Source organism: the organism of the source record quoted next, unplaced genomic scaffold (genome assembly GCF_019419815.1).
Source record: "Pyrus x bretschneideri cultivar Hongxiangsu unplaced genomic scaffold, Pyrus_bretschneideri_v1 Contig31, whole genome shotgun sequence".
NCBI lineage: Eukaryota > Viridiplantae > Streptophyta > Magnoliopsida > Rosales > Rosaceae > Pyrus > Pyrus x bretschneideri.
Window position 1 is genome coordinate 668,044 of NW_025999624.1, and position 72,089 is coordinate 740,132.

The 72,089-nt window shown below is 38.5% G+C and overlaps 2 pseudogenes; both read left to right on the forward strand.

The window, feature by feature from the left end:
- Nucleotides 1-22,888: 22,888 nt before the first annotated feature.
- Nucleotides 22,889-22,999, forward strand: LOC125480087 (annotated as a pseudogene).
- Nucleotides 23,000-57,811: 34,812 nt separating this feature from the next.
- Nucleotides 57,812-57,922, forward strand: LOC125480080 (annotated as a pseudogene).
- The last annotated feature ends 14,167 nt before the right edge of the window (nt 57,923-72,089 follow it).

Consider the following 72,089-nt stretch of genomic DNA (forward strand, 5'->3'; position numbering starts at 1 on the left):
CAATCCGTGCATTTAATTTATTTTCGTCAAAACCTCAATCCCCCTTTATCTTAGTGTCTAATTTAGTTAGAAAGTGTCTTAATTTGTGTTTATAAGTGTTTTGTATTCTTTGAGTCTAGTTTAGTGTTTTTAACGTTTGTTTTACGTTTTTGAGTCAGTTTCCAAGTGATTTAGTAATCCCTCCTAATCCCCGGTCTAGAACGATCCCTACTTGCATCTTTACTACAATTGTCACAAGAGGGTTTTAATTTGTGTGCTTACTTAGTTTGCATCATTCATTGATTTTTCGAGAAATTACAATTGTATCTAACAAAGAAAGAGAAAGATGGAGCCTTCACAAGGGTTGTGTACGTGAGGCCCCACTACGTGGCAACACTCTCGGAGCAGGAGGCATCGGAGCAGGAGGCATCGGAGCAGAAGGCATCGGAACAAGAGGCATAGGAGCGGGAGGCACCGAAGATAGATCATTCAAGGCCCCAATCCTTGGTGGAACGCTGGATGACCCAAGAAAAAGGTGCCTCTGGAAGAAAGCTACAAGCCTTTGACGGTCATCAAGCTCATCAAGCTTCCTCTTCATGCCTGTCGAATAATTGTTGGCAAGCATGTGCAAACTTCGGTTCTCGTACTTAAGCTGTTTGATCTCCTGCTTAAGACTCTCCACCTCCGCCATCAAGGATTCAACCTGACGGGAGCGAGCAAGAAGGCGTTGGCCCATGTTGGACACAGAGCCAGCGCACTGAACGCTAAGAGCCAAGGACTCTTGAACGGCCAACTCATCGGACCGTCCTGAAAGCAACTGACTATCTTTGGGAGTGAGGAGGTTCCGAGCTACTATCGTAGCCGTTGTTGCATCCGTCATCACAGAGTCCTCACCTGTAAGAGGGCCACGAGAAGATAAGAAAGACGGGCACCATACCTTATCCTGACGCGGCGCAACCAGATCATTGCTTAGACTCAAATGTAAGCAAATGTTCGATGGGTTAGATTAGCTAGCCATTTTTCAAGAAGTTAAAAGAGAAGGGTTAGATGGAGTGAAATCTCGACGGGCCGGAGACGATTTCTGGGTAATTTTCAGAGTGTGCATGATAGAGGTGATCGATCACCTCTATTAAAGGAGAGGCGTTCACCGATTCAGAAATGAAGAGACACCACTCATCAAAACCGGAATTTCCGGCGTAAAGATCGCCAGCTCGTCAGACGCAATCCCAGCTTTTCAGAAAGCGTGTGTAACTTTGTCAAAAGCTCCCAGCTTTTCAGAAGACGCGTGGAAGGCGAGAAATCAGCTGCACACTTTTGCCGACAAGCGTGGGAGACAAAGCCGAAAGCTCCCGGCTTTTTCAGAAAGCGTGTGCCACTTTGTCGAAAGCTCCCGGCTTTTCAGAAAACGCGTGCCATTTTGTCAAAAGCTCTCTGACAAAGCTGAAGACGCGTGGAGCTAATTTCCGCATCCGCATTGCCACTTGCCATTACAATTCCTATATACATCAACATGCATGGCAAGGCATACACCTAGAAGCGCATGACTTTCCTTCTCGGCCGAGAATGTAAATGCAACCAACCCTCTCAAACATGCTCAGTTTTCTCCTTCTCTTGAGAACACACTTTCAACCATGGATGTATCCCCCAAAGAAGATACCAAATGCCTGGAGTACAAATGAGGCAAGAGGAAACGGTGGATCGAAGCATGTGGATTCATTCGCTGCCTCTTCGAAAGCAAAGGTATCTCATATCATCAAGGGCGAAAGCAAAGGTATCTCATATCATGCTCTTTCCCTGTCTTTTCCTTTGTCCTTGATATTATTTGCATGGCAAAGTGAAAGAAGCAATCAGCCGGCACTTGGAGTCTATCTGGACTCTATTCCCTGGTTGCTTACCTAGCGTTGCTCTCGAGTAGTCATCTTCAACGGTTGATACACTTCCAGAGAAGGGACTACTTCTGCAAAGGGGAGCAAGTAAGGCAAAGGAAAATGATACATTGAAGCATGAGGAGACAAGCATATGCTGAGCTATCCTCTAACCCTCTTCAATACGAATTGGAGAGATTGAACAAAGAACAGATAAAAGGAGTAAGCTCAGACCTTCGGGGGAGACCAAAAGAATCCTGCTGCCCAGTTCAAGAGTAGCACAAAGGAAAATCAACGATCGGAGGAAACCAAAAGAATCTCCAGCTCAGTTCAAGAGTAGCCTGTGGAAAAACTCAAGATGAAGCCTCACTGCAATCACCAAGGAGAAGATGGAATTTACACTCCATAACCAGATTTGCATCCCTAAACTCTTCTCTTTGTTAGATACATTCTGCCATGTTGAGTATGTTTAGTTGCTTTTTATATCTTTACTTTTGTTTGGTGTGTTTGATAGGAGCATATTCATGCGACTTAAATGGCTTGTTCTCGTACATTTACGTTATGTTTCTTTAGTTATTTTAGTCCTTTATGCTTCTTTTGTGTGTTTTCAGGTTCTAAGGGCAAAGTATGCAAAAGGGTGCATTTTGGTGCATTTTGGAGTAGTTTGGGGCGTTAAATGGATTGCATATACTTGAAGCCAAGTAGATGGACGAAATTGAAGACCAAAGGAGGCCCTTTGTACCAGAAATTCACACCAACACATCCCATTTCAGATTGCATTCCAATCATTCCAGCCAAGCCACATGCACTCCCTTTAATTTATTCAACCTAGCTGTCAAAGCACATGCACATTCACCCTAATCATTCACATACACAATCTGCCATCATTCACACATTCATTCCACATGCATTCCCTTCATATAAATCAGCCACATGCACCCATAATCATTCAACCAACTTTGCACATGCATTCATCATCATAACCTAGCTGTCATTCCACTTTAATCCACATGCATTCCCTTCACAAATCAGCCACATGCATCTCCTATCACCATTCCAGATTTCCACCAAGTTCCTAGCTGTCATATTCCCTCCTTTTCACCTATAAATAAGCATCCATTGCAGCCACAATGGATTCATTCCCATTCATACACAATTCATTCACCATTCACGCCAGAAATTCATCCCCTCTCTATAACACATCCATACTTCACCATTCTTCATATTTTCTGCCCAAAAAGAAGCCTTGAGGTCCCCTACATCCATTCCTATCCTAAACACATCATTCTACACCATCCATAACTCCTCATCCCTCCAAACCTATCCTTAGACCTTGTGCTAGAACGAAGAGGAGGAGAAGAGTGCCTAAACGTTCATACAATTCAAGTTTGAGTTGTTGGAATGTTTAGGTGTTTCTTTTCCTCGATTCCAATGTTTAATTTCAATTCTCTTTGTTTTGTACGTATGAGGAACTAAACCCCCCCCTTGGCTAGGGGGGGATTCGAAATATATGTTTATGCTTGCATTTTGATTTGATTACTTCTAATTGCGTTTCATAAGTTGTGGATTCAATTTGTTTAACTATTTGATTGATAACGTATTTATGTATGTTTATTGAGAGTTGACGCTTAATTTTCATGCATGAATTTGACGCTAGAATATAAGTGAGTTTCACGTAATAGTTATGAACTTATATTCACAAGTAGTGGAGGTTGCTTATAAACAATCGCGTTAAACGAATTCTTGGCATAAGTTTCATGCAATCATAGTAACGAATGCCTCGTCAACACTTATAATTTTCATAGAGCGTAATGATTCTTGCTTGTATCTCTATTATGCAATTCATGTAGGGAACTTGTGAGGAATGCTTTGGGTTGTCGTATGCAATCATCCAATTCATTAACTTAAGGAAAACTTGACGGTTAATTTAAGCGGACCTAATTAACCCGGGGCGTTGAGAATTCATGGTTTATTGAAATGCAATTGGAAATCTTTTTATTATGCAAGTGTAACATGTGTGGAGATGAACCCCTTAGCTAGCCATCCCATCCATTCTATTCCATCAAATTCGTTTTACAATCTACCTAGTTTGTTACTTTGTTTTGTTATTTCAATTTTCGTCAAAACAAAACCCCCCTTTACTTTCTTGTTCTATAGTGTTTAGAATCTGTTTAATTTGTGTTTTAAAGTGTTTTGAATCAACCTATAATCTTAAATTCGTCCAAATTTGTGTTTAAGGTCAGAAACTGCCTAGTTAGTGTTTTTAGGCAGTTTTGAGTCTTTTGAACCTGTTTTGAGCCCTTTGAATTTTTGTATTGTCCAAATTAGTTAGAAAGTGTTTTAGTTTGTGTTTATAAGTGTTTTGATTCAATTTGTTATACAAATTCGTCCAAATTCACCAAAGTGCTCAAAACTGCCCAGAAAGTGTTTTTAAGGCAGTTTTGAGTGTTTTGGGTGATGTTTGAGTCTTTTGGTTTGTTTTAGTGTTTTAAAGCGTTTAGTTTCGCATTCTTTGAGTTTAGTTGAGTGTTTTGAACTTTATTTTACGTTTTTAAGACAGTTTCCAAGAGATTTGCAATCCCTCCTAATCCCCGGTTAAGAACGATCCCTACTTATAGCTATACTACAATTGTCAAAAAGAGGGTTTAATTTGTGTGCGTATTCTCGCATCAAATTTTGGCGCCGTTGCCGGGGATTAGCAAATTTGCTAATCCCTTGGAATCTTCGTTTCTGTTATGTATTTTAGTTTTAGTTTTTGATTTGTGTTTTGTTTGTTGATTTCAAGTACTAGAGAAACACAACATGGCACTTGATAATGCTTCTCTTTTGTCACAGCTCATGGAAAGGTCCCAAATGCAAAGCGTTGATATATTCGATCTGCAATCAAGGAATAACGTGTTTTCCAATACTTACAATTCGGATTGGAGTGATCATTCAACTTCTATGTGGTGGGAACCTCAAATTGTTCAACAAGAAGGATATTGGCAGCCACCTCATATTCAATATGCCCAACCAAACTCAAGTTCGTCAATAGATTATAATGAAAAGCTTAATGAATTAAATTGTTTGGTGCAGGGCTCACAAAATCAACTCGAGGAGGCTCAACAAGGAGAATATTGGCAACCATATGAGGAGTTCTATACAACACCTATGCAGCCACCACAACCTACCCAAACAAATTCAAGTGAGTCTTTGTATAATGATACGGTTAGTAAGTTACTCACCAATTTGTCTCAGGGGCAAGAAGATCAAAACAAAGCAAGGCAAAATCAAGACAAAAGGTTGGACCACTTGGAAAAGCAAATTGGGCAGATAGCGGAGTTCATAGGACAATTTCAAGACCAAGGCAAACTCCCTATTTCAACCATGGCAAATCCGAAGGAGGATGAAGGACTGCAATTTGAGGAAGAGGAACACACCCAAGCCACGGCAAGGGAGGAAACACCTTTGCCGCAGGCACCTATTGCACCTACGCCATCCAATTCAGGTATGGTTGTTCCAAAGATAATTATTTCTAACCCCGTTCCACTGAATGTCCCTATTCCTTGCAGGCTTATGCAATCCAAGGAAGAAGAGGGTGAGAAAGGCATCTTCGAATCCTTTCCAAAGAATCAAGAGCAAAATGTGACTGGGGAATGTCTAGAATTCATCAAAGAGGATATACTTGAGACAACAATTCGCAAGGAAATTGGATTTCATGACACAGGACAAGTCATAACGCTCAAAACACCAAATCTAGCTGAAATTTCTAGTCTTACAACTTTCGAAGGGGTGTTTATTCTTGAGTTTATGTCGGAGCACACAGGTAAGCCACCTCCCCGAATTTCAATTTTGATTTATACTAATATGTTGTTAATGATTCAGGCACCCACTTTAGAATTTAAACCATTACCGGATCATTTCAAGTATCACCTTCCATTCAAAGATCAAGTCCATGCCGTTTGATTTAAAAAAAAAAAAAAAAAGAAAAAAAAAAAAAAATAAAAGAATGTAGCCTTCACAAAGGTTGTGTACGTGAAGACCCACTACGTGGCGAAACTCTCGGAGCGGAAGGCATCAGAGCGGAAGGCATCCGAGCAGGAGGCATCGGAGCGGGAGGCATCGGAGCTAGAGCATTCCAGGCCTCAATACTGGGTGGAACGCTGGATGACCCAGGAAAAAGGTGCCTCTAGAAGAAAGACGCAAGCCTTTGACGGTCACTTTGCATTCGACCTTGAGATTCTTGCAGCTCATCAAGCTTCTTCTTCATGCCCGACGAATAGTTATTTGCAAGCACGTGCAAACTTCTATTCTCGTACTTAAGCTGGTTGATCTCCTGCTTAAGATTTTCCACCTCTGCCATCAACGATTCCACTTGGCGGGACCGAGCAAGCAGGCGTTGGCCCATGTTGGACACAGAGCCCGCACACTGAACACTGAGAGCGAGGGACTCTTGAACGGCCAACTCATCGGACCGTCCTGAAAGCAGCTGACTATCTTTGGGAGTGAGGAGGTTCCTAGCTACTATTGTAGCTGTTGTTGCATCCTGCATCACTGAGTCTTCACCTGTAAGAGGACCGTTAGAAGATAAGAAAGAAGGGCGCCCTACGTTACCTTGACGCGGCGCGCCCGTATCACTGCTGAGACTCAATTCTAAGCTAAGGTTCGATGGGTTTGCCATTTTTCAAAAGTGTTCAAAGAGAAGGGCTGGATGGAGTTAAATTTCAAAGGGCCGAAGACGATTTTCACAGATGGGCAGTCTTCAGAATGTGTATGTTGGTGGTGATCGATAGCTCTATAAAAAGCCAAGGCGACGCGTCCACCGAGTCAAAAAGCCGGAATTTCCTGCGTAAATTTCGGCGACGCTCTCTCGGCTTTTCAGAAAACGCGTTCAACTTTGTCAAAAGATCTCTGACAAAGTTGAAGACACGTGGAGGCCATCATCGCAACTACACATCTTTAGCCGACAAGCGTAAAGTTCGGCGACGCTTTCTCTGCTTTTCAGAAAACGCGTGCAACTTTGTCAAAAGAGCCGCATCCGCACTACTACGTGTCGTTCAGAAAGCGAAGGGGCGTCGTTCAGAAATTGAAGGGGCGCCTGCTCAGAAATCGAAGAGGCGTCGTTCAGAAAGCAAATAGGCGTATTCAAAGATCGAAGAGTCGTCACTATTTCAAAAAGCCGGATTTGCGGGATCAAAACGTTTGTCGACAAGGGTAAAAGAACAACACTTGCTATTGGGAAATCCCTATATATGTCGACCTTCATCTTTTATGGCAAGGCAGACCTGAAGAAAATGCCCAACTCTTCCTCACCTCTGAGGGCGCACTCCCAGCAAAGCCTTTCGAAATACTCAATTTTTTCTTCTTCCCCAAAGATGATACCAGATGCCTGGAGTACAGATGACCCAGGAGGAAACGGTAGATGGAAGCATGTGCTGATTCATTCACCGCTTCTTCAAAAGCAAAGGTATCTCATATCATCAAGGTCAAAAGCAAAAGTATCTCATATCATGCTCTTTCCTTGTCCTTTTCTTTGTCCTTGTTCTTACTCACATGGCAAAGTGAAAGAAGCAATCAGCCGGCACTTGGAGTCAGTCTTCCGATCTGGAACCAACTGCCTGGAATCCCTTCCTTGATTGCTTACCTAGCGTTGCTCTCGAGTAGTCATCTTCAACGGTTGATACACTTCCAGAGAAGGGACCACTTCTGCAAAGGGGAGCAAGTAAGGTAAGTGAAAATGATACATTGAAGCATGTGGAGACAAGCTACAACTACATATGCTGAGCTATCCTCTAACCCTCTTCAATACGAATTGGAGAGATTGAACAAAGAAACAGATAAAAGGAGGAAGCTCAGACCTTCGGGGGAGACCAAAAGAATCCTGCTGCTCAGTTCAAGAGTAGGACAAAGGAAAATCAACGAGTGGAGGAGACCAAAAAGAATCCTCCAGCCCAGTTCAAGAGTAAGCCTGTGGAATCACCAAGATCAACCCATGCATTCAACAAAGGAAGACCGAGAAAGCACTCCAATCCAGATTTGCGTCCCTAAAACTCTTCTCTTTGTTAGTTACATTCTGCCATGTTTAGTATGTATAAATGCTGTTTGTGTTTTTACTTATGTTTTATGTAAATCTATGCTTAAAACATTGAGGACAATGTGTGATTTAAGTGTGGGGGGGGTAACTAAGTATATTTGATGCAAATTCGTGGGATTTTATCACCCATAACTTCAAATGTTGTTCCTTGCTGTTTTAAGGTATTTTTAAGTTGTTTTAGAGTGTTTTAGTATGTTTTGTTTTGATAACTCTGAAAATCACATAAAAATTTGAAAAACATATTTTGAAAAGCCTAAAAAGAGTGTTTTGAGTCATTTTTGTGTGTTTGTGTCGTAGGTCACCTTCCAACACAATGATAAGGATTTGGTTTTTAATTGCATGACTGCTAAAAAGAGTTATAAACATGGAGAAAAGTTTGATTTACTCTTGGTATATGCTTGGTTATGGTTATAATGTATGACTTCACATGCAATCATAAAAGAAAAAATTAGTTATGTAACATGCTTGAAGGAAGGAACTCAAACAAACGCTACAACCCTGAGAGACTTGAGCCTATAACGTTCTTTGGAGAGTATAATCTGTGATTTCTTGTTTTCTAAAGTCGTTGCATGATCTCATTATTCTTTGCTTGGTTACTACTTAGAAGGCGTTTCATCATATAGTTCCAAATGCTAGAACTCATGCCCATTTCATTCAAAGCATGTTATTGATTTGCACAACACATATTCAAGAAGAAGTTGTGTAGTGACCACCACCATAGCCAAATAGCCTTACTTCCCATATTTCGTATATGTTGTAAGTTTTAACTCCGTTGAGCCTTGTTTAGCCTTTATTCTTTGTTAACCCACATTTTCCTCACCTAGCCTAGATTAGGACATTCCATACCCTTGTCTTAAAAAGATAATGAGCATGACTTAAATGAATTCCTTTTGAGTTACATTATGCAAGAAAATGAGTGTGGGGGAGAGAATGTTCAAGTGTTTATGTATGTTTTGAGATTCAAAAGAAAAGAAAAAAAAAAAGAAAAGAAAGAAAGAAAGAAAAAAGAGCTTGAAAAAAATGAAAGAATGAGTGATTGAAGAAAGGGTCCAAAACACCAATTCTGGCCGTAAATTGTCTAAATTCTCCCTTTTTGTTCAAAAGTTCAGTTTTCATTCAAAAGTGAATTCTAGGTTGATTCAAGTGCTTTGCTCACTATTTCTTTAAGAACCTTTGTTTTCCATATCCCTTCTTTGTTATCCACACGCCCCAAGCCCCATTACAACTCGTGACTTCAATCTTGAGTGTTATGTGTTTCAATTTGTGGAGTTTGAACTTGGTATGAGCATATGGTGTCACTGGTTCTCGCATCTAAGTGGTAGCATTCCATTCATGAGATCATATCTAAACATGCTTATTAACTCCGGAAATTGCTCTCTTTGTGATACATATATGTGAGTGTTCGGTTTCATGTTTACATCAATCTTCTCACATATACTTAGTGTAGGGTGTGTAGTCAGAAAAACTGAGTAAAAATTAAGTGCATATCTTGTGAGGAATTGAGCAAATTCTCTAAGGCATGTTACTACATTCAAAACATGGTTTTAAATGCTTAATTGTGAAATAGTATGTGGTGACTGTGATTAAGAATGTAATTAAGTGTGAAGATGACTAAAATCTGTGGGAATGATGATTTTTAACATGTCATGTGCATTGGAAATCCCTAAGACGATTGTTGGAAGGTTTAGGTTGTGTTTTACTTGTTTTGTTCGTTTCGTTTTGTTTTGTTTTTCTTTCTGTTTTGCTCGAGGACTAGCAAAAGATAAGTGTGGGGGTATTTGATAGGAGCATATTCATGCGACTTAAATGGCTTGTTCTCGTACATTTACGTTATGTTTCTTTAGTTATTTTAGTCCTTTATGCTTCTTTTGTGTGTTTTCAGGTTCTAAGGGCAAAGTATGCAAAAGGGTGCATTTTGGAGTAGTTTGGGGCGTTAAATGGATTGCATATACTTGAAGCCAAGTAGATGGACGAAATTGAAGACCAAAGGAGGCCCTTTGTACCAGAAATTCACACCAACACATCCCATTTCAGATTGCATTCCAATCATTCCAGCCAAGCCACATGCACTCCCTTTAATTTATTCAACCTAGCTGTCAAAGCACATGCACATTCACCCTAATCATTCACATACACAATCTGCCATCATTCACACATTCATTCCACATGCATTCCCTTCATATAAATCAGCCACATGCACCCATAATCATTCAACCAACTTTGCACATGCATTCATCATCATAACCTAGCTGTCATTCCACTTTAATCCACATGCATTCCCTTCACAAATCAGCCACATGCATCTCCTATCACCATTCCAGATTTCCACCAAGTTCCTAGCTGTCATATTCCCTCCTTTTCACCTATAAATAAGCATCCATTGCAGCCACAATGGATTCATTCCCATTCATACACAATTCATTCACCATTCACGCCAGAAATTCATCCCCTCTCTATAACACATCCATACTTCACCATTCTTCATATTTTCTGCCCAAAAAGAAGCCTTGAGGTCCCCTACATCCATCCCTATCCTAAACACATCATTCTACACCATCCATAACTCCCTATCCCTCCAAACCTATCCTTAGACCTTGTGCTAGAACGAAGAGGAGGAGAAGAGTGCCTAAACGTTCATACAATTCAAGTTTGAGTTGTTGGAATGTTTAGGTGTTTCTTTTCCTCGATTCCAATGTTTAATTTCAATTCTCTTTGTTTTGTACGTATGAGGAACTAAACCCCCCCCTTGGCTAGGGGGGGATTCGAAATATATGTTTATGCTTGCATTTTGATTTGATTACTTCTAATTGCGTTTCATAAGTTGTGGATTCAATTTGTTTAACTATTTGATTGATAACGTATTTATGTATGTTTATTGAGAGTTGACGTTTAATTTTCATGCATGAATTTGACGCTAGAATATAAGTGAGTTTCACGTAATAGTTATGAACTTATATTCACAAGTAGTGGAGGTTGCTTATAAACAATCGCGTTAAACGAATTCTTGGCATAAGTTTCATGCAATCATAGTAACGAATGCCTCGTCAACACTTATAATTTTCATAGAGCGTAATGATTCTTGCTTGTATCTCTATTATGCAATTCATGTAGGGAACTTGTGAGGAATGCTTTGGGTTGTCGTATGCAATCATCCAATTCATTAACTTAAGGAAAACTTGACGGTTAATTTAAGCGGACCTAATTAACCCGGGGCGTTGAGAATTCATGGTTTATTGAAATGCAATTGGAAATCTTTTTATTATGCAAGTGTAACATGTGTGGAGATGAACCCCTTAGCTAGCCATCCCATCCATTCTATTCCATCAAATTCGTTTTACAATCTACCTAGTTTGTTACTTTGTTTTGTTATTTCAATTTTCGTCAAAACAAAACCCCCCTTTACTTTCTTGTTCTATAGTGTTTAGAATCTGTTTAATTTGTGTTTTAAAGTGTTTTGAATCAACCTATAATCTTAAATTCGTCCAAATTTGTGTTTAAGGTCAGAAACTGCCTAGTTAGTGTTTTTAGGCAGTTTTGAGTCTTTTGAACCTGTTTTGAGCCCTTTGAGTTTTTGTATTGTCCAAATTAGTTAGAAAGTGTTTTAGTTTGTGTTTATAAGTGTTTTGATTCTATTTGTTATACAAATTCGTCCAAATTCACCAAAGTGCTCAAAACTGCCCAGAAAGTGTTTTTAAGGCAGTTTTGAGTGTTTTGGGTGATGTTTGAGTCTTTTGGTTTGTTTTAGTGTTTTAAAGCGTTTAGTTTCGCATTCTTTGAGTTTAGTTTAGTGTTTTGAACTTTATTTTACGTTTTTAAGACAGTTTCCAAGAGATTTGCAATCCCTCCTAGTCCCCGGTTAAGAACGATCCCTACTTATATCTATACTACAATTGTCAAAAAGAGGGTTTAATTTGTGTGCGTATAATTCTCGCATCATGTTTTAAGCTTAAAACATTGAGGACAATGTTTGATTGAAGTGTGGGGGGGGGGGGGTAACTAAGTATGTTGATACAAATTCGTTGGATTTTATCACCCATAACTTCAAGTGTTGTTCCTTGCTGTTTTAAAATGTTTTTAAACTGTTTTAGCGTGTTTTGACTTAAAAATTCGAAAATCCCATAAAAATTTGAAAAATTGTTTTGAAAAACCCAAAAAGAGTTGTTTTAAAGTTGTTTTTGTGTGTGTGTTTGTGTCTTAGGGTACCTTCCAACACAATGATAAGGATTTGGTTTGTAAGTGCATGACTGTTAAAAAGAGTTATAAACATAGAGAAAAGTTTGATTTACTCTTGGTATATGCTTGGTTATGGTTATAATGTATGACTTCACATGCAATCATAAAAGAAAAATTCGTTTTTGTAACATGCCTGAAGGAAGGAACTCAAACAAACGCTACAACCCTGAGAGACTTGAGCCTATAACGTTCTTTGGATAGTATAATGTGTGATTTCTTGTTTTCTAAAGTCGTTGCATGATCTCATTATTCTTTGCTTGGTTACTACTTAGAAGGCGTTTCATCATATAGTTCCAAATGCTAGAACTCATGCCCATTTCATTCAAAGCATGTTATTGATTTGCATAACACATATTCAAGAAGAAGTTGTGTAGTGACCACCACCATAGCCAAATAGCCTTACTTCCCATATTTCGTATATGTTGTAAGTTTTAACCCCGTTGAGCCTTGTTTAGCCTTTATTCTTTGTTTACCCACATTTTCTTCACCTAGCCTAGTTTAGGACAATTCCCACCCTTGTTCTTAAAAGATAGTGAGCATGACTTAATTGAATTCCTTTTGAGTTACATTATGAAAGAAAATGAGTGTGGGGGAGAGAATGTTTAAGTGTTTATGTATGTTTTGAGATTCAAAAGAAAAGAAAAAAAAAAAAAAAGAAAAGAAAGAAAGAAAGAGAAAAAAAAAACTTGAAAAAAATGAAAGAATGAGTGATTGAAGAAAGGGTCCAAAACACCAATTCTGGCCGTAAATTGTCTAAATTCTCCCTTTTTGTTCAAAAGTTCAGTTTTCATTCAAAAGTGAATTCTAAGTTGATTCAAGTGCTTTGCTCACTATTTCTTTAAGAACCTTTGTTTTCCATATCCCTTCTTTGTTATCCACACGCCCCGAACCCCATTACAACCCGTGACTTCAATCTTGAGTGTTATGTGTTTCAATTTGTGGAGTTTGAACTTGGTATGAGCATATGGTGTCACTGGTTCTCGCGTCTAAGTAGTAGCATTCCATTCATGAGATCATATCTAAACATGCTTATTAACTCCAGAAATTGCGTTCTTTGTGATACATATATGTGAGTGTTCGGTTTCATGTTTACATCAATCTTCTCACATATACTTAGTATAGGGTGTGTAGTCAGAAAATCTGAGTAAAAATTGAGTGCATATCTTGTGAGGAATTGAGCAAATTCTCTAAAGCATGTTACTACATTCAAAACATGGTTTTAAATGCTTAATTGTGAAATAGTATGTGGTGACTGTGATTAAGAATGTAATTAAGTGTGAAGATGACTAAAATCTGTGGGAATGATGATTTTTAACATGTCATGTGCATTGGAAATCCCTAAGACGATTGTTGGAAGGTTTAGGTTGTGTTTTACTTGTTTTGTTTTTCTTTCTGTTTTGCTCGAGGACTAGCAAAAGATAAGTATGGGGGTATTTGATAGGAGCATATTCATGCGACTTAAATGGCTTGTTCTCGTGCATTTACGTTATGTTTCTTTAGTTATTTTAGTCCTTTATGCTTCTTTTGTGTGTTTTCAGGTTCTAAGGGCAAAGTATGCAAAATGGTGCATTTTGGTGCATTTTGGAGTAGTTTGGGGCGTTAAATGGATTGCATATACTTGAAGCCAGGTAGATGGACGAAATTGAAGACCAAAGGAGGCCCTTTGTACCAGAAATTCACACCAACACATCCCATTTCAGATTGCATTCCAATCATTCCAGCCAAGCCACATGCACTCCCTTTAATTTATTCAACCTAGCTGTCAAAGCACATGCACATTCACCCTAATCATTCACATACACAATCTGCCATCATTCACACATTCATTCCACATGCATTCCCTTCACAAATCAGCCACATGCACTTTGCCTTTCATCATTGCACCATAAATCAGCCACATGCACCCATAATCATTCAACCAACTTTGCACATGCATTCATCATCATAACCTAGCTGTCATTACCCTTTAATCACATGCATAAATCAGCCACATGCATCTCCCATCACCATTCCAGATTTCCACCAAGTTCCTAGCTGTCATATTCCCTCCTTTTCACCTATAAATAAGCATCCATTGCAGCCACAATTCATTGATTCCCATTCATTCTCATTCATTCTTCCATACACATTTCAGTCACAAACACAAACCATTCACACCATCAAACTATCCTTAGACCTTGTGCTACAACGAAGAGGAAGATAAGAGGGCCTAAACGTTCATACAATTCAAGTTTGAGTTGTTGGAATGTTTAGGTGTTTCTTTGATTTCAATGTTTAATTTCAATACTCTTTGTTTTGTACGAATGAGGAATGGAAGAGAAGAGGGCCTAAACATTTATACAATTCAAGTTTGAGTTGTTGGAATGTTTAGGTGTTTCTTTGATTCTCTTTGTTTTGTATCATGAGGAACTAACCCCCCCTTGGCTAGGGGGGGATTCGAAATATATGTTTATGCTTGCATTTTGATTTGATTACTTCTAATTGCGTTTCATAAGTTGTGGATTCAATTTGTTTAACTGTTTGATTGATAACTTATTTATGTATGTTTATTAAGAGTAGACGCTTAATTTTCATGCATGAATATGACGCTAGAATATAAGTGAGTTTCACCTAATAGTTACGAACTTATATTCACAAGTAGTGGAGGTTGCTTATAAACAATCGCGTTAAACGAATTCTTGGCATAAGTTTCATGCAATCATAGTAATGAATGCCTCGTCAACACTTATAATTTTCATAGAGCGTAATGATTCTTGCTTGTATCTCTATTATGCAATCATGTAGGGGACTTGTGGGGAATGTTTTGGGTTGTCGTATGCAATCATCCAATTCAATAACGTTAGGAAGATTTGAAGGTTAATTAGTGCATCACGGTTAACTTGGTGTGTTGAGAATTCATGGTTTATTGAAATGCAATTGGAAATCTTTTTATTATGCAAGTGTAACATGTGTGGAGATGAACCCCTTGGCTAGCATCCATTCATTCCAATTCATCCATTTCATATTTACATTCTGTTTTAATTGCAATTTGTTCATTTAGTTTAATTTCGTCAAACCCTAAATCCCCCTTTACTTTATTGTCAAATTAGTTAGAAATCAATTTAGTTTGTGTTTTTAAGAGTCTTGAGTCAAGTTACAACTTAAATTCGTCCAAAATTGGGTTGAAGGTCAGAAACTGCCTAGTTAGTGTTTTTAGGCAGTTTTGAGTCTTTTGAACTTGTTTTGAGTCCTTTGAGTCTTTGTATTGTCCAAATTAGTTAGAAAGTGTCTTAGTTTGTGTTTATAAGTGTTTTGATTCAATTTGTTACCCAAATTCGTCCAAAGTACTCAAAATGCTCAAAACTGCCCAGAAAGTGTTTTTAAGGCAGTTTTGAGTGTTTTGGTGCTGTTTTGAGTCTTTTGGTTTGTTTTAGTGTTTTAAAGTTTAGTTTTGCATTCTTTGAGTCTAGTAGAGTGTTTTATATTGTGTTTTTACGTTTTTGAGTGAAATCCAAGTGATTAACAATCCCTCCTAATCCCCGGTCCTGAACGATCCCTACTTACATTCTATACTACAATTGTCAAAAAGAGGGTTTAATTTGTGTGCGTATAATTCTCGCATCAGTAAACATGCATGTGAATGCGTGTTTTGGTGCTGGAATGGGTGGATTTCTGGGATGATGGATGCATGGCCCCAGGGAATATGCAAGCATGTGGTTTATTTAATTAAGATGCATGTGGATGTCTGCAAGGATAAAGTGGACAACCTGGAATTGGTTGTACAAATCTGGAAAGGATATGAAAGTGCACGGCATGGTTGTGTTTGTTGGTGTAAATATGGCTGAGTGAATTAAGTAATGGAAGTGCATGTTCTTGGTGCAAAAGGGAGCTGGAAAGGTAATGGAATGCACGGCACAAGGTGTGTGGAAGCTGTTTTAGTGCTAGAAGTGCATAAGTGAGCTGGAACCACATGGGACTGCACGGCAAGGTTGTAAACATGCATGTGAATGCATGTTTTGGTGTTGGAACCACCTAATCTGACTTCAATGTTTTTGCCTTGTTTAGAATCACCCAATATGGCCGAATTGCACCACTTAACACTTCCACATCTTTTCCTGAAATTCTAGCAGCCAAATGTTTCCTAGATTCTTCATTTGGACTTCAATTTAACTCCCTAGAATCCTCTCCACGTTTGGAATAATGCTCAGCTACCAAAAGGAATGTTTTTACTTCATTTGCCTTCCCATTGATCCAAATTCACACTTGGCTGCACACTAACACCAAATAATGTAAAATGCAACTAGTTTAATCCAAAAACATCACAAAGACGCCAAATAAGGAAGATATAAATGCATGCAAAATGTGACTTATCAAATACCCCCAAACCTGGTTTTTGCTAGTCTTCGAGCAAACTTGAAACTACAACACGCAAAACACTATCATCTTACTAAACCACTTTCGCTGGCCAAACGATTGCACTGAGCATGTGCAACAAGCCTTTGAACCCCTAGGTGTCCCTAGTTGGAGGAGTTGTGGCTCCTGAGGGTTTACGGTGATGACACCCACAAACATCTACAAAATCTGCAAACAATTTGGCTAATACATGCTTTAAACAAACTAATAAGAACCAATGAAGATTTTGTCATACATTCAAACTCAAAAGTTTGCCACTTCAAAGAATCGTATCAATTGTAACGTATAAAGATATTTCTCCATGTCCTACAACTTCAAGGTCACCATACCCAAATGCTTAAGATAGAATTCGCCTCAACTCTACTCCTCACAGCTTCCACTCAAGTTCTCACTCAGATCCTAAGGTTTAGTCTCTCCACAACATATATGAGTGAAATTATGTAAAGGGAATCAAAATTCTCACATATGAAATCTGAAATGGAAGCACAGTTTCTGAGTAGATCTCATGAAATGAATCAAATGCTAAGAATATAGATAACACACACACTTACCATCACCCATGAATACATCCTCAACGATCAGTTAGGTCTTTCTCAAGATTGTAATGCAAGGCTTAGGTTATAGGTTACGAAAGAAGTGATATGAAATACTAGAGCTTGGGGCATACCAAAGTGTCCTTGAGGATCATGCTCTTCACTTGCGTTTGTCTTCTTTCTTCTTTGTTTTTGGCGTCCAGGCCCTATGTCTTATAATGAGGCGATTTGGAACTTGTATCCACTTTGATCCTCTTTTTTTAGAAACATCTTCAACATAGGTGCCCTCGGTACACGCCACAATCTTGTTCTAAAGCTCAATTTACCTTTAGTCTTCATCACATTGGTATTCCCCAAACTATAAGGTATGGCTTGTAATGAGCTAGAATGGGTAGAGTATGGTGTGGGTGATGAAAGAATTAAGCTCAAGTGTTTGGTTGCAACAAGGGTGAATGGAGCACACAAATGGGTAGGATTTAAGCCTTTTAGTAGTTAAAACATGCATAGCCTAACATCGTCTCATTGAGTTCATTCATGACTGATACTAAACACATGGTATCTGCAAAGGAGAGTAATTCTTAGTATCCAAACAAAATAGAAGTAATGAGATCATTTAAAGTGAAATTGAAAGAAAAAGATAGGAGTAGAAACACTTTAAACCCTCTCAAAGAAGCAATTAGGCTCAAAATAACTCACTAGGGTAGTCTCCACTATTCTTCTTCCAGCATTTGAGTATGGTACCTCTATCATCATAATTCCAAGAGTTACAGCTTTATAAATGACAACAAGATGCAACACTTTTTATAGCAACCCAATCGTTTGTTTTCAAACATAGTCCCCATATACATTCGTATTAGCAAGCAAAAACACACTTAACCAAACAAAAACACAAAAACAAACACCTTCCATCCCACACCCCCAAACCTAACCTAAGCATTGTCCTCGATGCTTAAAATTATATGCAATGCAAGTAGGCAAAGAATATGGAATGGTAACAACATAAACACAACGTAAAGAAAGAACACAAACCACACTAGGTTGCCTCCTAGCAAGTGCTTTATTTAATGTCTAGGCAAGACATGGTAGCTTGTTCACGGTGTTGTAAACTCAAGGAAATCTACAACTTGATACACTTGCTCTTCCTCCACTTTCTCCAAATATGGTTTCAATCGCTGCCCATTGACTTTAAAAGAGGTGCCATTCTTCATGTTCTCTATCTCCACAGCTCCGTGGGGAAATGTTTGCAGCACTTTGAATGGTCCCACCCACCTAGACTTCAATTTACCTGGAAAAAGTCTCAAACGTGAGTCATACAAAAGTACTTTCATACCTTGGTGAAACTCCTTCCTTAGGATGGCCTTGTCATGATAGAGCTTAGTCCGTTCCTTGTAGATTTTGGCATTCTCATATGCCTCATTTCTAAGTTCTTCCAACTCATTAAGTTGGAGTTTCCTTGCTACTCCAGCTTCCTTTTAATCAAAGTTGAACTTCTTGATGGCCCAATATGCACGGTGTTCAAGCTCTATTGGCAAATGACAAGCTTTCCCAAACACAAGGCGATAAGGACTCATGCCAATGGGGGTCTTGTATGCTGTTCTATATGCCCATAGTGCATCATTTAACCTCAATGACCAATCCTTCCTTGTAGGGCTCACAGTCTTCATCAAAATGTTCTTGATCTCCCTGTTGCTAATCTCCACTTGTCCTGAGGTTTGAGGATGGTACGGGGTTGCCACTTTGTGGTTGATGTTGTACTTCTTCATTAAGGATTCAAAGGGTTTGTTGCAGAAATGGCTGCCACCATCACTAATAATAGCTCTTGGGGTTCCAAACCTACAAAAAATCACATCTTTAAGAAAATTCAAAACAACCTTATGATCATTAGTTCTTGTAGCAATGGCTTCAACCCATTTGGATACATAATCTACTACCACTAATATGTATAAGTGGCCAAAAGAAGATGGAAATGGTCCCATGAAATCGATTCCCCAAACATCAAAGAGCTCCACCACCAAAATGTTGTTCAATGGCATCTCATTTCTTCGGCTAATGTTCCCCATTTTCTGGCACCTATCACACTTAGAACAAAAATCAAAAGAATCTTTGAATAAAGTAGGCCAAAAGAAACCAGATTGTAAAACCTTTAGAGATGTCTTTTTGGCACCAAAATGTCCTCCACATGCCAATGTATGGCTGAATGTTAGAATGCTTTGTTGCTCACTCTCTGGGACACATCTCCTAATGATTTGGTCAGGGCAATATTTAAACAAATATGGTTCGTCCCAAACGTAGTGCTTTACCATGGCAAGGAACTTCTTTCTTTCCTGAAAAGAAAGGTCATTTCTAATTATACCACAAGCAAGATAATTAACAAAATCCGCATACCATGGTTCTTTTTCTTGAATGACAAGGAGTTGTTCATCTGGAAATGATTCATTTAGAGGCAAAGGTTGTCCAACTCCATGGTTTTCATTAAGCCTTGACAAATGGTCAGCCACAACATTATCACTTCCCTTCTTATCTCGAATTTCCAAGTCAAACTCTTATAGTAAGAGTATCCATCTAATTAAGCGTGGTTTAGCATCCTTTTTTGTCATCAAGTACCTAAGGGCTGCATGATCAGAAAACACAATAACTTTAGATCCCACAAGATATGACCGAAACTTCTCTAAGGCAAAAACAATAGCAAGCAACTCCTTTTCAGTTGTGGAATAGTTAAGTTGAGCATCATGTAGAGTCCGGCTTGCATAGTAGATCACATGTGGAAGCTTGTTCACCCTTTGCCCCAAAACTGCACCAATAGCATAGTCAGAGGCATCACACATTAATTCAAAAGGTAAAGACCAATCTGGTGCCATAATAATAGGGGCCGAGGTTAGTTCATATTTCAAAGCATTGAATGCATCCATACAAGCTTTATCAAAATGAAATACAACATCTTTAGCTAACAGATTGCATAATGGACGAGTGATCATTGAAAAGTTCTTAATGAAACGACGATAAAACCCGCATGTCCCAAAAAACTTCTTACTCCCTTCACAGTGGTGGGAGCTACCATATTGGTGATGACGTCAATTTTGGCTTTGTCCACCTCAATTCCTTTGCTAGAGATTACATGTCCTAACACAATTCCTTGTTTCACCATAAATTGGCACTTTTCCCAATTGAGAACCAAATTTGTTTCCTGACATCTTTGAAGTACTAAAGAGAGATGGTTAAGACATTCATCAAAAGAGGAACCAAACACTGAGAAGTCATCCATAAATACCTCAATGAATCTTTCTACCATGTCAGAAAAGATTGCCAACATGCATCTTTGGAATGTTGCTGGAGCATTGCAAAGTCCAAAAGGCATTCTCCTATATGCAAATGTGCCAAATGGGCAAGTAAAGGTTGTTTTCTCTTGATCCTCCGGAGCAATTGCAATTTGATTGTAACCTGAGTAACCATCAAGAAAACAATAGTGTGAGTAACCTGCCAATCTCTTAAGCATTTGATCTATGAAAGGCATAGGAAAGTAATCTTTTCTAGTGCTAGAATTCAACTTCCTGTAATCGGTGCAAACACGCCAACTAGCCGTGGGCTTTGTGGGCACAAGCTCATTGTTTTCATTCCTCATCACTGTGATTCCCACCTTCTTAGGTACCACTTGAATAGCACTCACCCATTTGCTATCAGAAATGGGATATATGATCCCCACATCTAACAATTTCAACACCTCATTCCTAACAACTTCCTTCATGTGTGGATTGAGCCTTCTTTGTGGTTCACGGGTTGACTTTGCTCCTTCCTCCAAAAGAATCCTATGCATGCACATGGTAGGGCTGATTCCCTTGATATCTGCAATAGACCAACCAAACGCTGATTTGAACTCTTTTAACACCCTAATTAGTTTATCTTCTTCATTTGGGGTGAGGTCAGAAGCTATGATAACTGGAAGAGTTTCAAATTCAGCTAGATATGCATATTTTAGATGTGGTGGAAGTGGTTTAAGTTCAAGTTTTGGTGCCTTAACAGTAGAAGGAGTTAGATGTGACATTGATGATTCTAAAGGCTCTAAAAGAGGTGAAACATTCAAAGGATACGGTGCCAATGCTTCCAAGGCAGCTACCTCTTCCATGAGTGCATTTTCTTCATCAAACTCATCTTGAGATTGACTCAAAACAGTTTGTAATGGTTCATTAGATTGTGCCTGCAAGAACTTAGAGAAAACAAGTGAATCAAGCACATCAATGGCATAACAATCAAGAGATGAAGAAGGATGAGAAAGAGACTCAAACACTTTGAATTGAACTGTTTCTCCTAACACTGTCATAGTGAGGAGTCCATTTTGTACATCAATGATGGTCTTGGCCGTGGCCATAAAAGGTCTCCCAAGCAATATAGGCAACTCTCGGTCATGTATAGGAGCTTCTTCCATGTCCAACACTACAAAATCTGCAGGCAAGATTAGTTTATCAACTTGAACTAGAATATCTTCTACTATACCTCTTGGATATTTCACGGATCTGTCTGCAAGTTGTAATGAAATGATGGTGCCTTTCAAATCTCCCAAACCTAGTTAAAGGTACACGGAACAAGGCATTAAGTTGATGCTAGCACCCAAATCAGGCATCGCCTTCTCTACTTTCTTGTCCCCTATGGTGATGTTGATAGAGAAACTTCCTGGATCCTTGAGCTTTGGTGGAAGTTTTCTTTGCAAAACTGCACTCACATTCTCGGACACCACTACCTTCTCATGTGGTCCATACTTCCTTTTGTAGCTGTTTAACTCCTTGAAGAACTTCCCATATGCCGGCATGTTCCTAATGACATCAAGCAAAGGTAAGTTAACATTCACTTTGCTTAGTATATCAAAAATTTCCTTAAATGACTTATCCTGCTTGCTCTTGGCAAGTCTTCCAGGGAATGGTATTGGTGGAGTGTAAGGTTTCTCGGCCTTGTGAAGATTTGGTGCTTCAAGTGAGGAAGTAGCATGGTTTGGTTCCTCATTTGGTTTCTCATTTTCTCCTTGAGTAACACCTGCATTCACCTGATCATATTCATTAGTAACTTCATTGCCAACTCTATTATTAATAACCTTACCACTTCTAAGTGTAGTAATTGCTTTGGCTTGCTCTTGGTTCCTTTGAAGTATCACGGGTTGGCTTGGAAACTTTCCAACCTCTCTTTGGTTCAAGGCCTCTGCAATCTGCCCCAATTGTGTCTCCATTTTGGTTAGAGCCGCCGAATGTTGCTGGAGAGTGCTGTTTGTGGAATGTTGGAATTGCAAGGTATTTTGGGCTAACAACTTAACCGTATCCTCAAGAGTAGTGGCAGGTTTTGGTTGAAAATTTTGGAATTGATTGTTGTTCTTCCATGAAAGGTTGGGATGATCTCTCCAACTTGAGTTATATGTATTGGAATACACATCATTCCTTGGCCTTTGATTGTAAGAATTCATGAGGTTCACTTGCTCTTGAACATACTCGGGGTAAGCCTCCCTAGATGGACATTGATGAGTAGGATGGCTTGGTATGTTGCAAATGGCACACACTTCATTTTCTTTTGGCACCATGTTGAGCACGGATTCAAGCTTCCTTTCTAGGTTAGCTACCTGCAACAAAAGATCATGATTAAAGCTTGTTTCATAGACTCCAACTTTCTTACCCCTTAAATCTTTGTGTTGAGCATTAGACCCCAACATCTCATAAATGTTATATGACTCTTGAGCATTCTTTTTCTTCAAAGCTCCACCTGCTGCATTATCAACAGTTGATTGACATGTTTGGGTTAGTCCATCATAGAAAATTTGCATTTGTAAGTGAAAAGTTAACCCATGGTGTGGACATTGCAGCAAAAGGCCTTTAAAGCGCTCCCAACACTCATTGAAAGATTCTCCATCATCTTGTCTGAAGTTGAAGATTTGTCCCCTTAATGTGGCTGTCTTTTGAGTGGAAAAGAACTTCTCCAAGAACTTCTTAGCCACGGCATCCCATGTGGTGAGGGAACCTGGTGTTTTGATTCAAATTAGTTAGAAAGTGTCTTAGTTTGTGTTTATAAGTGTTTTGATTCAATTTGTTACCCAAATTCGTCCAAAGTACTCAAAGTGCTCAAAACTGCCCAGAAAGTGTTTTTAAGGCAGTTTTGAGTGTTTTGGGTGCTGTTTGAGTCCTTTGGTTTGTTTTATTGTTTTAAAGTTTAGTTTTGCATTCTTTGAGTCTAGTATAGTGTTTTATATTGTGTTTTTACGTTTTTGAGTGAAATCCAAGTGATTAACAATCCCTCCTAATCCCCGGTCCTGAACGATCCCTACTTACATACTTACTACAATTGTCAAAAAGAGGGTTTAATTTGTGTGCGCATAATTCTCGCATCAACGGCATCCCATGTGGTGAGGGAACCTGGTGTTAGAGTCATCAACCAACTCTTGGCCCTATCTTTCAAGGTGTAAGGAAACACTCTCATCCTCAAATTTGCTTCACTTACTCCCTGCAAAGGCAAACCACTCACAACATTGTAAAACTCTTTAATATGAGCTAAAGGGTCTTCATTAGGTAAGCCATAAAAAGAGGGAAACATATGGAAATGTGAAGATTTAAGATCATAGTTTCTAGCTTCTGTGGGCAGCAAGATGCATGAAGGTGAATTTGGTATGATTGGTTGAGCAAAGTCCTCCAAAGCTCGAAGCTCATCTTGGTTGCCCGCCATCTCTTCTTCTCTTTCCCAATTAAAGTGCTCAGATCCTTTACTTGTTGAACTAGGTGAATTCTCTTCCTCTTCTTCACGGATAATGGAGGAACTTGATGGCACAAAGTTGTCCAAAGTGTTGCCCTTTAACCGTTCAATTCTTTGGCCTAACTCAACAAGTCTATTTGACATATACTACCTGAAACAAAATAACACAAGTTTGAATGAAAATCAGAAATCTACCTACAATGAAAAGAACAAAGTTTAACTAGCAAACAAGCAATTACAAGGGACTGAAATCAGTCCCCGGCAACGGCGCCATTTTTGTTGTTATATTCCTTCCTAATGCTAAAATATGTTTAGTATAATGGCACAAGCAAGGGTGTCGAATCCACAGGGACTAATTGGACCTATACAATTACTTGTTTTGCAAGAACTCTATGAAATGAATAAAACTAATCAAATTAGGCAGATTTGTTGTTGTAACTTGAAAGCACCAGAAAATGAAGTAAACACAATTAAATGAATCAACAACTAATAAAATGGGATAGCACCAATGAAGATGAAGCTAGGGATTCTGTTTCACCATTGTTAAACCAAGTCCATGTTTGTTAAGTTAGTTTATACTCAGCCATCTACCTATTTATTGAGTTTGTGATGCGAGATTTATACGCACACAAATTAAACCCTCTTTTTGACAATTGTAGTATAGATATAAGTAGGGATCATTCTTAACCGGGGATTAGGAGGGATTGCAAATCACTTGGAAACTGACTCAAAAACGTAAAATAAAGTTTAAAACACTAAACTAAACTCAAAGAATGCGAAACTAAACGCTTAAAACACTAAAACAAACCAAAAGACTCAAACATCACCCAAAACACTCAAAACTGCCTTAAAATCACTTTCTGGGCAGTTTTGAGCACTTTGGTGAATTTGGACGAATTTGTGTAACAAATTGAATCAAAACACTTATAAACACAAACTAAGACACTTTCTAACTAATTTGGACAATACAAAGACTCAAAGGACTCAAAACAAGTTCAAAAGACTCAAAACTGCCTAAAAACACTAACTAGGCAGTTTCTGACCTTAAACACAAATTTGGACGAATTTAAGATTATAGATTGATTCAAAACACTTTAAAACACAAATTAAACAGATTCTAAACACTATAGAACAAGAAAGTAAAGGGGGGTTTTGTTTTGACGAAAATTGAAATAACAAAACAAAGTAACAAACTAGGCAGATTGTAAAACGAATTCCTTGAAAACAAGATGATGGATGGATTAGCTAAGGGGTTCATCTCCACACATGTTACACTTGCATAATAAAAAGATTTCCAATTGCATTTCGATAAACCATGAATTCTCAACACCCCAAGTTAATTAGGTCCGCTTAAATTAACCTTCAAATCTTCCTAACGTTATTGAATTGGATGATTGCATACGACAACCCAAAACATTCCCCACAAGTCCCCTACATGATTGCATAATAGAGATACAAGCAAGAATCATTACGCTCTATGAAAATTATAAGTGTTGACGAGGGATTCGTTACTATGATTGCATGAAACTTATGCCAAGAATTCGTTTAACGCGATTGTTTATAAGCAACCTCCACTACTTGTGAATATAAGTTCATAACTATTACGTGAAACTCCCTTATATTCTAGCGTCATATTCATGCATGAAAATTAAGTGTGCACTCTCAATAAACATACATAAATAGGTTATCAATCAAATAGTTAAACAAATTGAATTCACAACTTATGAAACGCAATTAGAAGTAATCAAATCAAAATGCAAGCATAAACATATATTTCGAATTCCCCCCTAGCCAAGGGGGGGTTTAGTTCCTCATGATACAAAACAAAGAGAATCAAAGAAACACCTAAACATTCCAACAACTCAAACTTGAATTGTATGAACGTTTAGGCCCTCTTCTCTTCCATTCCTCATTCGTACAAAACAAAGAGTATTGAAATTAAACATTGAAATCAAAGAAACACCTAAACATTCCAACAACTCAAACTTGAATTGTATGAACGTTTAGGCCCTCTTATCTTCCTCTTCGTTGTAGCACAAGGTCTAAGGATAGTTTGATGGTGTGAATGGTTTGGGGAGTGGTGAAAATGGAAGGAGGAGGCCACGGCACAAGGGAATGGTTGGTGTTTGTGACTGAAATGTGTATGGAAGAATGAGATGAATTGAATGAATGCAATGCATGGTTTTATAGGGAGAGAAGGGATGGGAGAACATGTGAATGGCAGCTAGGAATGATTAAAGAAGGGAATGCATGTGTAATGACAACTAGATTGGTTGGTGGAAATCTGAAAATGGATGGGAGAGGGAACATGACAGCTAGGTAAAGTGAATGTGGCTGCATGTTTGAATGATTAAATGATGCATGTGGGTTGGAAATGCATGTGCAATGATTCTTTGGTGCTGAAAATGCATGTGTAAGCATGTGTTGGCTGAATTAAAGAATGTGAGGGAATGATGAAAGGGGAAACATGACAGCTAGGTTGAATTATGAAGAGTGAATGCATGTGGCTAATTTATGTGAATGATTATTGATAGGAGCATATTCATGCGACTTAAATGGCTTGTTCTCGTGCATTTACGTTATGTTTCTTTAGTTATTTTAGTACTTTAAGCTATTTTCGTGTGTTTGTAGGTCCAAAGGGCTAAAGGAGCAAAAAGATGCATTTTGGAGACTTTTGGAGCACTTTTGGGCTAAGGATGGATAGCCTATGCTTGGAGCCAAAGTGTTGGACGAAATTGAAGACCTAATTGAAGACCAAAGTGTTGGAACCTTGTTCCCTTTAGTTTTAGGACATTTAAACCTTTCCTATATCCTTAGCCGTGCATAACATTCCAACATTCCACTCCTTCATTTTAGCCACACTCCCACATATCATTACTTATCATCACCACTTATCACTTATCATAATCATATATCATTACTTATCATCACCACTTATCACTTATCATAAATCATTACTTATCATCACCACTTATCACTTATCATAATCACATATCATACACTTATCATCACCACTTATCACTTATCATAATCACCCATAATCATTCACATAAATCAGCCACATGCATTCACTCTTCATAATTCAACCTAGCTGTCATGTTTCCCCTTTCATCATTCCCTCACATTCTTTAATTCAGCCAACACATGCTTACACATGCATTTTCAGCACCAAAGAATAATTGCACATGCATTTCCAACCCACATGCATCATTTAATCATTCAAACATGCAGCCACATTCACTTTACCTAGCTGTCATGTTCCCTCTCCCATCCATTTTCAGATTTCCACCAACCAATCTAGTTGTCATTACACATGCATTCCCTTCTTTAATCATTCCTAGCTGCCATTCACATGTTCTCCCATCCCTTCTCTCCCTATAAAACCATGCATTGCATTCATTCAATTCATTCATTCTTCCATACAGATTTCAGTCACAAACACCAACCATTCCCTTGTGCCGTGGCCTCCTCCTTCCATTTTCACCACTCCCCCAAACCATTCACACCATCAAACTATCCTTAGACCTTGTGCTACAACGAAGAGGAAGATAAGAGGGCCTAAACGTTCATACAATTCAAGTTTGAGTTGTTGGAATGTTTAGGTGTTTCTTTGATTTCAATGTTTAATTTCAATACTCTTTGTTTTGTACGAATGAGGAATGGAAGAGAAGAGGACCTAAACGTTCATACAATTCAAGTTTGAGTTGTTGGAATGTTTAGGTGTTTCTTTGATTCTCTTTGTTTTGTATCATGAGGAACTAAACCCCCCCTTAGCTAGGGGGGATTCGAAATATATGTTTATGCTTGCATTTTGATTTGATTACTTCTAATTGCGTTTCATAAGTTGTGGATTCAATTTGTTTAACTATTTGATTGATAACTTATTTATGTATGTTTATTGAGAGTGTACACTTAATTTTCATGCATGAATATGACGCTAGAATATAAGTGAGTTTCACCTAATAGTTACGAACTTATATTCACAAGTAGTGGAGGTTGCTTATAAACAATCGCGTTAAACGAATTCTTGGCATAAGTTTCATGCAATCATAGTAACGAATGCCTCGTCAACACTTATAATCTTCATAGAGCGTAATGATTCTTGCTTGTATCTCTATTATGCAATCATGTAGGGGACTTGTGGGGAATGTTTTGGGTTGTCGTATGCAATCATCCAATTCAATAACGTTAGGAAGATTTGAAGGTTAATTTAAGCGGACCTAATTAACCCGGGGTGTTGAGCATCATGGTTTATTGAAAAGCAATTGGAAATCGTTTTATTATGCAAGTGTAACATGTGTGGAGATGAACCCCTTAGCTAGCCATCCCATCCATTCAATTCCATCACATTCATCTTTACAATCTGTTTTTAATTACAATCTGTGCATTTTAGTTAATTTCGTCAAAAAACTCAATCCCCCTTTACTTTAGTGTCCAATATAGTTAGAAAGTGTCTTAGTTTGTGTTTCTAAGTGTTTTGATTCAAGTTATTACCCAAATTCGTCCAAAGTACTCAAAGTGCTCAAAACTGCCCAGAAAGTGTTTTTAAGGCAGTTTTGAGTGTTTTGGTGCTGTTTGAGTCTTTTGGTTTGTTTTAAGTGTTTTAAGTGTTTAGTTTTGCATTCTTTGAGTCTAGTTTAGTGTTAAAGTGTCTTAATTTGTGTTTTAAAGTGTCTTGAATCAACCTATAATCTTAAATTCGTCCAAATTTGTGTTTAAGGTCAGAAACTGCCTAGTTAGTGTTTTTAGGCAGTTTTGAGTCTTTTGAACCTGTTTTGAGTCCTTTGACTCTTTGTGAACGTTTTTAACTTTGTTTTTATGTTTTTGAGTCAATTTAGAGGTTTTAGCAAGCCCTCCTAATCCCCGGTCTAGAACGATCCCTACTTGCATCCTTACTACAATTTGACAACAAGAGGGTTAATTTGTGTGCGTATAATTCTCGCATCAATTTTTGGCGCCGTTGCCGGGGATTAGCAACTTTGCTAATCTCTTGGATTGTTTTATTATCGTTTGTGTGTATATATTTTTAGTTTTATTTTGTTGATTTTAGAAGCAAGACATGGCACTTGATAGTGCTTCGCTTTTGTCACAGCTTATGGAAGAGTACCAAACGCAAAGAGTTGGTACATTTGATCATAATCAATCAAGGAACGACGTGTTTTCCAATACTTACAATTCGGATTGGAGTGATCATTCAAACTCTATGTGGTGGGAACCTCAACATATTCAACAAGAAGGATATTGGCAACCATATGAGGAGTTCTATACAACACCTATGCAGCCACCACAACCTGCCCAAACAAATTCAAGTGAGTCTTTGTATAATGATACGGTTAGTAAGTTACTCACCAATTAGTCTCAGGGGCAAGAAGATCTAAACAAAGCAAGGCAAAATCAAGACAAAAGGTTGGACTACTTGGAAAAGCAAATTGGGCAGATCGCGGAGTTCGTAGGACAATTTCAAGACCAAGGCAAACTCCCTATTTCAACCCTTGCAAATCCGAAGGAAGGATTTGAAACTGCCTTGAGAAGTAGCAAGGAGGTTGGAACGGACCCTCAACCATCAAAATCAAATCACAAGGAAGAGGAATACACCCAACCCACGGCAAGAGTGGAAACACCTTTGCCGGAGGCACCTATTGCTCCTACGCCATCTAATTCAAGTAAGGTTGTTCCAAATTTAATTAGTTCTAACCCCATTCCACCTAATATCCCTATTCCTTGCAGGTTCATGAATTCCAAGGAAGAAGAAAGTGAAAAAGACACCTTGGAAGCCCTTCCAAAGGTGAAAAGTAGGGAATATCATGAATTCATCAAAGAGGACGTTCTTGAGATAAACAACCCCAAAGAAGTTGAATTTTATGACACAAGACAAGGACCAATCCTCACATCAAATCTAACCAAGTGCAAAGTCCCTGAAATGTTCAAAGAAGGGATTCAGGCAAAGTCCCTGAAACGTTCAAAGAAGGGATTCACATCAAATCCTCACATCAAGTTTATTCTTGAGTTCTTATTGGATCACATAAGTAAGCCACCTCCTCCAATTTCAATTTTCTTTTATACTAACATGTTGTTAATGATTCAGGCATCCAATCTTGAATTTAAACCATTACCGGATCATTTCAAGTATCACCTTCCATTCAAAGATCAATTCCATGCCGTTTGATTCAAATAAAAAATAAAAAAATAAAAAAAAAAATAAAAAAAAATAAAAAAAAGAAAGAAAAATAAAAGAATGTAGCCTTCACAAAGGTAGTTTACGTGAAGACCCACTACGTGGCGAAACTCTCAGAGCGGAAGGCATCGGAGCGGAAGGCATCGGAGCAGGAGGCATCGGAGCAGGAGGCATCGGAGCAGAAGGCATAGGAGCGGGAGGCACCGCAGATAGATCATTCAAGGCCCCAAACCTTGGTGGAACGCTGGATGACCCAGGAAAGAGATGCCTCTGGAAGAAAGACGCAAGCCTTTGACGGTCAGTTTGAACGCGACCTTGAGATTCTTGCAGCTCATCAAGCTTCCTCTTCATGCCCGACGAATAGTTATTTGCAAGCACATGCAAACTTCTATTCTCGTACTTAAGCTGTTTGATCTCCTGCTTAAGATTTTCCATCTCTGCCATCAATGATTCCACTTGACGGGACCGAGCAAGCAGGCGTTGGCCCATGTTGGACACAGAGCTCGCACACTGAACACTAAGTGCGAGGGATTCTTGAACGGCCAACTCATCGGACCGTCCTGAAAGCAGCTGACTATCTTTGGGAGTGAGGAGGTTCCTAGCTACTATTGTAGCTGTTGTGGCATCCTGCATCACGGAGTCTTCACCTGTAAGAGGACCGTTAGAAGATAAGAAAGAAGGGCACCATACGTTACCTTGACGCGGCGCGCCCGTATCACTGCTGAGACTCAATTCCAAGCTAAGGTTCGATGGGTTTGCCATTTTTCAAAGGTGTTCAAGAGAAGGGGTGGATGGAGTTAAATTTCAAAGGGCCGGAGACAATTTTCAAAAATGGGCAGTCTTCAGAGTGTGTATGTTTGAGGTGATCGGTAGCTCTATAAAAAGCCAAGGCGACGCGTCCACCAATTCAAAAAGCCAGAATTTCCTGCGCAAAGTTCGGCGACGATCTCTCGGCTTTTCAGAAAATGCGTTCACTTTGTCAAAAGATCTCTGACAAAGTGAAAACACGTGGAGGCCATCATCGCAACTACACATCTTTAGCCGACAAAACCAAAGTTCGACGACGCTTTCTCTACTTTTCAGAAAACGCATGCAGCTTTGTCAAAAGAGCCGCATCCGCACTACTACGTGTCGTTCAGAAAGCGAAGGGGCGCCGCTCAGAAATCGAAGGGGCGCCTGCTCAGAAATCGAAGAGGCGTCGTTCAGAAATCGAAGAGGCGTCACTATTTCAAAAAGCCGGATTTGCGAGATCAAAACGTTTGTCGACAAGGGTAAAAGAACAATACCACCACTTGCTATTGGGAAATCCCTATATATGTCGACCTTCATCTTTTATGGCAAGGCAAACCTGAAGAAAATGCCCAACTCTTCCTCACTTTTGAGGGCGCACTCCCAGCAAAGCCTTTCGAAATACTCAATTTTTTCTTCTTCCCCAAAGATGATACCAGATGCCTGGAGTACAGATGACCCAGGAGGAAACGGTAGATGGAAGCATGTGCTGATTCATTCACCGCTTCTTCAAAAGCAAAGGTATCTCATATCATCAAGGTCAAAAGCAAAAGTATCTCATATCATGCTCTTTCCCTGTCCTTTTCTTTGTCCTTGTTCTTACTCGCATGGCAAAGTGAAAGAAGCAATCAGCCGGCACTTGGAGTCAGTCTTCCGATCTGGAACCAACTGCCTGGAATCCCTTCCCTGATTGCTTACCTAGCGTTGCTCTCGAGTACTCATCTTCAACGGTTGGTACACTTCCAGAGAAGGGACCACTTCTGCAAAGGGGAGCAAGTAAGGTAAGTGAAAATGATACATTGAAGCATGTGGAGACAAGCTACAACTGCGTATGCTGAGCTATCCTCTAACCCTCTTCAATACGAATTGGAGAGATTGAACAAAGAAACAGAAAAAAGGGAGGAAGCTCAGACCTTCGGGGGAGACCAAAAGAATCCTGCTGCTCAGTTCAAGAGTAGCACAAAGGAAAATCAACGAGTGGAGGAGACCAAAAAGAATCCTCCAGCCCAGTTCAAGAGTAAGCCTGTGGAATCACCAAAGATCAACCCATCCATTCAACAAAGGAAGACCGAGAAAGCACTCCAATTCCAGATTTGCGTCCCTAAACTCTTCTCTTTGTTAGTTACATTCTGCCATGTTTAGTATGTATAAATGTTGTTTGTGTGTTTACTTATGTTTTATGTAAATCTATGCTTAAAACATTGAGGACAATGTGTGATTTAAGTGTGGGGGGGGGGGGGGGGTAACTAAGTATATTTGATGCAAATTCGTGGGATTTTATCACCCATAACTTCAAATGTTGTTCCTTGCTGTTTTATGGTGTTTTTAAGATATTTTAGAGTGTTTTAGTATGTTTTGTTTTATAACTCCGAAAATCACATAAAAATTTGAAAAACATGTTTTGAAAAGCCTAAAAAGAGTGTTTTGAGTCGTTTTTGTGTGTTTGTGTCTTAGGATACCTTCCAACACAATGATAAGGATTTGGTTTATAATTGCATGACTGTTAAAAAGAGTTATAAACATAGAGAAAAGTTTGATTTACTCTTGGTATATGCTTGGTTATGGTTATAATGTATGACTTCACATGCAATCATAAAAGAAAATTTCGTTTTTGTAACATGCTTGAAGGAAGGAACTCAAACAAACGCTACAACCCTGTGAGACTCGAGCCATTACCTTCTTTGGAGAGTTATAATCTGTGATTCTTTGTTTTCTAAAGTTGTTGCATGATCTCATTATTCCTTGCTTGGTTGCTACTTAGAATGCAATTATATCATGATAGAACTAAATGCTAGAACTTATATCCGTTTCATTCAAAGCATGACATTGAATTGCATAACATATATCAAGATGAAGTTGTGTAACCACCACCATAGCCAAATAGCCTTACTTCCCATATTTCGTATATGTTGTAAGTTTTAACCCCGTTGAGCCTTGTTTAGCCTTTATTCTTTGTTTACCCACATTTTCCTCACCTAGCCTAGAGTAGGACTTTCCTATACCCTTGTTCTTAAAGTATAGTGAGCATGACTTAAATGAATTCCTTTTGAGTTACATTATGCAAGAAAATGAGTGTGGGGGAGTAAAAGTTTGTTCTTACGTTTATATGTATGTTTTGAGATTCAAAAAAGAAAAGAAGAAGAAAAGAAAAAAGAAAAAAAAAAAAAAAAAAAAAAAGAGTGAAAATAAGTAAGAATGAACTCACGAGCGTTGATGGTTGAAGAAAGGGTCCAAAAAGTTGAATATGGCCCTAAGTTTTGTGTGACTTTCCCTTGGGTGTTCAAAGTTGACTTCTGCGTTCTTAAGGGAATTCTAAGTGCCTAATTCAATACTTTGCTCACTATTGCTTTAAGAATGTTTGTTTATCCTTCACCTTTCATTGTTAGCCAATACCCTAGCCCCGTTACAACCCTTTGACTTCTATCTTGAGTGTTATGTGTTTCAAAATGTGGAGTTTGGAATTGATATGAGCTTATGGAATCACTGGTTCTCATTCTAAGTAGTAGCATTCCATTCATGAGATCATATTCATGTCATTATCGTAAATCCAGAAAATGCTTTCTTTGTTATAACATATGTGAGGTACTAGTCTTTCATGTTTACATCAATCTCTCACATATAACTAGTGTAGGGTGTGTAGTCAGAAAATCTGTGTGAAAATAGAGTGCATTCTAGTAAGGAATTGAGGAAATTCTCTAAGGCATGTTACTACATTCAAATCATGGTTTTAAATGCTTAATTGTGAACTAGTATGTGGTGACTATGATTAAAAATGTACTTAAGTGTAAAGATGGCTAAAATCTGTGGGAATAATGATTTTTAACTTGTCATGTACATTGGAAATCCCTGAGACGATTGTTGGAAGGTTTAGGTTGTGTTTTTCTTGTTCAGTGTCGTTTTGTTTTTGGTTTCTTTTGTTTTGTTTTGCTCGAGGACTAGCAAAAGCTAAGTGTGGGGGTATTTGATAGGAGCATATTCATGCGACTTAAATGGCTTGTTCTCGTGCATTTACGTTATGTTTCTTTAGTTATTTTAGTACTTTAAGCTATTTTCGTGTGTTTGTAGGTCCAAAGGGCTAAAGGAGCAAAAAGATGCATTTTGGAGACTTTTGGAGCACTTTTGGGCTAAGGATGGATAGCCTATGCTTGGAGCCAAAGTGTTGGACAAAATTGAAGACCTAATTGAAGACCAAAGTGTTGGAACCTTGTTCCCTTTAGTTTTAGGACATTTAAACCTTTCCTATATCCTTAGCCGTGCATAACATTCCAACATTCCACTCCTTCATTTCAGCCACACTCCCACATATCATTACTTATCATCACCACTTATCACTTATCATAATCACATATCATTACTTATCATCACCACTTATCACTTATCATAAATCATTACTTATCATCACCACTTATCACTTATCATAATCACATATCATACACTTATCACTTATCATAATCACCCATAATCATTCACATAAATCAGCCACATGCATTCACTCTTCATAATTCAACCTAGCTGTCATGTTTCCCCTTTCATCATTCCCTCACATTCTTTAATTCAGCCAACACATGCTTACACATGCATTTTCAGCACCAAAGAATCATTGCACATGCATTTCCAACCCACATGCATCATTTAATCATTCAAACATGCAGCCACATTCACTTTACCTAGCTGTCATGTTTCCTCTCCCATCCATTTTCAGATTTCCACCAACCAATCTAGTTGTCATTACACATGCATTCCCTTCTTTAATCATTCCTAGCTGCCATTCACATGTTCTCCCATCCCTTCTCTCCCTATAAAACCATGCATTGCATTCATTCAATTCATTCATTCTTCCATACAGATTTCAGTCACAAACACCAACCATTCCCTTGTGCCGTGGCCTCCTCCTTCCATTTTCACCACTCCCCCAAACCATTCACACCATCAAACTATCCTTAGACCTTGTGCTACAACGAAGAGGAAGATAAGAGGGCCTAAACGTTCATACAATTCAAGTTTGAGTTGTTGGAATGTTTAGGTGTTTCTTTGATTTCAATGTTTAATTTCAATACTCTTTGTTTTGTACGAATGAGGAATGGAAGAGAAGAGGACCTAAACGTTCATACAATTCAAGTTTGAGTTGTTGGAATGTTTAGGTGTTTCTTTGATTCTCTTTGTTTTGTATCATGAGGAACTAAACCCCCCCTTAGCTAGGGGGGGATTCGAAATATATGTTTATGCTTGCATTTTGATTTGATTACTTCTAATTGCGTTTCATAAGTTGTGGATTCAATTTGTTTAACTATTTGATTGATAACTTATTTATGTATGTTTATTGAGAGTGCACACTTAATTTTCATGCATGAATATGACGCTAGAATATAAGTGAGTTTCACCTAATAGTTACGAACTTATATTCACAAGTAGTGGAGGTTGCTTATAAACAATCGCGTTAAACGAATTCTTGGCATAAGTTTCATGCAATCATAGTAACGAATGCCTCGTCAACACTTATAATCTTCATAGAGCGTAATGATTCTTGCTTGTATCTCTATTATGCAATCATGTAGGGGACTTGTGGGGAATGTTTTGGGTTGTCGTATGCAATCATCCAATTCAATAACGTTAGGAAGATTTGAAGGTTAATTTAAGCGGACCTAATTAACCCGGGGTGTTGAGCATCATGGTTTATTGAAAAGCAATTGGAAATCGTTTTATTATGCAAGTGTAACATGTGTGGACATGAACCCCTTAGTTAGCCATCCCATCCATTCAATTCCATCACATTCATCTTTACAATCTGTTTTTAATTACAATCTGTGCATTTTAGTTAATTTCGTCAAAAACTCAATCCCCCTTTACTTTAGTGTCCAATATAGTTAGAAAGTGTCTTAGTTTGTGTTTCTAAGTGTTTTGATTCAAGTTATTACCCAAATTCGTCCAAAGTACTCAAAGTGCTCAAAACTGCCCAGAAAGTGTTTTTAAGGCAGTTTTGAGTGTTTTGGTGCTGTTTGAGTCTTTTGGTTTGTTTTAAGTGTTTTAAGTGTTTAGTTTTGCATTCTTTGAGTCTAGTTTAGTGTTAAAGTGTCTTAATTTGTGTTTTAAAGTGTCTTGAATCAACCTATAATCTTAAATTCGTCCAAATTTGTGTTTAAGGTCAGAAACTGCCTAGTTAGTGTTTTTAGGCAGTTTTGAGTCTTTTGAACCTGTTTTGAGTCCTTTGACTCTTTGTGAACGTTTTTAACTTTGTTTTTATGTTTTTGAGTCAATTTAGAGGTTTTAGCAAGCCCTCCTAATCCCCGGTTGATGCGAGAATTATACGCACACAAATTAAACCCTCTTTTTATCAATTGTAGTATAAGTATAAGTAGGGATCGTTCTTAACCGGGGATTAGGAGGGATTGCAAAATCACTTGGAAACTGACTCAAAAACGTAAAATAAAGTTTAAAACACTAAACTAGACTCAAAGAATGCAAAACTAAACATTTAAAACACTAAAACAAACCAAAGGACTCAAAACAGCCCCAAAACACTCAAAACAGCCTTAAAAACACAATCTGGGCAGTTTTGAGCACTTTGGTGAATTTGGACGAATGTGTGTAATAAATTGAATCAAAACACTTATAAACACAAACTAAGACACTTTAACACTAAACTAGACTCAAAGAATGCAAAACTAAACACTTAAAACACTAAAACAAACCAAAAGACTCAAACAGCACCCAAAACACTCAAAACTGCCTTAAAAACACTTTCTGGGCAGTTTTGAGCACTTTGACTACTTTGGACGAAATTGGGTAATAAAATGAATCAAAACACTTAGAATCACAAACTAAGACACTTTCTAACTAAGTTGGACACTAAAGTAAAGGGGGATTGAGTTTTTGACGAAATTAACTAAAATGCACAGATTGTAATTAAAAACAGATTGTAAAGATGAATGTGATGGAATTGAATGGATGGGATGGCTAGCTAAGGGGTTCATCTCCACACATGTTACACTTGCATAATAAAAAGATTTCCAATGGCATTTCAATAAACCATGAATTCTCAACACCCCAAGTTAACCGTGATGCACTAATTAACCTTCAAATCTTCCTAACGTTATTGAATTGGATGATTGCATACGACAACCCAAAACATTCCCCACAAGTCCCCTACATGATTGCATAATAGAGATACAAGCAAGAATCATTACGCTCTATGAAAATTATAAGTGTTGACGAGGCATTCGTTACTATGATTGCATGAAACTTATGCCAAGAATTCGTTTAACGCGATTGTTTATAAGCAACCTCCACTACTTGTGAATATAAGTTCGTAACTATTAGGTGAAACTCACTTATATTCTAGCGTCATATTCATGCATGAAAATTAAGCGTATACTCTCAATAAACATACATAAATAAGTTATCAATCAAACAGTTAAACAAATTGAATCCACAACTTATGAAACGCAATTAGAAGTAATCAAATCAAAATGCAAGCATAAACATATATTTCGAATCCCCCCCCTAGCCAAGGGGGGGTTTCGTTCCTCATACGTACAAAACAAAGAGAATTGAAATTAAACATTGGAATCGAGGAAAAGAAACACCTAAACATTCCAACAACTCAAACTTGAATTGTATGAACGTTTAGGCACTCTTCTCCCCCTCTTCGTTGTAGCACAAGGTCTAAGGATAGGTTTGGCGGGATGGGGAGTTATGGATGGTGTAGAATGATGTGTTTAGGATAGGGATGGATGTAGGGGACCTCAAGGCTTCTTTTTGGGCAGAAAATATGAAGAATGGTGAAGTATGGATGTGTTATAGAGAGGGGATGAATTTCTGGCGTGAATGGTGAATGAATTGTGTATGAATGGGAATGAATCAATTGTGGCTGCAAAGGATGCTTATTTATAGGTGAAAAGGAGGGAATATGACAGCTAGGAACTTGGTGGAAATCTGGAATGGTGATGGGAGATGCATGTGGCTGATTTATGCATGTGATTAAAGGGTAATGACAGCTGGGTTATGATGATGAATGCATGTGCAAAGTTGGTTGAATGATTATGGGTGCATGTGGCTGATTTGTGAAGGGAATGCATGTGGAATGAATGTGTGAATGATGGCAGATTGTGTATGTGAATGATTAGGGTGAATGTGCATGTGCTTTGACAGCTAGGTTGAATAAATTAAAGGGAGTGCATGTGGCTTGGCTGGAATGATTGGAATGCAATCTGAAATGGGATGTGTTGGTGTGAATTTCTGGTACAAAGGGCCTCCTTTGGTCTTCAATTTCGTCCATCTACTTGGCTTCAAGTATATGCAATCCATTTAACGCCCCAAACTACTCCAAAATGCACCAAAATGCACCATTTTGCATACTTTGCCCTTAGAACCTGAAAACACACAAAAGAAGCATAAAGGACTAAAATAACTAAAGAAACATAACGTAAATGCACGAGAACAAGCCACTTAAGTCGCATGAATATGCTCCTATCAAATACCCCCACACTTATCTTTTGCTAGTCCTCGAGCAAAACAGAAAGAAAAACAAAACAAAACGAAACGAAACAAAACAAGTAAAACACAACCTAAACCTTCCAACAATCGTCTTAGGGATTTCCAATGCACATGACATGTTAAAAATCATCATTCCCACAGATTTTAGTCATCTTCACACTTAATTACATTCTTAATCACAGTCACCACATACTATTTCACAATTAAGCATTTAAAACCATGTTTTGAATGTAGTAACATGCCTTAGAGAATTTGCTCAATTCCTCACAAGATATGCACTCAATTTTTACTCAGATTTTCTGACTACACACCCTACACTAAGTATATGTGAGAAGATTGATGTAAACATGAAACCGAACACTCACATATATGTATCACAAAGAACGCAATTTCTGGAGTTAATAAGCATGTTTAGATATGATCTCATGAATGGCATGCTACTACTTAGACGCGAGAACCAGTGACACCATATGCTCATACCAAGTTCAAACTCCACAAATTGAAACACATAACACTCAAGATTGAAGTCACAGGTTGTAATGGGGTTTGGGGCGTGTGGATAACAAAGAAGGGATATGGAAAACAAAGGTTCTTAAAGAAATAGTGAGCAAAGCACTTGAATCAACTTAGAATTCACTTTTGAATGAAAACTCAACTTTTGAACAAAAAGGGAGAATTTAGACAATTTACGGCCAGAATTGGTGTTTTGGACCCTTTCTTCAATCACTCATTCTTTCATTTTTTTCAAGTTTTTTTTTTTTTTTTTTTTCTTTTTCTTTTCTTTTTTTTTTTTTTTTTTTTTTCTTTTCTTTTGAATCTCAAAACATACATAAACACTTAAACATTCTCTCCCCCACACTCATTTTTTTTCATAATGTAACTCAAAAGGAATTCAATTAAGTCATGCTCACTATCTTTTAAGAACAAGGGTGGGGATTGTCCTAAACTAGGCTAGGTGAAGAAAATGTGGGTAAACAAAGAATAAAGGCTAAACAAGGCTCAACGGGGTTAAAACTTACAACATATATGAAATATGGGAAGTAAGGCTATTTGGCTATGGTGGTTACCCAACTTCATCTTGATATGTGTTATGCAATTCAATGTCATGCTTTGAATGAAACGGATATAAGTTCTAGCATTTAGTTCTATCATGATATAATTGCATTCTAAGTAGCAACCAAGCAAGGAATAATGAGATCATGCAACAACTTTAGAAAACAAAGAATCACAGATTATAACTCTCCAAAGAAGGTAATGGCTCGAGTCTCACAGGGTTGTAGCGTTTGTTTGAGTTCCTTCCTTCAAGCATGTTACAAAAACGAATTTTTCTTTTATGATTGCATGTGAAGTCATACATTATAACCATAACCAAGCATATACCAAGAGTAAATCAAACTTTTCTCTATGTTTATAACTCTTTTTAACAGTCATGCAATTATAAACCAAATCTTTATCATTGTGTTGGAAGGTATCCTAAGACACAAACACACAAAAACGACTTAAAACACTCTTTTTAGGCTTTTCAAAACATGTTTTTCAAATTTTTATGTGATTTTCGGAGTTATAAAACAAAACATACTAAAACACTCTAAAACATCTTAAAAACACCTTAAAACAGCAAGGAACAACATTTGAAGTTATGGGTGATAAAATCCCACGAATTTGCATCAAATATACTTAGTTACCCCCCCCCCCCCACACTTAAATCAAACATTGTCCTCAATGTTTTAAGCATAGATTCACACAAAACATAAGTAAACACACAAAAAGCAACTAAACATACTAAACATGGCAGAATGTAGTTAACAAAGAGAAGAGTTTAGAGACGCAAATATGGTTATAGAGTGTAAATTCCATCTTCTCCTTGGTAATTGCATTGAGGCTTGGATCTTTGTGATTCCACAGGCTTACTCTTGAACTGCGCTGCTCCCATCGTTGATTTTCCTTTGTGCTACTCTTGAACTGGGCAGCAGGCTTCCTTTGGTCTCCCCCGAAGGTCTGAGCTTCCTCCTTTTATCTGTTTCTTTGTTCAATCTCTCCAATTCGTATTGAAGAGGGTTAGAGGATAGCTCAGCATATGCAGTTGTTGCTTGTCTCCACATGCTTCAATGTGTCATTTTCACTTGCCTTACTTGCTCCCCTTTGCAGAAGTGGTCCCTTCTCTGGAAGTGTATCAACCGTTGAAGATGACTACTCGAGAGCAACGCTAGGTAAGCAATCAGGAAAGGGATTCCCGGCCATCGGAAGACTGACTCCAAGTGCCGGCTGATTGCTTCTTTTACTTTGCTATGCGAGTAATAACAAAGACAAAGGAAAAGACAGGGAAAGAGCATGATATGAGATACCTCTGCTTTTGACCTTGATGATATGAGATACCTTTGCTTTTGAAGACGCGGTGAATGAATCAGCACATGTATTTGTTGTGCTGTTTCCTCCTGGGTCATCTGTACTTCAGGCATCTGGTATCATCTTTGGGGAAGAAGAAAGGATTGAGTATTTCGAAAGGCTTTGCCGGGAGTGCGCCCTCAAAAGTGAGGAAGAGTTGGGCATTTTCTTCAGGTTTGCCTTGCCATAAAAGATGAAGGTCGACATATATAGGGATTTCCCAATAGCAAGTGGTGGTGTTGTTCTTTTACCCTTGTCGACAAACGTTTTGATCCCGCAAATCCGGCTTTTTGAAATAGTGACGCCTTTTCGATTTCTGAACGACGCCTCTTCGATTTATGAGCAGGCGCCCCTTCGATTTCTGAGCGATGCCCCTTCGCTTTCTGAACGACACGTAGTAGTGCGGATGCGGCTCTTTTGACAAAGCTGCATGCGTTTTCTGAAAAGTAGAGAAAGCGTCGCCGAACTTTGCGCTTGTCGGCTAAAGATGTGTAGTTGCGATGATGGCCTCCACGTGTTGACAAAGTTGAACGCGTTTTCTGAAAAGCCGAGAGAGCGTCGCCGAACTTTAAGCAGGAAATTCCGGCTTTTTGAATCGGTGGACGCGTCGCCTTGGCTTTTTATAGAGCTATCGATCACCACCAACATACACACTCCGAAAACTGCCCATTTTTGAAAATTGTCTCCGGCCCTTTGAAATTTAACTCCATCCACCCCTTCTCTTTGAACACCTTTGAAAAAATGGCAAACCCATCGAACCTTAGCTTAGAATTGAGTCTCAGCAGAAGCAGTGATACGGGCGCGCCGCGTCAAGGTAACGTATGGCGCCCTTCTTTTTTATCTTCTAACGGTCCTCTTACAGGTGAAGACTCCGTGATGCAGGACGCCACAACAGCTACAATAGTAGCTAGGAACCTCCTCACTCCAAAAGATAGTCAGTTGCTTTCAGGACGGTTCGATGAGTTGGCCGTTCAAGAGTCCTTAGCTCTTAGCGTTCAGTGCGCTGGCTCTGTGTCCAACATGGGCCAACGCCTACTTGCTCGCTCCTGTCAGGTTGAATCCTTGATGGCGGAGGTGGAGAGTCTTAAGCAGGAGATCAAACAGCTTAAGTATGAGAATAGAAGTCTGCATGTGCTTGCAAATAACTATTCGTCGGGCATGAAGAGGAAGCTCGATGAGATGCAAGAATCTCAAGGTCGAATGCAAAGTGACCGTCAAAGACTTGCGTCTTTCTTCCAGAGGCACCTTTTTCCTGGGTCATCCAGCGTTCCGCCAAGTATTGAGGCCTGGAACGCTCTATCTCCGATGCCTCCTGCTCTGATGCCTTCCGCTCTGATACCTTCTGCTCCGATGCCTTCCGCTCCGATGCCTTCCGCTCCGATGCCTCCTGCCCTGATGCCTTCTGCTCCGATGCCTTCCTCTCCGATGCCTTCCGCTCCGATGCCTCCTAGTGGGGCTTCACGTAAACATCCTTTGTGAAGGCTCCATCATTCTGCCATGTTCTTTTATTTTATTTAATATATGAAATTTTTTTTTTTTTTTTTTTTTTTTTTTTTTTTTTTTTTCTATTTGAATCAAACGGCATGGAATTGATCTTTGAATGGAAGGTGATACTTGAAATGATCCGGTAATGGTTTAAATTCGAGATTGGATGCCTGAATCATTAACAACATGTTAGTATAAAAGAAAATTGAAATTGGAGGAGGTGGCTTACTTATGTGATCCAATAAGAACTCAAGAATAAACACCCCTTCTTTGAACGTTTCAGGGACTTTGCACTTGGTTAGATTTGATGTGAGGATTGGTCTTTGTCTTGTGTCATAAAATTCAACTTCTTTGGGGTTGTTTATCTCAAGAACGTCCTCTTTGATGAATTCATGATATTCCCTACTTTTCACCTTTGGAAGGGCTTCCAAGGTGTCTTTTTCACTTTCTTCTTCCTTGGAATTCATGAACCTGCAAGGAATAGGGATATTAGGTGGAATGGGGTTAGAACTAATTAAATTTGGAACAACCTTACTTGAATTAGATGGCGTAGGAGCAATAGGTGCCTCCGGCAAAGGTGTTTCCACTCTTGCCGTGGGTTGGGTGTATTCCTCTTCCTTGTGATTTGATTTTGATGGTTGAGGGTCCGTTCCAACCTCCTTGTCACTTCTCAAGGCAGTTTCAAATCCTTCCTTCGGATTTGCAATGGTTGAAATAAGGAGTTTGCCTTGGTCTTGAAATTGTCCTACGAACTCCGCGATCTGCCCAATTTGCTTTTCCAAGTAGTCCAACCTTTTGTCTTGATTTTGCCTTGCTTTGTTTAGATCTTCTTGCCCCTGAGACAAATTGGTGAGTAACTTACTAACCGTATCATTATACAAAGACTCACTTGAATTTGTTTGGGCAGGTTGTGGTGGCTGCATAGGTGTTGTATAGAACTCCTCATATGGCTGCCAATAACCTTCTTGTTGAGCCTCATTGTCTTGATTTTGTGAGCCCTGCACCAAACAAAGTAATTCATTAAGCTTTTGATTATAATCTATTGACGAACTTGAGTTTGGTTGGGCATATTGAATATGAGGTTGTGGTGGATGCATAGATGTTGAGTAGAACTCCTCATAAGGCTGCCAATATCCTTCTTGTTGAATATGTTGAGGTTCCCACCACATAGAGTTTGAATGATCACTCCAATCCGAATTGTAAGTATTGGAAAACACGTCGTTCCTTGATTGATTATGATCAAATGTACCAACTCTTTGCGTTTGGTACTCTTCCATAAGCTGTGACAAAAGAGAAACACTATCAAGTGCCATGTCTTGCGTCTAAAATCAACAAAATAAAACTAAAAATATATACACACAAACGAAAATAAAACAATCCAAGAGATTAGCAAAGTTGCTAATCCCCGGCAACGGCGCCAAAATTTGATGCGAGAATTATACGCACACAAATTAAACCCTCTTTTTATCAATTGTAGTATAAGTATAAGTAGGGATCGTTCTTAACCGGGGATTAGGAGGGATTGCAAAATCACTTGGAAACTGACTCAAAAACGTAAAATAAAGTTTAAAACACTAAACTAGACTCAAAGAATGCAAAACTAAACATTGAAAACACTAAAACAAACCAAAGGACTCAAAACAGCCCCAAAACACTCAAAACAGCCTTAAAAACACAATCTGGGCAGTTTTGAGCACTTTGGTGAATTTGGACGAATGTGTGTAATAAATTGAATCAAAACACTTATAAACACAAACTAAGACACTTTAACACTAAACTAGACTCAAAGAATGCAAAACTAAACACTTAAAACACTAAAACAAACCAAAAGACTCAAACAGCACCCAAAACACTCAAAACTGCCTTAAAAACACTTTTTGGGCAGTTTTGAGCACTTTGACTACTTTGGACGAAATTGGGTAATAAAATGAATCAAAACACTTAGAATCACAAACTAAGACACTTTCTAACTAAGTTGGACACTAAAGTAAAGGGGGATTGAGTTTTTGACGAAATTAACTAAAATGCACAGATTGTAATTAAAAACAAATTGTAAAGATGAATGTGATGGAATTGAATGGATGGGATGGCTAGCTAAGGGGTTCATCTCCACACATGTTACACTTGCATAATAAAAAGATTTCCAATGGCATTTCAATAAACCATGAATTCTCAACACCCCAAGTTAACCGTGATGCACTAATTAACCTTCAAATCTTCCTAATGTTATTGAATTGGATGATTGCATACGACAACCCAAAACATTCCCCACAAGTCCCCTACATGATTGCATAATAGAGATACAAGCAAGAATCATTACGCTCTATGAAAATTATAAGTGTTGACGAGGCATTCGTTACTATGATTGCATGAAACTTATGCCAAGAATTCGTTTAACGCAATTGTTTATAAGCAACCTCCACTACTTGTGAATATAAGTTCGTAACTATTAGGTGAAACTCACTTATATTCTAGCGTCATATTCATGCATGAAAATTAAGCGTATACTCTCAATAAACATACATAAATAAGTTATCAATCAAACAGTTAAACAAATTGAATCCACAACTTATGAAACGCAATTAGAAGTAATCAAATCAAAATGCAAGCATAAACATATATTTCGAATCCCCCCCTAGCCAAGGGGGGGTTTAGTTCCTCATACGTACAAAACAAAGAGAATTGAAATTAAACATTGGAATCGAGGAAAAGAAACACCTAAACATTCCAACAACTCAAACTTGAATTGTATGAACGTTTAGGCACTCTTCTCCTCCTCTTCGTTGTAGCACAAGGTCTAAGGATAGGTTTGGAGGGATGGGGAGTTATGGATGGTGTAGAATGATGTGTTTAGGATAGGGATGGATGTAGGGGACCTCAAGGCTTCTTTTTGGGCAGAAAATATGAAGAATGGTGAAGTATGGATGTGTTATAGAGAGGGGATGAATTTCTGGCGTGAATGGTGAATGAATTGTGTATGAATGGGAATGAATCAATTGTGGCTGCAATGGATGCTTATTTATAGGTGAAAAGGAGGGAATATGACAGCTAGGAACTTGGTGGAAATCTGGAATGGTGATGGGAGATGCATGTGGCTGATTTATGCATGTGATTAAAGGGTAATGACAGCTAGGTTATGATGATGAATGCATGTGCAAAGTTGGTTGAATGATTATGGGTGCATGTGGCTGATTTATGGTGCAATGATGAAAGGCAAAGTGCATGTGGCTGATTTGTGAAGGGAATGCATGTGGAATGAATGTGTGAATGATGGCAGATTGTGTATGTGAATGATTAGGGTGAATGTGCATGTGCTTTGACAGCTAGGTTGAATAAATTAAAGGGAGTGCATGTGGCTTGGCTGGAATGATTGGAATGCAATCTGAAATGGGATGTGTTGGTGTGAATTTCTGGTACAAAGGGCCTCCTTTGGTCTTCAATTTCGTCCATCTACTTGGCTTCAAGTATATGCAATCCATTTAACGCCCCAAACTACTCCAAAATGCACCAAAATGCACCATTTTGCATACTTTGCCCTTAGAACCTGAAAACACACAAAAGAAGCATAAAGGACTAAAATAACTAAAGAAACATAACGTAAATGCACGAGAACAAGCCATTTAAGTCGCATGAATATGCTCCTATCACCGGTCTAGAACGATCCCTACTTGCATCCTTACTACAATTTGACAACAAGAGGGTTAATTTGTGTGCGTATAATTCTCGCATCAATTATGGGTGATTATGATAAGTGATAAGTGGTGATGATAAGTGTATGATATGTGATTATGATAAGTGATAAGTGGTGATGATAAGTGTATGATATGTGATTATGATAAGTGATAAGTGGTGATGATAAGTAATGATATGTGATTATGATAAGTGATAAGTGGTGATGATAAGTAATGATATGTGGGAGTGTGGCTGAAATGAAGGAGTGGAATGTTGGAATGTTATGCACGGCTAAGGATATAGGAAAGGTTTAAATGTCCTAAAACTAAAGGGAACAAGGTTCCAACACTTAGGTCTTCAATTAGGTCTTCAATTTCGTCCAACACTTTGGCTCCAAGCATAGGCTATCCATCCTTAGCCCAAAAGTGCTCCAAAAGTCTCCAAAATGCATCTTTTTGCTCCTTTAGCCCTTTGGACCTACAAACACACGAAAATAGCTTAAAGTACTAAAATAACTAAAGAAACATAACGTAAATGCACGAGAACAAGCCATTTAAGTCGCATGAATATGCTCCTATCAGTTTGTTTCACTTAGATATGATCAACCATATGATGTGTGGATTTGATCACATGTTCCTAATCATGAGCCTAGTTGTGATGTGCAACTTTGGTTCCTAATCAAGAAGGTGTTACGCACAAGAAACTTTCATAAAACTAAAGGTAACACTTGGCAGGTTGTTTGCAAAGTATTCCCTTCATCCATTCACATATCTACCAAGAATATGCATGATGTGTGCCCTAATCTTGGCTAAACAACCTGTGGTTAATTCAAATGGTGATCAAACATTAAAATCAACTCACAAAGTCACAATTAAATCAGAGAATGAAAGAAGAAATAGATGGACAAACTGAGCATTCTAACTTGACTACATGGCAAACTTTGCAAGGCTACATCGAATCCCTAGAGAGAGATTAGTTACACTTCATGTTTACAAAAGGTTTGACATAAAAATATAAAACATGAGTGAACATAGAATTAATAAGAAGAAACCCTTGAAGCAAAACTGATGTCGAAATCCCTTAAGAGTGGCCTTCGGTGTTGGTTCTCCAAGTGTGATGTAAATGAAGGTAGATCGGCTATGGTTGAATGGTTTCTGCAAATGGGAGAGCAAATAGACAGAGATGGAGCGGCTATGTGTGTGAATAATGGGATGATGGAACCAGAACAAAAGAAGTGATGTTGCATGGTTTTTATAGAAGGGAAATGCAGCTGCCAACATTAAGAATGGAGCTGGAATGCAAATGTGAGCTGGAAGTGTAAGTGCAAGCACGGCAAGGTGTGTAAACATGCATGTGAATGCATGTTTTGGTGCTGGAATGGGTGGATTTCTGGGATGGTGGATGCACGGCCCCAGGGAATATGCAAGCATGTGGTTTATTTAATTAAGATGCATGTGGATGTCTGCAAGGATGAAGTGGACAACCTGGAATTGGTTGTACAAATCTGGAAAGGATATGAAAGTGCACGGCATGGTTGTGTTTGTTGGTGTAAATATGGCTAAGTGAATTAAGTAATGGAAGTGCATGTTCTTGGTGCAAAAGGGAGCTGGAAAGGTAATGGAATGCACGGCACAAGGTGTGTGGAAGCTGTTTTAGTGCTAGAAGTGAATAAGTGAGCTGGAACCACATGGGACTGCACGGCAAGGTTGTAAACATGCATGTGAATGCATGTTTTGGTGTTGGAACCACCTAATCTGACTTCAATGTTTTTGCCTTGTTTAGAATCACCCAATATGGCCGAATTGCACCACTTAACACTTCCACATCTTTTCCTGAAATTCCAGCAGCCAAATGTTTCCTAGATTCTTCATTTGGACTTCAATTTAACTCCCTAGAATCCTCTCCACGTTTGGAATAATGCTCAGCTACCAAAAGGAATGTTTTTACTTCATTTGCCTTCCCATTGATCCAAATTCACACTTGGCTGCACACTAACACCAAATAATGTAAAATGCAACTAGTTTAATCCAAAAACATCACAAAGACGCCAAATAAGGAAGATATAAATGCATGCAAAATGTGACTTATCAACTTAAAAACGTAAAATAAAGTTTAAAACACTAAACTAAACTCAAAGAATGCGAAACTAAACGCTTAAAACACTAAAACAAACCAAAAGACTCAAACATCACCCAAAACACTCAAAACTGCCTTAAAAACACTTTCTGGGCAGTTTTGAGCACCTTGGTGAATTTGGACGAATTTGTGCAACAAATTGAATCAAAACACTTATAAACACAAACTAAGACTCAAAAACATAAAAACAAAGTTAAAAACGTTCACAAAGACTCAAAGGACTCAAAACAAGTTCAAAAGACTCAAAACTGCCTAAAAACACTAACTAGGCAGTTTCTGACCTTAAACCTAATTTTGGACGAATTTAAGATTATGGCTTGATTCAAAACATTTTAAAACATAAACTAAACAGATTCTAAGCACTAAAGAACAAGAAATTAAAGGGGGGTTTTGATTTGACGATAATTGAAATAACAAAACAAGTTAATAAACTAGGCAGAATTGTAAAACGAATTTGATGGAATAGAATGGATGGGATGGCTAGCTAAGGGGTTCATCTCCACACATGTTATACTTGCATACAAAACGATTTCTAATTGCTTTTCAATAAACCATGATGCTCAACACCCCAAGTTAACCGTGATGCAATAATTAACTCTCAAATTTTCCTTATGTTATTGAATTGGATGATGCATGCGACAATTCAAATCATTCTCCAATAGTTCTCAACATGAATGCATAGAAGAGATACAATGAGAGATCATTATGTTCTATGAAAATTATAAGTGTTGACGAGGCAATTGTAACTATGAATGCATGATACTCTTGCCAAGAATTCATTTAACGCGATTGTTTATAAGCAACCTCCACTACTTGTGAATATAAGTTCATAACTATTAGGTGAAACTCACTTATATTCTAGCGTCATATTCATGCATGAAAATTAAGCGTGCACTCTCAATAAACATACATAAATAAGTTATCAATCAAACAGTTAAACAAATTGAATTCACAACTTATGAAACGAAATTAGAAGTAATCAAATCATATTGCAAGCATAAACATATATTTCGAATCCCCCCCTAGCCAAGGGGGTTTTAGTTCCTCATACGTACAAAACAAAGAGAATTGAAATTAAACATTGAATTCAAAGGAAAAGAAACACCTAAACATTCCAACAACTCAAACTTGAATTGTATGAACGTTTAGGCCCGCTTCTCTTCCTCTTTGTTGTAGCACAAGGTCTAAGGATAGTTTGATGGTGTGAATGGTTTGGGGAGTGGTGAAAATGGAAGGGGGAGGCCACGGCAATGGGATGATTTCTGGTGGTGTTTGTTGATGTATATTTCCTTCCTAATGCTAGAATATATTTAGTATAATGGCACAAGCAAGGGTGTCGAATCCACAGGGACTAATTGGACCTATGTAACTACTTGTTTTGCAAGAACTCTAAGAAATGGATCAAACTAATCAAACTAGGCTAATTTGGAAATGAATCAAACTAGTCTAAATAGGCAGATTTGGAAATGAATCAAAATAGTCTAAATAGGCAGATTTGTTGTTGTAACTTGAAAGCATAAGAAAATGAAATAAACACAAATCAATGAATCAACAACTAATATATTGGGATAGTATCAATGGAAATGAAGCTAGGGATTCGATTTCACCATTGCTCAACTAAATCCATGTTTGTTAAGTTAGTTTGTACTCATTCATCTACCTATTTCTTGAGTTTGTTTCACTTGGACATGATCAACCATATGATGTGTGGATTTGATCAAATGTCTCTAATCATGAACCTAATTGTGATGTGCAACTTTGGTTCATAATCTAGAGTATGTAATGCACAAGAAACTTTCATAAAACCAAAGGGAATAACTCGGCAGGATGTTTGCTAAACATTCCCTTCATTCATTCACATATCTACCAAGATTATGCATGATGTGTGTTTTGATCTTGGCTACACAACTTTGTGATTAATTCAAATGATGATCAAACATTAAAATCAACACTAAGTTACCATTAAATCAGAGAATGAAACAAGAAATAGATGGACAAACTGAGCATTCTAACTTAATTACATGGCAAACTTTGCAAGGTTACATCGAATCCCTAGAGGAAGATTAGTTACACTTCATGTTTACAAAGGTTTAACATAAAAATAAATAACATGAGTGAACATAAGATTAAGAAGGAGAAACCCTTGAAGCAAAACTGATGTTGAAGTCCTTGAAGAGTTCCTTGGTGTTGCTTCTCCAAATGTGGTGCGGATGAAGGTAGAATGGTTATGTTTGAATGGTTTCTGCCCTTGGGACAGAAATGGACAGAGAATGGAGTGAAATGGGCAGAGAATGGAGGGGAAATGGAGTGGCTATCTGTGTGTATAATGGACTGAATGAAGAAGGAAAAAAATGCGGAACCTCTTATGTGTGAAGTATGCTTAGTATAATAGGAATGAATCTTGTTGCCAACCTTCAGATTGGATCTTGAATATGTTTAAATCAGATGGCAGTGCATAAGTCAGCTGGAATGATGGATTTCTGAGGTAGTGGACGCACGGCCCTTAGGGGAATATGCATGAATGTTCATTGTTTAATTGAGCTACATGTGCACTTGCTGCCACAAGTGAGTGGTAAATCTGCAAAGCTGAAATGACACCCTGGAAAGGGTATCAAAGTGCACGGCATAGACAAGGATGAACTGAAATCACATGGAATGATGGGGTGATCGGATTTCTGGAATAATGGATGCAAGGAATGGACATGATCTGCAGGTATGTGGTATATTTAATCAATATGCATGTGGAGAAAGGTAATGGAATGCATAATCTGACTTGCAATCACATGGGAGTGCACGGCATGGAATGATTGTGTTTGTTGGTGTCAAAATGGCTGAAATGAATTAAGTGATGGAAATGGGATTGTGAGGAATCTGATTTGGTGCTAGAAGTGCATAAAATGATGGGATGATATGGGAACACACGGCCAAGGTTGTGACATGCATGTGAATGCATGTTTTGGTGTTGGAACACACATAGTTAACTTCAATGATTTTGCCTTGTTTAGAATCACCCAATATGGCCGAATTGCATTTCTTAACACTTCACATCTTTTCTGGAATGTTTTTACTTCATTTGCCTTCCCATCGATCCAAATTCACCCTTGGCTGCACACTAACACCAAATAATGTAAAATGCAACTAGTTTAATCCAAAACAATCACAAAGACGCCAAATAAAGAAGATATAAATGCATGCAAAATGTGACTTATCAAATACCCCCAAACCTGGTTTTTGCTAGTCCTCGAGCAAACTTAAAACTAAAACACACAAAACACAAACATCTAACTAAACCACTTTCGCTGGCTAAACGATTGCACTGAGCATGTGCAACAAGCCTTTGAACTCCTAGGTGTCCCTAGTTGGAGGAGTTGTGTCTCCTGAGGGTTTACAGTGATGACACCCACAACATCTACAAACACTGCAAACAATTTGGCTAATACATGCTTTAAACAAACTAATAAGAACCAATGAAGATTTTGTCATTCATTCAACTCAAAAGTTTGCCATTTCAAAGAATCGTATCAATTGTAACGTATAAAGATATTTCTCCATATCTTACAACTTCAAGGTCACCATACCCAAACGCTTAAGATAGAATTCGCCTCAACTCTACTCCTCACAGCTTCCACTCAAGTTCTCACTCAGATCTTAAGGTTTAGTCTCTCAACAACATATATGAGTGAAATTATGTAAATGGAATCAAAATTCTCACATATGAAATCTGAAATGGAAGCACAGTTTCTGAGTAGATCTCATGAAATGAATCAAATGCTAAGAATATAGATAACACACACACTTACCATCACCCATGAATACATCCTCAATGATCAGCTATGTCTTTCTCAAGGTTGTAATGCAAGGCTTAGGGTATAGGTTATGAAAGACTTGATATGAAATGCTAGAGTTTGGGGCATACCAAGGTGTCTTTGAGGCTCTTCACTGGCATTTGTCTTCTTTTGTTTTTGGCGTCCAGGCCCTATGCTTTATAATTAGGCGATTTGGAATTTGTATCCACTTTGATCCTCTTTTTTTTTTCTTTTCTTTTTTTTTTTAGAAACATTTTCAACATAGGTGCCCTCGGTACACGCCACAATCTTGCTTTATAACTCAATCTGCCCTTAGTCTTCATCACATTGGTATTTCCCCAAACTATAAGGTATGGCTTGTAATGGGCTAGAATGGGTAGATTATGGTGTGGGTGATGAAAGAATTAGGCTAAAGTGTTTGGTTGCAACAAGGGTGAATGGAGCACACAAATGGGTAGGATTTAAGCCTTTTAGTAGTTAAACATGCATAGCCTAACATCATCTCATTGAGTTCATTCCTGAATGACACTAAACACATGGTATCTGCAAAGGAGAATGATTCTTAGTATCCAAACAAAATAGAAGTAATGAGATCATTTAGAGTGAAATTGAAAGAAAAAGATAGGAGTAGAAACACTTTAAACCCTCTCAAAGAAGCAATTAGGCTCAAAATAACTCACTAGGGTAGTCTCCACTATTCTTCTTCCAGAATTTAAGTATGGTACCTCTATCATCATAATTCCAAGAGTTAAAGCTTTATACATGACAACAAGATGCAACACTTTTTCACAGCAACCCAATCGTTTATTTTCAAACATAACCCTCATATACATTCATATTAGTAAGCAAAGCACACTTAACTAAAACAAACCCACACAAATTGAACAAAATAAAAGCAAAACACACTTAACTAAAACAAACACATAAAACAACACAACACACAAACTTTCCATCCCACACCCCCAAACCTAACCTAAGCATTGTCCTCGATGCTTAAAATTGTATGCAAAGTAAATAGGCAAAGAATATGGAATGGAAATAACATAAACACAAAATAAGGAAAGAACACAAACCACACTAGGTTGCCTCCTAGCAAGCGCTTTATTTAATGTCTAGGCAAGACATGGTAGCTTGTTCATGGTGTTGTAAACTCAAGAAAATCTACCACTTGATACACTTGCTCTTCCTCCCCTTTCTCCAAGTATGGTTTCAATCGCTGCCCATTGACTTTAAAAGAAGTGCCATTCTTCATGTTCTCTATCTCCACAGCTCCGTGGGGAAATGTTTGTAACACTTTAAATGGTCCCACCCACCTAGACTTCAGTTTTCCTGGAAAAAGTCTCAAACGTGAGTCATACAAAAGTACTTTCATACCTTGGTGAAACTCCTTCCTTAGGATGGTCTTGTCATGATAGAGCTTAGTCCGTTCCTTGTAGATTTTGGCATTCTCATATGCCTCATTTCTAAGCTCTTCCAACTCATTAAGTTGGAGCTTCCTTGCTATTCCAGCATCCTTGTAATCAAAGTTGAACTTCTTGATGGCCCAATATGCACGGTGTTCAAGCTCCATTGGCAAATGACAAGCTTTCCCAAACACAAGGCGATAAGGACTCATTCCTATGGGGGTCTTGTATGCTGTTCTATATGCCTATAGTGCATCATTCAACCTCAATGACCAATCCTTCCTTGTAGGACTCACAGTCTTCATCATAATGTTCTTGATCTCCCTGTTGCTAATCTCCACTTGTCCTGAGGTTTGAGGATGGTATGGGGTTGCCACTTTGTGGTTGATGTTGTACTTCTTCATCAAGGATTCAAAAGGTTTGTTGCAGAAATGGCTGCCACCATCACTAATAATAGCTCTTGGGGTTCCAAACCTACAAAAAATCACATCTTTAAGAAAATTCAACACAACCTTATGATTATTAGTTCTTGTAGCAATGGCTTCAACCCATTTGGATACGTAATCCACTGCCACTAATATGTATAAGTAGCCAAAAGAGGATGGAAATGGTCCCATAAAATCTATTCCCCAAACATCAAAGAGCTCCACCACCAAAATGTTGTTCAATGGCATTTCATTTCTTCGACTAATGTTCCCCATTTTCTGGCACCTATCACACTTAGAACAAAAGTCAAAAGCATCTTTGAATAAAGTGGGCCAAAAGAAACCAGATTGTAAAACCTTTAGAGACGTCTTTTTGGCACCAAAATGTCCTCCACATGCCAATGTATGGCTAAATGTTAGAATGCTTTGTTGCTCACTCTCTGGGACACATCTCCTAATGATTTGATCATGGCAATATTTAAACAAATATGGTTCGTCCCAAACGTAGTGCTTTACCATGGCCAGGAACTTCTTTCTTTCCTGAAAAGAAATGTCATTTCTCATTACACCACAAGCCAGATAATTAACAAAATCAGCATACCATGGCTCTTGTTCTTGAACAACAAGAAGTTGTTCATCTGGAAATGATTCATTTAGGGGCAAGGGTTGCCCCACTCCATGGTTTTCATTAAGCCTGGACAAATGGTCAACCACAACATTATCACTGCCCTTCTTATCTCGAATTTCCAAGTCAAACTCTTGTAGTAATAGTATCCATCTAATCAAGCGTGGTTTAGCATCTTTCTTTGTCATCAAGTACCTAAGGGCTGCATGATCAGAAAACACAATAACTTTAGATCCCACAAGATATGACCTAAACTTTTCTAATGCAAAAACAACAGCAAGCAACTCCTTTTCAGTTGTGGAATAGTTAAGTTGAGCATCATGCAGAGTCCGGCTTGCATAGTAGATCACATGTGGAAGTTTGTTCACCCTTTGCCCTAAAACTGCACCAACAGCATAGTCAGAGGCATCACACATTAATTCAAAAGGTAACGACCAATCTGGTGCCATAATAATAGGGGCCGAGGTTAGTTCATTTTTCAAAGTATTGAATGCATCCATACAAGCCTTATCAAAATGAAATACAACATCTTTAGCTAACAGATTGCATAATGGACGAGTGATCATTGAAAAGTTCTTAATGAAACGACGATAAAAACCCGCATGGCCCAAAAAACTTCTTACTCCCTTCACAGTGGTGGGGGCTACCATATTGGTGATGACGTCAATTTTGGCTTTGTCTACCTCCATTCCTTTGCTAGAGATTACATGCCCCAACACAATTCCTTGTTTCACCATTAATTGGCACTTTTCCCAATTGAGAACCAAATTTGTTTCCTGACATCTTTGAAGTACTAACGATAGATGGTTAAGACATTCATCAAAAGAGGAACCAAACACTGAGAAGTCATCCATAAATACCTCAATGAACCTTTCTACCATGTCAGAAAAGATGGCCAACATGCATCTTTGGAATGTTGCTGGAGCATTGCAAAGTCCAAAAGGCATTCTCCTATATGCAAATGTGCCAAAGGGGCAAGTAAAGGTTGTTTTCTCTTGATCCTCCGGAGCGATTGCAATTTGATTGTAACCTGAGTAACCATCCAGAAAACAATAATGTGAGTAACCTGCCAATCTCTCAAGCATTTGATCTATGAAAGGCATAAGAAAGTAATCTTTTCTAGTGCTAGAATTCAACTTCCTGTAATCGGTGCAAACACGCCAACTAGCTGTGGGCTTTGTGGGCACAAGTTCATTGTTTTCATTCTTCATCACTGTGATTCCCACCTTCTTAGGCACCACTTGAATGACACTCACCCATTTGCTATCAGAAATGGGATATATGATCCCCACATCTAACAATTTCAACACCTCATTCCTAACAACCTCCTTCATGTGTGGATTGAGTCTTCTTTGTGGCTCACGGGTTGACTTTGCCCCTTCCTCCAAGAGAATCCTATGCATGCACATGGTAGGGCTTATTCCCTTGATATCTGCAATAGACCAACCAAAAACTGATTTGAACTCTTTTAACACCCTAATTAGTTTATCTTCTTCAATTGGGGTGAGATCACAAGCTATGATAATTGGAAGAGTTTCAAATTCAGCTAGATATGCATATTTTAGATGTGGTGGAAGTGGTTTAAGTTTAAGTTTTGGTGCCTTAACAGTGGAAGGAGTTAGATGTGACATTGATGATTCTAAAGGCTCTAAAAGAGGTGAAACATTCAAAGGATACAATGCTAATGTATCCAAGGCAGCTACTTCTTCCATGAGTGCATCTTCTTCATCAAACTCATCTTGAGATTGACTCAAAACAGTTTGTAATGGTTCATTCGATTGTGCCTGCAAGAACTTAGAGAATACAAGTGAATCAAGCACATCAATGGCATAACAATCAAGGGATGAAGAAGGATGAGAAAGAGATTCAAACACTTTGAATTGAACTGTCTTTCCTAACACTGTCATAGTGAGGAGTCCATTTTGCACATCAATGATGGTCTTGGCCGTGGCCATGAAAGGTCTCCCAAGCAATATAGGCAACTCACGATCATGTATAGGAGCTTCTTCCATGTCCAACACTACAAAATCTGCAGGCAAGATTAGTTTATCAACTTGAACCAGAATATCTTCTACTATACCTCTTGGATATTTAACTGATCTGTCTGCAAGTTGTAATGAAATGGTGGTGGCTTTCAAATCTCCCAAACCTAGTTGAAGGTACACTGAATAGGGCATTAAGTTGATGCTAGCACCCAAATCCAGCATTGCCTTCTCTACTTTCTTGTCCCCTATGGTGATGTTGATAGAGAAACTTCCTGGATCCTTGAGCTTTGGTGGAAGTTTTCTTTGCAAAACTGTACTCACATTCTCAGACACCACTACCTTCTCATGTGGGCCATACTTCTTTTTGTAGCTGTTTAACTCCTTGAAGAACTTCCTATATGCTGGCATGTTCCTAATGACATCAAGCAAAGGTAAGTTAACATTCACTTTGCTTAGTATATCAAAAATTTCCTTAAATGACTTATCCTGCTTGCTCTTGGCAAGTCTTCCAGGGAATGGTATTGGTGGAGTGTATGGTTTCTCAGCCTTGTGAAGATTTGGTGCTTCAAGTGAGGAAGTAGCATGGCTTGGTTCCTCGTTTGGTTTCTCATTGCCTCCTTGAGTAACACCTGCATTCACATAATCATATTCATTAGTAACTTCATTGCCAACCCTATTATCAATAACCTTACCACTTCTAAGTGTAGTAATTGCTTTGGCTTGCTCTTGGTTCCTTTGGAGTATCACGGGTTGGCTTGGAAACTTTCCAACTTCTCTTTGGTTCAAAGCATCTGCAATCTGCCCCAATTGTGTTTCCATTTTGGTTAGGGCTGCTGAATGTTGTTGGAGAGTGCTATTTGTGGAATGTTGGAATTGCAAAGTGTTTTGGGCTAACAATTTAACTGTGTCCTCAAGGGTAGGGGCAGGTTTTGGTTGGAAATTTTGGAATTGATTGTTGTTCTTCCATGAAAGGTTGGGATGATCTCTCCAACTTGAGTTATATGTGTTGGAATACACATCATTCCTTGGCCTTTGGTTGTAAGAATTCATGAGATTCACTTGTTCTTGAACATACTCGGGGTAAGCCTCCCTAGATGGACATTGGTGAGTAGGATGGCTTGGTATGTTGCAAATGGCACACACTTCATTAGTTTTTGGCACCATATTGAGCACGGATTCAAGCTTCCTTTCTAGGTTAGCTACCTGCAACAAAAGCTCATGGTTAGAACTTGTTTCATAGACTCCAACTTTCTTACCCCTTAAATCTTTGTGTTGAGCATTAGACCCCAACATCTCATAAATGTTGTATGACTCTTGAGCATTCTTTTTCTTCAATGCTCCACCTGCTGCATTATCAACAGTTGATTGACAATTTTGGGTTAGTCCATCATAGAAAATTTGCATTTGTAAGTGAAAAGGTAACCCATGATGTGGACATTGCAACAAGAGGCCCTTAAAACGCTCCCAACACTCATTGAAAGGTTCACCATCATCTTGTTTGAAGTTGAAGATTTGTCCCCTTAATGTGGCTGTCTTTTGAATGGAAAAGAACTTCTCCAAGAACTTCTTAGCCACGGCATCCCATGTGGTGAGGGAACCTGGTGTTAGAGTCATCAACCAACTCTTGGCCTTATCTTTCAAGGTGTAAGGAAAGACTCTCATCCTCAAGTTTGCTTCACTTACTCCCTGCAAAGGTAAACCACTCACAACATTGTAAAACTCTTTAATATGAGCTAAAGGGTCTTCATTAGGTAAGCCATAAAATGAGGGAAACATATGAAAATGTGAAGATTTGAGATCATAGTTTCTAGCTTCTGTGGGCAGCAAGATGCATGAAGGTGAATTTGGTATGATTGGTTGAGCAAAGTTCTCCAAAGCTCGAAGCTCATCTTGGTTGCCCGCCATCTCCTCTTCTCTTTCCCAATCAAGGTGCTCAGATCCTTTACTTGTTGAATTAGGTGAAATCCTTTCCTCTTCCTCACGGATAAAGGATGAACTTGATGGCACAAAGTTGTCCAAAGTGTGGCCCTTTAACCTTTCAATTCTTTGGCCTAACTCAACAAGTCTATTTGACATATACTACCTGAAACAAAGTAACACAAGTGTGAATGAAAGTCAAGAAGCAAACAACAATGAAAAGAACAAAGATCAACTAGCAAACAACAATGAAATGAACAAGAATAAACTTAAAAACGTTTGAAAAGACTCAAGGGACTCAAAACAGATTCACAAGACTCAAAACAAGCTAAAAACTATCAAAACTGCCTAAAAACACAAACTGGGCAGTTTTGACACTAAACTCAACTTTGGACGAAAATTAGGTTTGGACTTGACTCAAAATGCTTCAAAACACAAGATAAGACAGATTCTAAGCCTAAGACTTAACAAAATATGGGGGGGGGGGGTTTGTATTTGGACGAAATTCAATTACATGGACAGATTATAAAGAAAATAGGTTATAAAGCAAATTGATGTAAACCAATGGATAATGGAATGGCTAAGGGATTCTTTTCCACCCATGAAATATATGCAACTTAACTCAACTTCCAGTTATCAACTCGACAAGTTATGAACCTCGACACTAATCAAAATAGCAAACAAGCAAACAAGCAATTACAAGGGACTGAAATCAGTCCCCGGCAACGGCGCCATTTTTGTTGATGTATATTTCCTTCCTAATGCTAGAATATATTTAGTATAATGGCACAAGCAAGGGTGTCGAATCCACAGGGACTAATTGGACCTATGTAACTACTTGTTTTGCAAGAACTCTAAGAAATGGATCAAACTAATCAAACTAGGCTAATTTGGAAATGAATCAAACTAGTCTAAATAGGCAGATTTGGAAATGAATCAAAATAGTCTAAATAGGCAGATTTGTTGTTGTAACTTGAAAGCATAAGAAAATGAAATAAACACAAATCAATGAATCAACAACTAATATATTGGGATAGTATCAATGGAAATGAAGCTAGGGATTCGATTTCACCATTGCTCAACTAAATCCATGTTTGTTAAGTTAGTTTGTACTCATTCATCTACCTATTTCTTGAGTTTGTTTCACTTGGACATGATCAACCATATGATGTGTGGATTTGATTAAATGTCTCTAATCATGAACCTAATTGTGATGTGCAACTTTGGTTCATAATCTAGAGTATGTAATGCACAAGAAACTTTCATAAAACCAAAGGGAATAACTCGGCAGGATGTTTGCTAAACATTCCCTTCATTCATTCACATATCTACCAAGATTATGCATGATGTGTGTTTTGATCTTGGCTACACAACTTTGTGATTAATTCAAATGATGATCAAACATTAAAATCAACACACTAAGTTACCATTAAATCAGAGAATGAAACAAGAAATAGATGGACAAACTGAGCATTCTAACTTAATTACATGGCAAACTTTGCAAGGTTACATCGAATCCCTAGAGGAAGATTAGTTACACTTCATGTTTACAAAGGTTTAACCTAAAAATAAATAACATGAGTGAACATAAGATTAAGAAGGAGAAACCCTTGAAGCAAAACTGATGTTGAAGTCCTTGAAGAGTTCCTTGGTGTTGCTTCTCCAAATGTGGTGCGGATGAAGGTAGAATGGTTATGTTTGAATGGTTTCTGCCCTTGGGACAGAAATGGACAGAGAATGGAGTGAAATGGGCAGAGAATGGAGGGGAAATGGAGTGGCTATCTGTGTGTATAATGGACTGAATGAAGAAGGAAAAAAATGTGGAACCTCTTATGTGTGAAGTATGCTTAGTTTAATAGGAATGAATCTTGTTGCCAACCTTCAGATTGGATCTTGAATATGTTTAAATCAGATGGCAGTGCATAAGTCAGCTGGAATGATGATTTCTGAGGTAGTGGACGCACGGCCCTTAGGGGAATATGCATGAATGTTCATTGTTTAATTGAGCTACATGTGCACTTGCTGCCACAAGTGAGTGGTAAATCTGCAAAGCTGAAATGACACCCTGGAAAGGGTATCAAAGTGCACGGCATAGACAAGGATGAACTGAAATCACATGGAATGATGGGGTGATCGGATTTCTGGAATAATGGATGCAAGGAATGGACATGATCTGCAGGTATGTGGTATATTTAATCAATATGCATGTGGAGAAAGGTAATGGAATGCATAATCTGACTTGCAATCACATGGGAGTGCACGGCATGGAATGATTGTGTTTGTTGGTGTCAAAATGGCTAAAATGAATTAAGTGATGGAAATGGGATTGTGAGGAATCTGATTTGGTGCTAGAAGTGCATAAAATGATGGGATGATATGGGAACACACGGCCAAGGTTGTGACATGCATGTGAATGCATGTTTTGGTGTTGGAACACACATAGTTGACTTCAATGATTTTGCCTTGTTTAGAATCACCCAATATGGCCGAATTGCATTTCTTAACACTTCACATCTTTTCTGGAATGTTTTTACTTCATTTGCCTTCCCATCGATCCAAATTCACCCTTGGCTGCACACTAACACCAAATAATGTAAAATGCAACTAGTTTAATCCAAAACAATCACAAAGACGCCAAATAAAGAAGATATAAATGCATGCAAAATGTGACTTATCAGTGTTTGGATTGGTAGGGAGGGCACGGCAAGAGTTGGTGTGTATGGATGATTTTCTGAAATGGAAGAGTGTGTGTTTTGTGGCTGCAATGGATGCTTATTTATAGGTGAAAAAGAGGGAATATGACAGCTAGGTTATGATGATGAATGCATGTGCAAAGTTGGTTGAATGATTATGAGTGCATGTGGCTGATTTATGAAGGGAATGCATGTGGATTAAAGTGGAATGACAGCTAGGTTATGATGATGAATGCATGTGCAAGGGGAGTGTTGGGTGATGGGTGCATGTGTTGATGGTTTATGGAGATGCATGTGGATTAAAGGAATGCATGTGCAATGACAGCTAGGTTAAATGATTAAAGGGTGCATGTGGGTTGGAAATGCATGTGGAATGGCTGTTTTATTTGTTGGGAAAGCATGTGAATTAAAGCTAGGGTGAATGATGATGATGGGAGAGCATGTGGGTGCAGCTATGGTGGGAATTTTGGGCAGAAAATATCCTAAGGCTTTATTACTTAGTTTAGGAAAGGATGTAACTCATTTGATTAGGAATCCTCTTCAATTTCGTCCATTCCTTTTGCTCCAAACGTAAGCTATCCATTCCAAGCCCAATTTTGCTCCAAAATGCTCCAAAATGCACCTTTTTGCTTCCTTAGCCATATGAACCTAGAAACACACGAAAATGGCATAAAGGACTAAAATAACTAAAGAAACACAACGTAAATGCACGAGAACAAGCCAATTAAGTCGCATAAATATGCTCCTATCAAATTCCCCCACATTTAGCTTTTGCTAGTCCTCGAGCAAAACAGAAAAACAAAACAAAACGAAACGAACAAAACAAACCAAAGACAATCTTAAACCTTCCAACGTTGCCTCAAGAATTTCCAATGCACATGACATGTTAAAATTCATTATCTCCACAGATTTTGGTTATCTTTACACTTAAGTACATACTTAATCATAGTCACCACATACTAGTTCACAATTAAGCATTTAAAACCATGTTTTGAATGTAGTAACATGCCTTAGAGAATTTGCTCAATTCCTTACAAGATATACACTCAATTTTCACTCAGATTTTCTAACTACACACCCTAATCTAGTTACATGTGAGAAGATTGATGTAAACATGAAAACGAACACTCACATATATGTATCATAAAGAGAGCAATTTCTGGAGTTAACAAGCATGTTTAGGTATGACCTCATGAATGGAATGCTACTACTTAGATGCGAGAACCAGTGACACCATAAGCTCATACCAAGTTCAAACTCCACAAATTGAAACACATAACACTCAAGATAGAAGTTGCGGGTTGTAACGGGGCTAAGGGTAATGGTTTAACAAAGAAAGGTAGAGTAAACAAACGTTCTTAAAGCAATAGTGAGCAAAGTATTGAATTAGGCACTTAGAATTCCCTTTAGAACGCAGAAGTCAACTTTGATTACCCAAGGGAGAATCACACAAAACTTAGGGCCATATTCAACTTTTTGGACCCTTTCTTCAACCATCAACGCTTGTGAGTTCATTCTCACTTATTTTCACTGTTTTTCTTTCTTTTCTTCTTCTTTTTCTCACATTTTTTTTTTTTTTTTTTTTTTTGAATCTCAAAACATACATATAAACTTAAGAACAAACTTTTACTCCCCCACACTCATTTTCTTGCATAATGTAACTCAAAAGGAATTCATTTAAATCATGCTCACTATCTTTTAAGAACAAGGGTGTGGATTGTCCTAAACTAGGCTAGGTGAGGATAATGTGGGTTAACAAAGAATAAAGGCTAAACAAAGCTCAACGGGGGTAAAACTGACAACATATACGAAATATGGGAAGTGAGGCTATTTGGCTATGGTGGCAACTACACAACTTCATCTTGATATATGTTATGCAATTCAATGTCATGCTTTGAATGAAACGGATATAAGTTCTAGCATTTAGTTCTATCATGATACAATTGCATTCTAAGTAGCAACCAAGCAAGGAATAATGAGATCATGCAACAACTTTAGAAAACAAAGAATCACAGATTATAACTCTCCAAAGAAGGTAATGGCTCGAGTCTCACAGGGTTGTAGCGTTTGTTTGAGTTCCTTCCTTCAAGCATGTTACAAAAACGAATTTTTCTTTTATGATTGCATGTGAAGTCATACATTATAACCATAACCAAGCATATACCAAGAGTAAATCAAACTTTTCTCTATGTTTATAACTCTTTTTAACAGTCATGCAATTACAAACGAAATCCTCATCATTGTGTTGGAAGGTACCCTAAGACACAAACACACAAAAACGACTCAAAACACTCTTTTTAGGCTTTTCAAAACATGTTTTTCAAATTTTTATGTGATTTTCGGAGTTATAAAAACAAAACATACTAAAACACTTAAAAACACCTTAAAACAGCAAGGAACAACATTTGAAGTAATGGGTGATACAATCCCACGAATTTGCATTAAATATACTTAGTTACCCCCCCACACTTAAATCAAACATTGTCCTCAATGTTTTAAGCATAGATTCACACAAAACATAAGTAAACACACAAAAAGCACTTAAACATACTAAACATGGCAGAATGTAACTAACAAAGAGAAGAGTTTAGGGACGCAAATCTGGTTATGGAGTGTAAATTCCCTCTTCTCCTTGGTGATTGCATTGAGGCTTTGATCTTTGTGATTCCACAGGCTTACACTTGAACTGGGCTGGAGGATTCTTTTGGTCTCCTCCACTCGTTGATTTTCCTTTGTGCTACTCTTGAACTGGGCAGCAGGATTCTTTTGGTCTTCCCCGAAGGTCTGAGCTTCCTCCTTTTATCTGTTTCTTTGTTCAATCTTTCCAATTCGTATTGAAGAGGGTTAGAGGATAGCTCAGCATATGCAGTTGTTGCTTGTCTCCACATGCTTCAATGTATCATTTTCACTTGCCTTACTTGCTCCCCTTTGCAGAAGTGGTCCCTTCTCTGGAAGTGTATCAACCGTTGAAGATGACTACTCGAGAGCAACGCTAGGTAAGCAACCAGGGAATAGCTTCCAGGCAGTCGGCTCCAGATCGGAAGACTGACTCCAAGTGCCGGCTGATTGCTTCTTTTACTTTGCTATGCGAGTAATAACAAAGACAAAGGAAAAGACAGGGAAAGAGCATGATATGAGATACTTTTGCTTTTGACCTTGATGATATGAGATACCTTTGCTTTTGAAGAAGCGGTGAATGAATCAGCACATGTATTTGTTGTGCTGCTTCCTCCTCGGTCATCTGTACTCCAGGCATCTGGTATCATCTTTGGGGAAGAAGAAAGAATTGAGTGTTTCGAAAGGCTTTGCTGGGAGTGTGCCCTCAAAGGTGAGGAAGAGTTGGGCATTTTCTTTAGGTCTGCCTTGCCATAAAAGATGAAGGTCGACATATATAGGGATTTCCCAATAGCAAGTGGTGGTACTGTTCTTTTACCGTTGTCGACAAACGTTTTGATCCCGCAAATCCGGCTTTTTGAAATAGTGACGACTCTTCGATCTTTGAATGCGCCCCTTCGATTTCTGAACGACGCCTCTTCGATTTCTGAACGAGCGCCACTTTTGACAAAGTTACACGCGTTTTCTGAAAAGCAGAGAAAGCGTCGCCGAACTTTGCGCTTGTCGGCTAAAGATGTGTAGTTGCGATGATGGCCTCCACGTGTCTTCAACTTTGTCAGAGATCTTTTGACAAAGTTGAACGCGTTTTCTGAAAAACCGAGAGAGCGTCGCCGAACTTTACGCAGGAAATTCCGGCTTTTTGAATCGGTGGACGCGTCGCCTTGGCCTTTTATAGAGCTATCGATCACCACCAACATACACACTCTGAAGACTGCCCATCTGTGAAAATCGTCTCCGGCCCTTTGAAATTTAACTCCATCCAGCCCTTCTCTTTGAACACTTTTGAAAAATGGCAAACCCATCGAACCTTAGCTTAGAATTGAGTCTCAGCAGCGATCCGGTTGCGCCCCGTCAAGGTAATGTATGGCGCCCTTCTTTCTTATCTTCTAACGGTCCTCTTTCAGGTGAAGACTCCATGATGACGGATGCAACAACAGCTACGATAGTAGCTCGGAACCTCCTCACTCCCAAAGATAGTCAGCTGCTTTCAGGACGGTCCGATGAGTTGGCCGTTCAAGAGTCCCTAGCTCTCAGTGTTCAGTGCGCAGGCTCTGTGTCCAACATGGGCCAACGCCTGCTTACTCGCTCCCGTCAGGTTGAATCATTGATGGCAGAGGTGGAAAATCTCAAGCAGGAGATCAAACAGCTTAAGCACGAGAATAGAAGTTTGCACGTGCTTGCCAATAATTATTCGACAGGCATGAAGAGGAAGCTTGATGAGATGCAAGAATCTCAAGGTCGAATGCAAAGTGACCGTCAAAGGCTTGCGTCTTTCTTCCAAACGCACCTTTTTCCTGGGTCATCCAGCGTTCCGCCAAGTATTGAGGCCTCGAATGCTCTATCTCCGATGCCTCTTGCTCCGATGCCTTCTGCTCCGATGCCTCCTGCTCCGAGAGTGTTGCCACGTAGTGGGGCTTCACGTACACAACCTTTGTGAAGGCTACATTCTTTTATTTTTCTTTTTTTTTTTTTTATTTTTTTATTATTTCGAATCAAACGGCATGGAATTGATCTTTGAATGGGGGGTGATACTTGAGATGATCCGGTAATGGTTTAAATTCTAAAGTGGGTGCCTGGATCATTAACAACATATTAGTATAAAAGAAAATTGAAATTCGGGGAGGCGGCTTACCTGTGTGCTCCGACAAGAACTCAATGACAAACACCACTCCCTTGAAAGTTTCAGGGATATTGGACTTGGCCAGATTGTATGTGATGGTTATGACTTGTCCAATGCCATCAAATTCAACTTCTTTGGGTTTTGTGGTTTCAAATATGTCATTTTTGATGCCTTCTACATCTTCTCCAGCCACTACCTTCTCTTGAATCATTCTTCTTGGTGTACAAAGTCCTTTGAAGAATTCAACACCATCTAAAACTTGCTGTGTTGCACCAAGAATTGGAATAACATTTTGCACCTTTGGGAAGGCTTCCACGATGTCCTTTTTACTCTCTTCTTGGTTGGGAATCAAAAACCTGCTAGGAAAAGGGACATTGGGTGGAATAACATCAGAATAACATGGAATTGGGACGTCCTTGCTTGTGGTGGGTGGTTTAGAAGGCTTAGAGGGCTGCGGCAAGGGTTGTTCTACCCTTGCCGTGTTCATGTCTTCTTCCTCCTCCTCAATTAGCAGCTCCTCATCCACTTCTAGGCTATGTTTGGACATTTTTAGGTCAGCTCCAACCTCCATAGCACTTCCCAAAGTGATAGCATTATGGATTTCAAAATCTTCCTTCGAGTTTTCAATAGTTGAGTTGGAGAGTTCACTTTGCTCTTGAATTTGTTTCATGAACTCCATAATCTGCCCAATTTGCTCCTCCAAGTTGTCCAACCTTTTGTCTTGATTTTGCCTTGCTTTGTCTTGAGTTTGGATTTCATTGCTTTAGGCAGGTTGTGGTAGCTGCATAGGCGTTGAATAGAACTCCTCATATGGCTGCCAATATTCTCCTTGTTGAGCCTCATTAACTTGATTTTGTGAGCCCTGCACCAAAAAAATTAATTCATTAAGCTTTTGATTATAATCTATTGACGAACTTGAGTTTGGTTGGGCATATTGAATATGAGGTTGTGGTGGGTGCATAGGTTTTGAATAGAACTCCTCATATGCCTGCCAATATCCTTCTTCTTGAACATGTTGAGGTTCCCACCATATAGAGTTTGAATGATCACTCCAATCTGAATTGTAAGTATTGGAAAACACGTTATTCCTTGATTGAAGATCAAATATATCAACGCTTTGCATTTGGGACCTTTCCATGAGCTGTGACAATTGAGAAGCATTATCAAGTGCCATGTTGTGCTTCTCTAGTACTTGAATTCAACAAACAAAACACAAATAAAAAAAACTAAAACTAAAATACATAACAGAAACGAACAATCCAAGGGATTAGCAAATTTGCTAATCCCCGGCAACAGCGCCAAAATTTGATGCGAGAATTATACGCACACAAATTAAACCCTCTTTTTGACAATTATAGTATAGATATAAGTAGGGATCGTTCTTAACCGGGGATTAGGAGGGATTGCAAATCTCTTGGAAACTGACTTATGTTGTTATATTCCTTCCTAATGCTAAAATATGTTTAGTATAATGGCACAAGCAAGGGTGTCGAATCCACAGGGACTAATTGGACCTATACAATTACTTGTTTTGCAAGAACTCTATGAAATGAATAAAACTAATCAAATTAGGCAGATTTGTTGTTATAACTTGAAAGCACCAGAAAATGAAGTAAACACAATTAAATGAATCAACAACTAATAAAATGGGATAGCACCAATGGAGATGAAGCTAGGGATTCGGTTTCACCATTGCTAAACCAAGTCCATGTTTGTTAAGTTAGTTTATACTCAGCCATCTACCTATTTCTTGAGTTTGTTTCACTTAGATATGATCAACCATATGATGTGTGGATTTGATCACATGTTCCTAATCATGAGCCTAGTTGTGATGTGCAACTTTGGTTCCTAATCAAGAAGGTGTTACGCACAAGAAACTTTCATAAAACTAAAGGTAACACTTGGCAGGTTGTTTGCAAAGTATTCCCTTCATCCATTCACATATCTACCAAGAATATGCATGATGTGTGCCCTAATCTTGGCTAAACAACCTGTGGTTAATTCAAATGGTGATCAAACATTAAAATCAACTCACAAAGTCACAATTAAATCAGAGAATGAAACAAGAAATAGATGGACAAACTGAGCATTCTAACTTGACTACATGGCAAACTTTGCAAGGCTACATCGAATCCCTAGAGAGAGATTAGTTACACTTCATGTTTACAAAAGGTTTGACATAAAAATATAAAACATGAGTGAACATAGAATTAATAAGAAGAAACCCTTGAAGCAAAACTGATGTCGAAATCCCTCAAGAGTGGCCTTCGGTGTTGGTTCTCCAAGTGTGATGTAAATGAAGGTAGATCGGCTATGGTTGAATGGTTTCTGCAAATGGGAGAGCAAATGGACAGAGATGGAGCGGCTATGTGTGTGAATAATGGAATGATGGAAGAAGACCAAGAGAAGTGATGTTGCATGGTTTTTATAGAAGGGAAATGCAGCTGCCAACATTAAGAATGGAGCTGGAATGCAAATGTGAGCTGGAAGTGTAAGTGCAAGCACGGCAAGGTGTGTAAACATGCATGTGAATGCATGTTTTGGTGCTGGAATGGGTGGATTTCTGGGATGGTGGATGCACGGCCCCAGGGAATATGCAAGCATGTGGTTTATTTAATTAAGATGCATGTGGATGTCTGCAAGGATCAAGTGGACAACCTGGAATTGGTTGTACAAATCTGGAAAGGATATGAAAGTGCACGGCATGGTTGTGTTTGTTGGTGTAAATATGGCTGAGTGAATTAAGTAATGGAAGTGCATGTTCTTGGTGCAAAAGGGAGCTGGAAAGGTAATGGAATGCACGGCACAAGGTGTGTGGAAGCTGTTTTAGTGCTAGAAGTGCATAAGTGAGCTGGAACCACATGGGACTGCACGGCAAGGTTGTAAACATGCATGTGAATGCATGTTTTGGTGTTGGAACCACCTAATATGACTTCAATGTTTTTGCCTTGTTTAGAATCACCCAATATGGCCGAATTGCACCACTTAACACTTCCACATCTTTTCCTGAAATTCCAGTAGCCAAATGTTTCCTAGATTCTTCATTTGGACTTCAATTTAACTCCCTAGAATCCTCTCCACGTTTGGAATAATGCTCAGCTACCAAAAGGAATGTTTTTACTTCATTCGCCTTCCCATTGATCCAAATTCACACTTGGCTGCACACTAACACCAAATAATGTAAAATGCAACTAGTTTAATCCAAAAACATCACAAAGACGCCAAATAAGGAAGATATAAATGCATGCAAAATGTGACTTATCAAATACCCCCAAACCTGGTTTTTGCTAGTCCTCGAGCAAACTTGAAACTACAACACACAAAACACTATCATCTTACTAAACCACTTTCGCTGGCCAAACGATTGCACTGAGCATGTGCAACAAGCCTTTGAACCCCTAGGTGTCCCTAGTTGGAGGAGTTGTGGCTCCTGAGGGTTTACGGTGATGACACCCACAAACATCTACAAAATCTGCAAACAATTTGGCTAATACATGCTTTAAACAAACTAATAAGAACCAATGAAGATTTTGTCATACATTCAAACTCAAAAGTTTGCCACTTCAAAGAATCGTATCAATTGTAACGTATAAAGATATTTCTCCATGTCCTACAACTTCAAGGTCACCATACCCAAATGCTTGAGATAGAATTCGCCTCAACTCTACTCCTCACAGCTTCCACTCAAGTTCTCACTCAGATCCTAAGGTTTAGTCTCTCCACAACATATATGAGTGAAATTATGTAAAGGGAATCAAAATTCTCACATATGAAATCTGAAATGGAAGCACAGTTTCTGAGTAGATCTCATGAAATGAATCAAATGCTAAGAATATAGATAACACACACACTTACCATCACCCATGAATACATCCTCAACGATCAGTTAGGTCTTTCTCAAGATTGTAATGCAAGGCTTAGGTTATAGGTTACGAAAGAAGTGATATGAAATACTAGAGCTTGGGGCATACCAAAGTGTCCTTGAGGATCATGCTCTTCACTTGCGTTTGTCTTCTTTCTTCTTTGTTTTTGGCGTCCAGGCCCTATGTCTTATAATGAGGCGATTTGGAACTTGTATCCACTTTGATCCTCTTTTTTTAGAAACATCTTCAACATAGGTGCCCTCGGTACACGCCATAATCTTGTTCTAAAGCTCAATTTACCTTTAGTCTTCATCACATTGGTATTCCCCAAACTATAAGGTATGGCTTGTAATGAGCTAGAATGGGTAGAGTATGGTGTGGGTGATGAAAGAATTAAGCTCAAGTGTTTGGTTGCAACAAGGGTGAATGGAGCACACAAATGGGTAGGATTTAAGCCTTTTAATAGTTAAAACATGCATAGCCTAACATCGTCTCATTGAGTTCATTCATGAATGATACTAAACACATGGTATCTGCAAAGCAGAGTAATTCTTAGTATCCAAACAAAATAGAAGTAATGAGATCATTTAAAGTGAAATTGAAAGAAAAAGATAAGAGTAGAAACACTTTAAACCCTCTCAAAGAAGCAATTAGGCTCAAAATAACTCACTAGGGTAGTCTCCATTATTCTTCTTCCAGAATTTGAGTATGGTACCTCTATCATCATAATTCCAAGAGTTACAGCTTTATAAATGACAACAAGATGCAACACTTTTTATAGCAACCCAATCGTTTGTTTTCAAACATAGTCCCCATATACATTCGTATTAGCAAGCAAAAACACACTTAACCAAACAAAAACACAAAAACAAACACCTTCCATCCCACACCCCCAAACCTAACCTAAGCATTGTCCTCGATGCTTAAAATTATATGCAATGCAAGTAGGCAAAGAATATGGAATGGTAACAACATAAACACAACGTAAAGAAAGAACACAAACCACACTAGGTTGCCTCCTAGCAAGCGCTTTATTTAATGTCTAGGCAAGACATGGTAGCTTGTTCACGGTGTTGTAAACTCAAGAAAATCTACAACTTGATACACTTGCTCTTCCTCCACTTTCTCCAAATATGGTTTCAATCGCTGCCCATTGACTTTAAAAGAGGTGCCATTCTTCATGTTCTCTATCTCCACAGCTCCGTGGGGAAATGATTGCAGCACTTTGAATGGTCCCACCCACCTAGACTTCAATTTACCTGGAAAAAGTCTCAAACGTGAGTCATACAAAAGTACTTTCATACCTTGGTGAAACTCCTTCCTTAGGATGGCCTTGTCATGATAGAGCTTAGTCCGTTCCTTGTAGATTTTGGCATTCTCATATGCCTCATTTCTAAGTTCTTCCAACTCATTAAGTTGGAGTTTCCTTGCTACTCCAGCTTCCTTGTAATCAAAGTTGAACTTCTTGATGGCCCAATATGCACAGTGTTCAAGCTCCATTGGTAAATGACAAGCTTTCCCAAACACAAGGCGATAAGGACTCATGCCAATGGGGGTCTTGTATGCTGTTCTATATGCCCATAGTGCATCATTTAACCTCAATGACCAATCCTTCCTTGTAGGGCTCACAGTCTTCATCAAAATGTTCTTGATCTCCCTGTTGCTAATCTCCACTTGTCCTGAGGTTTGAGGATGGTACGGGGTTGCCACTTTGTGGTTGATGTTGTACTTCTTCATTAAGGATTCAAAGGGTTTGTTGCAGAAATGGCTGCCACCATCACTAATAATAGCTCTTGGGGTTCCAAACCTACAAAAAATCACATCTTTAAGAAAATTCAAAACAACCTTATGATCATTAGTTCTTGTAGCAATGGCTTCAACCCATTTGGATACATAATCTACTGCCACTAATATGTATAAGTGGCCAAAAGAGGATGGAAATGGTCCCATGAAATCGATTCCCCAAACATCAAAGAGCTCCACCACCAAAATGTTGTTCAATGGCATCTCATTTCTTCTGCTAATGTTCCCCATTTTCTGGCACCTATCACACTTAGAACAAAAATCAAAAGCATCTTTGAATAAAGTAGGCCAAAAGAAACCAGATTGTAAAACCTTTAGAGATGTCTTTTTGGCACCAAAATGTCCTCCACATGCCAATGTATGGCTGAATGTTAGAATGCTTTGTTGCTCACTCTCTGGGAAACATCTCTTAATGATTTGGTCAGGGCAATATTTAAACAAATATGGTTCGTCCCAAACGTAGTGCTTTACCATGGCAAGGAACTTCTTTCTTTCCTGAAAAGAAAGGTCATTTCTAATTATACCACAAGCAAGATAATTAACAAAATCCGCATACCATGGTTCTTTTTCTTGAATGACAAGGAGTTGTTCATCTGGAAATGATTCATTTAGAGGCAAAGGTTGTCCAACTCCATGGTTTTCATTAAGCCTTGACAAATGGTCAGCCACAACATTATCACTTCCCTT